The sequence below is a fragment of the Eschrichtius robustus genome, chromosome 1 (genome assembly GCF_028021215.1).
Source record: "Eschrichtius robustus isolate mEscRob2 chromosome 1, mEscRob2.pri, whole genome shotgun sequence".
Lineage (NCBI taxonomy): Eukaryota > Metazoa > Chordata > Mammalia > Artiodactyla > Eschrichtiidae > Eschrichtius > Eschrichtius robustus.
Window position 1 is genome coordinate 114057672 of NC_090824.1, and position 71576 is coordinate 114129247.

Here is a 71576-nt window from a genome sequence, read left to right on the forward strand (position 1 = left end):
GGAACTCCCCCTTAGGAGATTGTAAGGCCCTATGAATATCAACCTTAGGTGATGTGTCCCAACTCACCTGGAAACTCAGCCTTAGGTGATCTTGGGGGGTGGTGGTGGTGAGGCTAAGAATCTCTACCTTTGGTGATCGTGTGGGCCCAGTAAACTCAACCTTAGGTGATGGTGGGGGGCCAGAATGGTTTACCTTAGTTGACTGGATCATGGAGGGGCTAGGAAATTCTACCCTGTTGTTTGTGAGGACACTAGCTTAAGTGATTGTGGGGGTCCATGAAATCACCCTTAGAAGATAGTGGGGGCCTGGGAAAATCTACCTTATTTGGTGATGGCGGCCTAGGAAACTATACCTTAGGTGATTGTGGACACCTGGGAGATTCAACCTTAAGTGACTGTGGGACCCATAAACTCAACCTGAGGTGGCAGTGGGGTCCCAGGAAACTCTTCCTTGGTGATTGTGGGGACGCTGAAAATTGGACCTTAGGTGATGGTGGGAATCCAGGAATCTCTACTGAGGAGATTGTTGGCCAGAGAAACTCCATATTATGTGTTTGTGGGGTCTCCCAAAACTTGACCTCAGGTGATTATGAGCCTGGGAAACTCTACCTTACGAGACGATGGAGGCCCAAGAACTTTGACACTAGGAGATTGTGGAGGCCCAGAAAACTCCTTCTTGGTGACCGTGGGGACCCTGGAAGCTCGAGCTCTGGAGCTCATGGAGCTCGTGGAGGTGCTGGAAACTTGACTTCGGTGATAGTGGGGCCCCCAGAGACTCGACCTTAGGTGATTGTAGGGGAACATATATCTATCTTAGGTTATTGTGGCAGGACAGGAAACTTGACCTTAGTTGATTGTGGGGCCAAAGGACAGGAAAATTCTGCCAAAGGTGATACTGGGATCCGTGAATCTTGACCTTAGACATTGTTGGGGCCCAGGACACTCGACCTTAGATGATTGGGGGTGCCGGGAGAGTGTAACGTAGTTGATTTCGGGAGGGCATCAAATTCTACCATAGTCGCCTTTGGGGACCCAGGAGACTCTAGGTGATTGGGAGCCCAGAAAACTCGTAAGTTATTGTGGGGGCCCAAGAAACACTAGCTCAGGTGCTTGTGCTTCTTAGCTTGCCCTGTCTTCATTCACTGAGGGGTGCCTCGAAATTCTTCCCTATGTGATTGTGCGGGCGAAAACCAATTATTTAGGTGATTGTAAACCCAAGAATACCCATCTTAGGTGATTGTGGCCTCTTGAAACTCTGCCTTATGTGACTGTGTGGGCCCAGGAAGGCTACCTTAGATGATTGTTACAAGAAATTCTACCCAGGAAAGGCTATACTAGTGGCCCCAAACTGTACGTTATGTGATTGTAGTGGGCCATAAACCTCTTCCTTAGGTGATTTGGGGGTCTTAAACACTTGAGCTTAGCAGAGTGTGGACAGCCAGTAAAGTATCTTAGGTTATTGTGGGCCCAGGAAACTCGAGCTTAGGTGATGATAGGAGCAGGACATTCTACCTTAGTTCCCCGTGGGGGCCATGGAAGTATAAGAGTGATTTTGTGCCCTAGGAAATCTTACTTTACGTTATTTAGGAGGCCCAGAAACCTAGCTTATGTGATTCTTGGGGGCTCGTGATACCCTACGTTAGGTGATTTTGGGGGTCTCTGGAATTCTACCTTAGGCGATGGTGGGGGCTCAGAAAATCCTTGTGGATGTGACTGTGGCACCCTGGAAACTCTAGCTTAGGTGATTCGGGGGGCCCAGGAGTCTCTATGTTCGGTGCTTTCGGTCTCAGGCAAGTCTAGCTTTGGTGATTGTGGAGGCAAAGGTAGTAGCTTATGTGATTGTGGGGGCCCAGGAAAGTCTACCTTAAGTGATTTTGATGGCCCGGGAACTTCTACCATAAGTGATTGTGGGCCGAGAAGTCTCTCCCTTAGGTAATTGTGGGGCCCAAAACTATTAGTTAGGTGACGGTGGGCCCAGGAAAGACGGCTTTAGGTGAGTGTGGGGCTCCAGGGGGTGGTACCTTAGGTGAGCGTAGTCCAAGCAAACTACACCATAACTGATGGTGGGGACCCAGGAAACTCCACCTTAGGTGATTTTGAGGGTCCAGGTGAAATCTAGCTTAAGTGATGCTTACCTTCCTTGATGGTGGGGCCCAGGAACTCTCCGTTGGCGGGGGCAGCAGGAAATTCTAGTTTAGGTGATTGTGGGTACTCCGGAAAATCTATTTTAGTTCATTGTGGGGGTCCCAAAATTCTACCTTAGAATTGCTGGTAGGGAGTGCAGACCATTCTGCCGTAGGGGATTGTGGGAGCCCAGGAAACTCTAAAGTAGGTGATTGTTGGCCCAAACTTTACCGAGGTGGACGTGGTGGGCCAAAAAGTCTAGCTTAGGTGCCTGTGAGCCTAGGAATGTCTAACTGAAAGGAATCTCTAGCTAGGCAATTGGGCCAGGTAACTGCCACAGGTGATAGTGAGGGCCCAGGAAACTCCCCCTTAGGTGTTGGGGGCCCGGGAAACTCTACCTCGGGTGGAAGTGGTCCCAGGAAAGTTGACCTTAAGTGATTGTGGGCTCAGGAGACTCTTACCTTAGGTGATTTTGGTGGGACTAGGAATATTTACCTTCAGTGAGTGTGGGCCTAAGAAACTCTAGTTCCGGTGATCGGTGGTTGTGGACCAAGGAAATTCTACCTTGGGTGATCGTTTGGCCAAAGGTAATTGTACCTTAGGTGACTGTGGGGACCCTAGACAATCTACTGTGATTGCGGTGCCCAGGAAGCTCCAGTGTACGTGATTATGTGGGCCCTAAAACCTCGACCATAGGTGATCATGGTGGGTTGGGTAACTCTAACGTAGGTTATTTTGGTGGCCCAGGAACCCTATCTGAGTCGATTGAGGGGCACAGGGAATTTACCTTAGTTGATTGGGGGGGGTGTACCAAGAAAGGTCTAACTTAGGTGATTTTAGGGCCAGAAAACTCTAGCTTAGGTGATTGTTGGTACCCAAGAAACTCTCCCCTATGGGAGTGCGGAGGGCCAGGAAATTCTGTGTTAAGTGATTGTGGGGGACCAGGATAGTCTTCCTTAAGTACTTCTGTGGGGTTGAAAGCTTACGACGTTAGGTGATTGTGACCTCAGGAAAATCTAGCTATGGTGATGGTGGGGGCCCCGGAAACTCTACCTAGGTGATGTGGGTGCCTGGAAATTCTGTGCAAGCAATGGTGGGGGCCTAATCAAATCTACCTTTAAGGCATTATGAGGCCCTGGAAACTCGACCTAGGTGTTGGGGCGTTCAGGAAACTATACCTTACGTGATGACGGTAGCTGAGGCAATTCTATGTAGGTGACTGTGGGTGCACAAGGAAAGTCGAGCTGAGTTGATTATGGGGCCAGGATACTCCACCTTAGGTGATTGCGGGGGCTTGGAAAACTCTACCTGAGCTGTTGTGGGCTTCAGAAGTTCTCTAGTGGGCGAACATGGCCTAAAGTCTACCTGAGGTGATTTTGGGGTTTCAGGAAACCCAGCCTTAGGGGATTGTGTGGTCCCAAGGAACTCTACATTAGGTAATGGTGGGAGCACAGGAATCTCTAACTTAGGTGATTTGGGGAGTCAGAAACTCGATCTTAGGTCACTGAGGGGAGCCGGGAAATAATACCTTAGGTGATTGTCGGAGCCCAGGAAACAAGTATGTGTTTGTGTGGGGCCAGGAAACTCTCCATTTGGTGATTTTTCTAGACCCCTATCTCTAACTTAGGGGACTTTGGAGGCCCAGGAAACAAATCCTAGTTGATTGTGGGTGCCCAAGAAACTATACCTTAGGTAATTATGGGGGGGGGGCCTGGACATTCTACCTTAAGTGTTTGTTGAGGCTCAGGAAATGATCTGAGTTGATTTGGGGGGCCTAGGAGTCTCTAGTTTAGATGATTGTGGGGTCGCAGAACACTCTACCTTAGGGGATTTGGGGACCCATGAAACGCTGGCTTAGGTGATTGTGGGGGCCCAGAAACGTCTAGCTTAGGTGATTGTGGGTCCAGGAAACTCTACCTTCGGCGAATGTTGGGTCCCGGGATGCTCCAGCTTAGGTGATTGTAGGGGGTCAGGAATCTCCCCTCAGGTGATTCTGGGGTCCCAGAAAACTCTAGGTGAGTTGTTTGTGACGGTCCATGAAACTACCTTAGGTGATTACGGGGGCCAGGGAACGCTAGCTTCCATGACTGTGGGTGCCCAAGAAACTATACCTTACTGCTTCTAGGGGCCCAGGGAACTAGCTTAGGTGATCGTGAGGCCACGATCCGCTACGTCAGTGATTGTGGTTGCCCCGTACACTCTACCTTAGGTGGTTGCGGGGTCCCAGGAAAATGTACGTTAGTTGATTGTGGGCCAGGGACCTCTGCCTATTAGTTGACTGTGGGGCCCCAGGAAACTAGACCTTAGGTGACTGAGGTGGCCCAGGAAACTGGACTGCAGGTGACTGCGAGACCCGAGAAACTTGACCTTACTTGACTGTGGGGGCCCAGATTATTGAACCTTAGGTATTTTCGGACCTGAGGTGTTCTACCTCAGGTGATCCCAGGGGCCTGAGGAAAGTCCATGTTAGGTGATTGTGAGGGCTCAGGAAACTGTACCTTAGGTGTTTGTGGGGGACCATGCATATGGACCTTAGGTGATTGTGTGAGGCCAGGATGTCCGCCTTAGTTAATTTTGAGGGGGCCAGGAAAATCTACCATAGGTGACTACGGGGGCCCAGGAATCTCTACCTTATGTGAATGTGGGGTACAGGCAGCTCACCCTTAGGTAATCACCTCATCCTGAAGTGACTGTGGGAGCCACGATAATCTACGATAGTCGGTCGTGCGGGGCCTGGATTGTCTACCTTAGTTGACGAGGACCCCCAGGAAACTTGCCTTTGGTGATTGTGGGGGCTTAGGGAACTCCCCCTTAGGAGATTGTAAGGCCCTATGAATATCAACCTTAGGTGATGTGTCCCAACTCACCTGGAAACTCAGCCTTAGGTGATCTTGGGGGGTGGTGGTGGTGAGGCTAAGAATCTCTACCTTTGGTGATCGTGTGGGCCCAGTAAACTCAACCTTAGGTGATGGTGGGGGGCCAGAATGGTTTACCTTAGTTGACTGGATCATGGAGGGGCTAGGAAATTCTACCCTGTTGTTTGTGAGGACACTAGCTTAAGTGATTGTGGGGGTCCATGAAATCACCCTTAGAAGATAGTGGGGGCCTGGGAAAATCTACCTTATTTGGTGATGGCGGCCTAGGAAACTATACCTTAGGTGATTGTGGACACCTGGGAGATTCAACCTTAAGTGATTGTGGGACCCATAAACTCAACCTGAGGTGGCAGTGGGGTCCCAGGAAACTCTTCCTTGGTGATTGTGGGGATGCTGAAAATTGGACCTTAGGTGATGGTGGGAATCCAGGAATCTCTACTGAGGAGATTGTTGGCCAGAGAAACTCCATCTTATGTGTTTGTGGGGTCTCCCAAAACTTGACCTCAGGTGATTATGAGCCTGGGAAACTCTACCTTACGAGACGATGGTGGCCCAAGAACTTTGAGACTAGGAGATTGTGGAGGCCCAGAAAACTCCTTCTTGGTGACCGTGGGGACCCTGGAAGCTCGAGCTCTGGAGCTCATGGAGCTCGCGGAGGTGCTGGAAACTTGACTTCGGTGATAGTGGGGCCCCCAGAGACTCGACCTTAGGTGATTGTAGGGGAACATATATCTATCTTAGGTTATTGTGGCAGGACAGGAAACTTGACCTTAGTTGATTGTGGGGCCAAAGGACAGGAAAATTCTGCCAAAGGTGATACTGGGATCCGTGAATCTTGACCTTAGACATTGTTGGGGCCCAGGACACTCGACCTTAGATGATTGGGGGTGCCGGGAGAGTGTAACGTAGTTGATTTCGGGAGGGCATCAAATTCTACCATAGTCGCCTTTGGGGACCCAGGAGACTCTAGGTGATTGGGAGCCCAGAAAACTCGTAAGTTATTGTGGGGGCCCAAGAAACACTAGCTCAGGTGCTTGTGCTTCTTAGCTTGCCCTGTCTTCATTCACTGAGGGGTGCCTCGAAATTCTTCCCTCTGTGATTGTGCGGGCGAAAACCAATTATTTAGGTGATTGTAAACCCAAGAATACCCATCTTAGGTGATTGTGGCCTCTTGAAACTCTGCCTTATGTGACTGTGTGGGCCCAGGAAGGCTACCTTAGATGACTGTTACAAGAAATTCTACCCAGGAAAGGCTATACTAGTGGCCCCAAACTGTACGTTATGTGATTGTAGTGGGCCATAAACCTCTTCCTTAGGTGATTTGGGGGTCTTAAACACTTGAGCTTAGCAGAGTGTGGACAGCCAGTAAAGTATCTTAGGTTATTGTGGGCCCAGGAAACTCGAGCTTAGGTGATGATAGGAGCAGGACATTCTACCTTAGTTCCCCGTGGGGGCCATGGAAGTATAAGAGTGATTTTGTGCCCTAGGAAATCTTACTTTACGTTATTTAGGAGGCCCAGAAACCTAGCTTATGTGATTCTTGGGGGCTCGTGATACCCTACGTTAGGTGATTTTGGGGGTCTCTGGAATTCTACCTTAGGCGATGGTGGGGGCTCAGAAAATCCTTGTGGATGTGACTGTGGCACCCTGGAAACTCTAGCTTAGGTGATTCGGGGGGCCCAGGAGTCTCTATGTTCGGTGCTTTCGGTCTCAGGCAAGTCTAGCTTTGGTGATTGTGGAGGCAAAGGTAGTAGCTTATGTGATTGTGGGGGCCCAGGAAAGTCTACCTTAAGTGATTTTGATGGCCCGGGAACTTCTACCATAAGTGATTGTGGGCCGAGAAGTCTCTCCCTTAGGTAATTGTGGGGCCCAAAACTATTAGTTAGGTGACGGTGGGCCCAGGAAAGACGGCTTTAGGTGAGTGTGGGGCTCCAGGGGGTGGTACCTTAGGTGAGCGTAGTCCAAGCAAACTACACCATAACTGATGGTGGGGACCCAGGAAACTCCACCTTAGGTGATTTTGAGGGTCCAGGTGAAATCTAGCTTAAGTGATGCTTACCTTCCTTGATGGTGGGGCCCAGGAACTCTCCGTTGGCGGGGGCAGCAGGAAATTCTAGTTTAGGTGATTGTGGGTACTCCGGAAAATCTATTTTAGTTCATTGTGGGGGTCCCAAAATTCTACCTTAGAATTGCTGGTAGGGAGTGCAGACCATTCTGCCGTAGGGGATTGTGGGAGCCCAGGAAACTCTAAAGTAGGTGATTGTTGGCCCAAACTTTACCGAGGTGGACGTGGTGGGCCAAAAAGTCTAGCTTAGGTGCCTGTGAGCCTAGGAATGTCTAACTGAAAGGAATCTCTAGCTAGGCAATTGGGCCAGGTAACTGCCACAGGTGATAGTGAGGGCCCAGGAAACTCCCCCTTAGGTGTTGGGGGCCCGGGAAACTCTACCTCGGGTGGAAGTGGTCCCAGGAAAGTTGACCTTAAGTGATTGTGGGCTCAGGAGACTCTTACCTTAGGTGATTTTGGTGGGACTAGGAATATTTACCTTCAGTGAGTGTGGGCCTAAGAAACTCTAGTTCCGGTGATCGGTGGTTGTGGACCAAGGAAATTCTACCTTGGGTGATCGTTTGGCCAAAGGTAATTGTACCTTAGGTGACTGTGGGGACCCTAGACAATCTACTGTGATTGCGGTGCCCAGGAAGCTCCAGTGTACGTGATTATGTGGGCCCTAAAACCTCGACCATAGGTGATCATGGTGGGTTGGGTAACTCTAACGTAGGTTATTTTGGTGGCCCAGGAACCCTATCTGAGTCGATTGAGGGGCACAGGGAATTTACCTTAGTTGATTGGGGGGGGTGTACCAAGAAAGGTCTAACTTAGGTGATTTTAGGGCCAGAAAACTCTAGCTTAGGTGATTGTTGGTACCCAAGAAACTCTCCCCTATGGGAGTGCGGAGGGCCAGGAAATTCTGTGTTAAGTGATTGTGGGGGACCAGGATAGTCTTCCTTAAGTACTTCTGTGGGGTTGAAAGCTTACGACGTTAGGTGATTGTGACCTCAGGAAAATCTAGCTATGGTGATGGTGGGGGCCCCGGAAACTCTACCTAGGTGATGTGGGTGCCTGGAAATTCTGTGCAAGCAATGGTGGGGGCCTAATCAAATCTACCTTTAAGGCATTATGAGGCCCTGGAAACTCGACCTAGGTGTTGGGGCGTTCAGGAAACTATACCTTACGTGATGACGGTAGCTGAGGCAATTCTATGTAGGTGACTGTGGGTGCACAAGGAAAGTCGAGCTGAGTTGATTATGGGGCCAGGATACTCCACCTTAGGTGATTGCGGGGGCTTGGAAAACTCTACCTGAGCTGTTGTGGGCTTCAGAAGTTCTCTAGTGGGCGAACATGGCCTAAAGTCTACCTGAGGTGATTTTGGGGTTTCAGGAAACCCAGCCTTAGGGGATTGTGTGGTCCCAAGGAACTCTACATTAGGTAATGGTGGGAGCACAGGAATCTCTAACTTAGGTGATTTGGGGAGTCAGAAACTCGATCTTAGGTCACTGAGGGGAGCCGGGAAATAACACCTTAGGTGATTGTCGGAGCCCAGGAAACAAGTATGTGTTTGTGTGGGGCCAGGAAACTCTCCATTTGGTGATTTTTCTAGACCCCTATCTCTAACTTAGGGGACTTTGGAGGCCCAGGAAACAAATCCTAGTTGATTGTGGGTGCCCAAGAAACTATACCTTAGGTAATTATGGGGGGGGGCCTGGACATTCTACCTTAAGTGTTTGTTGAGGCTCAGGAAATGATCTCAGTTGATTTGGGGGGCCTAGGAGTCTCTAGTTTAGATGATTGTGGGGTCGCAGAACACTCTACCTTAGGGGATTTGGGGACCCATGAAACGCTGGCTTAGGTGATTGTGGGGGCCCAGAAACGTCTAGCTTGGGTGATTGTGGGTCCAGGAAACTCTACCTTCGGCGAATGTTGGGTCCCGGGATGCTCCAGCTTAGGTGATTGTAGGGGGTCAGGAATCTCCCCTCAGGTGATTCTGCGGTCCCAGAAAACTCTAGGTGAGTTGTTTGTGACGGTCCATGAAACTACCTTAGGTGATTACGGGGGCCAGGGAACGCTAGCTTCCATGACTGTGGGTGCCCAAGAAACTATACCTTACTGCTTCTAGGGGCCCAGGGAACTAGCTTAGGTGATCGTGAGGCCACGATCCGCTACGTCAGTGATTGTGGTTGCCCCGTACACTCTACCTTAGGTGGTTGCGGGGTCCCAGGAAAATGTACGTTAGTTGATTGTGGGCCAGGGACCTCTGCCTATTAGTTGACTGTGGGGCCCCAGGAAACTAGACCTTAGGTGACTGAGGTGGCCCAGGAAACTGGACTGCAGGTGACTGCGAGACCCGAGAAACTTGACCTTACTTGACTGTGGGGGCCCAGATTATTGAACCTTAGGTATTTTCGGACCTGAGGTGTTCTACCTCAGGTGATCCCAGGGGCCTGAGGAAAGTCCATGTTAGGTGATTGTGAGGGCTCAGGAAACTGTACCTTAGGTGTTTGTGGGGGACCATGCATATGGACCTTATGTGATTGTGTGAGGCCAGGACGTCCGCCTTAGTTAATTTTGAGGGGGCCAGGAAAATCTACCATAGGTGACTACGGGGGCCCAGGAATCTCTACCTTATGTGAATGTGGGGTACAGGCAGCTCACCCTTAGGTAATCACCTCATCCTGAAGTGACTGTGGGAGCCACGATAATCTACGATAGTCGGTCGTGCGGGGCCTGGATTGTCTACCTTAGTTGACGAGGACCCCCAGGAAACTTGCCTTTGGTGATTGTGGGGGCTTAGGGAACTCCCCCTTAGGAGATTGTAAGGCCCTATGAATATCAACCTTAGGTGATGTGTCCCAACTCACCTGGAAACTCAGCCTTAGGTGATCTTGGGGGGTGGTGGTGGTGAGGCTAAGAATCTCTACCTTTGGTGATCGTGTGGGCCCAGTAAACTCAACCTTAGGTGATGGTGGGGGGCCAGAATGGTTTACCTTAGTTGACTGGATCATGGAGGGGCTAGGAAATTCTACCCTGTTGTTTGTGAGGACACTAGCTTAAGTGATTGTGGGGGTCCATGAAATCACCCTTAGAAGATAGTGGGGGCCTGGGAAAATCTACCTCATTTGGTGATGGCGGCCTAGGAAACTATACCTTAGGTGATTGTGGACACCTGGGAGATTCAACCTTAAGTGACTGTGGGACCCATAAACTCAACCTGAGGTGGCAGTGGGGTCCCAGGAAACTCTTCCTTGGTGATTGTGGGGACGCTGAAAATTGGACCTTAGGTGATGGTGGGAATCCAGGAATCTCTACTGAGGAGATTGTTGGCCAGAGAAACTCCATCTTATGTGTTTGTGGGGTCTCCCAAAACTTGACCTCAGGTGATTATGAGCCTGGGAAACTCTACCTTACGAGACGATGGTGGCCCAAGAACTTTGAGACTAGGAGATTGTGGAGGCCCAGAAAACTCCTTCTTGGTGACCGTGGGGACCCTGGAAGCTCGAGCTCTGGAGCTCATGGAGCTCGTGGAGGTGCTGGAAACTTGACTTCGGTGATAGTGGGGCCCCCAGAGACTCGACCTTAGGTGATTGTAGGGGAACATATATCTATCTTAGGTTATTGTGGCAGGACAGGAAACTTGACCTTAGTTGATTGTGGGGCCAAAGGACAGGAAAATTCTGCCAAAGGTGATACTGGGATCCGTGAATCTTGACCTTAGACATTGTTGGGGCCCAGGACACTCGACCTTAGATGATTGGGGGTGCCGGGAGAGTGTAACGTAGTTGATTTCGGGAGGGCATCAAATTCTACCATAGTCGCCTTTGGGGACCCAGGAGACTCTAGGTGATTGGGAGCCCAGAAAACTCGTAAGTTATTGTGGGGGCCCAAGAAACACTAGCTCAGGTGCTTGTGCTTCTTAGCTTGCCCTGTCTTCATTCACTGAGGGGTGACTCGAAATTCTTCCCTATGTGATTGTGCGGGCGAAAACCAATTATTTAGGTGATTGTAAACCCAAGAATACCCATCTTAGGTGATTGTGGCCTCTTGAAACTCTGCCTTATGTGACTGTGTGGGCCCAGGAAGGCTACCTTAGATGATTGTTACAAGAAATTCTACCCAGGAAAGGCTATACTAGTGGCCCCAAACTGTACGTTATGTGATTGTAGTGGGCCATAAACCTCTTCCTTAGGTGATTTGGGGGTCTTAAACACTTGAGCTTAGCAGAGTGTGGACAGCCAGTAAAGTATCTTAGGTTATTGTGGGCCCAGGAAACTCGAGCTTAGGTGATGATAGGAGCAGGACATTCTACCTTAGTTCCCCGTGGGGGCCATGGAAGTATAAGAGTGATTTTGTGCCCTAGGAAATCTTACTTTACGTTATTTAGGAGGCCCAGAAACCTAGCTTATGTGATTCTTGGGGGCTCGTGATACCCTACGTTAGGTGATTTTGGGGGTCTCTGGAATTCTACCTTAGGCGATGGTGGGGGCTCAGAAAATCCTTGTGGATGTGACTGTGGCACCCTGGAAACTCTAGCTTAGGTGATTCGGGGGGCCCAGGAGTCTCTATGTTCGGTGCTTTCGGTCTCAGGCAAGTCTAGCTTTGGTGATTGTGGAGGCAAAGGTAGTAGCTTATGTGATTGTGGGGGCCCAGGAAAGTCTACCTTAAGTGATTTTGATGGCCCGGGAACTTCTACCATAAGTGATTGTGGGCCGAGAAGTCTCTCCCTTAGGTAATTGTGGGGCCCAAAACTATTAGTTAGGTGACGGTGGGCCCAGGAAAGACGGCTTTAGGTGAGTGTGGGGCTCCAGGGGGTGGTACCTTAGGTGAGCGTAGTCCAAGCAAACTACACCATAACTGATGGTGGGGACCCAGGAAACTCCACCTTAGGTGATTTTGAGGGTCCAGGTGAAATCTAGCTTAAGTGATGCTTACCTTCCTTGATGGTGGGGCCCAGGAACTCTCCGTTGGCGGGGGCAGCAGGAAATTCTAGTTTAGGTGATTGTGGGTACTCCGGAAAATCTATTTTAGTTCATTGTGGGGGTCCCAAAATTCTACCTTAGAATTGCTGGTAGGGAGTGCAGACCATTCTGCCGTAGGGGATTGTGGGAGCCCAGGAAACTCTAAAGTAGGTGATTGTTGGCCCAAACTTTACCGAGGTGGACGTGGTGGGCCAAAAAGTCTAGCTTAGGTGCCTGTGAGCCTAGGAATGTCTAACTGAAAGGAATCTCTAGCTAGGCAATTGGGCCAGGTAACTGCCACAGGTGATAGTGAGGGCCCAGGAAACTCCCCCTTAGGTGTTGGGGGCCCGGGAAACTCTACCTCGGGTGGAAGTGGTCCCAGGAAAGTTGACCTTAAGTGATTGTGGGCTCAGGAGACTCTTACCTTAGGTGATTTTGGTGGGACTAGGAATATTTACCTTCAGTGAGTGTGGGCCTAAGAAACTCTAGTTCCGGTGATCGGTGGTTGTGGACCAAGGAAATTCTACCTTGGGTGATCGTTTGGCCAAAGGTAATTGTACCTTAGGTGACTGTGGGGACCCTAGACAATCTACTGTGATTGCGGTGCCCAGGAAGCTCCAGTGTACGTGATTATGTGGGCCCTAAAACCTCGACCATAGGTGATCATGGTGGGTTGGGTAACTCTAACGTAGGTTATTTTGGTGGCCCAGGAACCCTATCTGAGTCGATTGAGGGGCACAGGGAATTTACCTTAGTTGATTGGGGGGGTGTACCAAGAAAGGTCTAACTTAGGTGATTTTAGGGCCAGAAAACTCTAGCTTAGGTGATTGTTGGTACCCAAGAAACTCTCCCCTATGGGAGTGCGGAGGGCCAGGAAATTCTGTGTTAAGTGATTGTGGGGGACCAGGATAGTCTTCCTTAAGTACTTCTGTGGGGTTGAAAGCTTACGACGTTAGGTGATTGTGACCTCAGGAAAATCTAGCTATGGTGATGGTGGGGGCCCCGGAAACTCTACCTAGGTGATGTGGGTGCCTGGAAATTCTGTGCAAGCAATGGTGGGGGCCTAATCAAATCTACCTTTAAGGCATTATGAGGCCCTGGAAACTCGACCTAGGTGTTGGGGCGTTCAGGAAACTATACCTTACGTGATGACGGTAGCTGAGGCAATTCTATGTAGGTGACTGTGGGTGCACAAGGAAAGTCGAGCTGAGTTGATTATGGGGCCAGGATACTCCACCTTAGGTGATTGCGGGGGCTTGGAAAACTCTACCTGAGCTGTTGTGGGCTTCAGAAGTTCTCTAGTGGGCGAACATGGCCTAAAGTCTACCTGAGGTGATTTTGGGGTTTCAGGAAACCCAGCCTTAGGGGATTGTGTGGTCCCAAGGAACTCTACATTAGGTAATGGTGGGAGCACAGGAATCTCTAACTTAGGTGATTTGGGGAGTCAGAAACTCGATCTTAGGTCACTGAGGGGAGCCGGGAAATAATACCTTAGGTGATTGTCGGAGCCCAGGAAACAAGTATGTGTTTGTGTGGGGCCAGGAAACTCTCCATTTGGTGATTTTTCTAGACCCCTATCTCTAACTTAGGGGACTTTGGAGGCCCAGGAAACAAATCCTAGTTGATTGTGGGTGCCCAAGAAACTATACCTTAGGTAATTATGGGGGGGGGGCCTGGACATTCTACCTTATGTGTTTGTTGAGGCTCAGGAAATGATCTGAGTTGATTTGGGGGGCCTAGGAGTCTCTAGTTTAGATGATTGTGGGGTCGCAGAACACTCTACCTTAGGGGATTTGGGGACCCATGAAACGCTGGCTTAGGTGATTGTGGGGGCCCAGAAACGTCTAGCTTGGGTGATTGTGGGTCCAGGAAACTCTACCTTCGGCGAATGTTGGGTCCCGGGATGCTCCAGCTTAGGTGATTGTAGGGGGTCAGGAATCTCCCCTCAGGTGATTATGGGGTCCCAGAAAACTCTAGGTGAGTTGTTTGTGACGGTCCATGAAACTACCTTAGGTGATTACGGGGGCCAGGGAACGCTAGCTTCCATGACTGTGGGTGCCCAAGAAACTATACCTTACTGCTTCTAGGGGCCCAGGGAACTAGCTTAGGTGATCGTGAGGCCACGATCCGCTACGTCAGTGATTGTGGTTGCCCCGTACACTCTACCTTAGGTGGTTGCGGGGTCCCAGGAAAATGTACGTTAGTTGATTGTGGGCCAGGGACCTCTGCCTATTAGTTGACTGTGGGGCCCCAGGAAACTAGACCTTAGGTGACTGAGGTGGCCCAGGAAACTGGACTGCAGGTGACTGCGAGACCCGAGAAACTTGACCTTACTTGACTGTGGGGGCCCAGATTATTGAACCTTAGGTATTTTCGGACCTGAGGTGTTCTACCTCAGGTGATCCCAGGGGCCTGAGGAAAGTCCATGTTAGGTGATTGTGAGGGCTCAGGAAACTGTACCTTAGGTGTTTGTGGGGGACCATGCATATGGACCTTAGGTGATTGTGTGAGGCCAGGACGTCCGCCTTAGTTAATTTTGAGGGGGCCAGGAAAATCTACCATAGGTGACTACGGGGGCCCAGGAATCTCTACCTTATGTGAATGTGGGGTACAGGCAGCTCACCCTTAGGTAATCACCTCATCCTGAAGTGACTGTGGGAGCCACGATAATCTACGATAGTCGGTCGTGCGGGGCCTGGATTGTCTACCTTAGTTGACGAGGACCCCCAGGAAACTTGCCTTTGGTGATTGTGGGGGCTTAGGGAACTCCCCCTTAGGAGATTGTAAGGCCCTATGAATATCAACCTTAGGTGATGTGTCCCAACTCACCTGGAAACTCAGCCTTAGGTGATCTTGGGGGGTGGTGGTGGTGAGGCTAAGAATCTCTACCTTTGGTGATCGTGTGGGCCCAGTAAACTCAACCTTAGGTGATGGTGGGGGGCCAGAATGGTTTACCTTAGTTGACTGGATCATGGAGGGGCTAGGAAATTCTACCCTGTTGTTTGTGAGGACACTAGCTTAAGTGATTGTGGGGGTCCATGAAATCACCCTTAGAAGATAGTGGGGGCCTGGGAAAATCTACCTTATTTGGTGATGGCGGCCTAGGAAACTATACCTTAGGTGATTGTGGACACCTGGGAGATTCAACCTTAAGTGACTGTGGGACCCATAAACTCAACCTGAGGTGGCAGTGGGGTCCCAGGAAACTCTTCCTTGGTGATTGTGGGGACGCTGAAAATTGGACCTTAGGTGATGGTGGGAATCCAGGAATCTCTACTGAGGAGATTGTTGGCCAGAGAAACTCCATATTATGTGTTTGTGGGGTCTCCCAAAACTTGACCTCAGGTGATTATGAGCCTGGGAAACTCTACCTTACGAGACGATGGAGGCCCAAGAACTTTGACACTAGGAGATTGTGGAGGCCCAGAAAACTCCTTCTTGGTGACCGTGGGGACCCTGGAAGCTCGAGCTCTGGAGCTCATGGAGCTCGTGGAGGTGCTGGAAACTTGACTTCGGTGATAGTGGGGCCCCCAGAGACTCGACCTTAGGTGATTGTAGGGGAACATATATCTATCTTAGGTTATTGTGGCAGGACAGGAAACTTGACCTTAGTTGATTGTGGGGCCAAAGGACAGGAAAATTCTGCCAAAGGTGATACTGGGATCCGTGAATCTTGACCTTAGACATTGTTGGGGCCCAGGACACTCGACCTTAGATGATTGGGGGTGCCGGGAGAGTGTAACGTAGTTGATTTCGGGAGGGCATCAAATTCTACCATAGTCGCCTTTGGGGACCCAGGAGACTCTAGGTGATTGGGAGCCCAGAAAACTCGTAAGTTATTGTGGGGGCCCAAGAAACACTAGCTCAGGTGCTTGTGCTTCTTAGCTTGCCCTGTCTTCATTCACTGAGGGGTGCCTCGAAATTCTTCCCTATGTGATTGTGCGGGCGAAAACCAATTATTTAGGTGATTGTAAACCCAAGAATACCCATCTTAGGTGATTGTGGCCTCTTGAAACTCTGCCTTATGTGACTGTGTGGGCCCAGGAAGGCTACCTTAGATGATTGTTACAAGAAATTCTACCCAGGAAAGGCTATACTAGTGGCCCCAAACTGTACGTTATGTGATTGTAGTGGGCCATAAACCTCTTCCTTAGGTGATTTGGGGGTCTTAAACACTTGAGCTTAGCAGAGTGTGGACAGCCAGTAAAGTATCTTAGGTTATTGTGGGCCCAGGAAACTCGAGCTTAGGTGATGATAGGAGCAGGACATTCTACCTTAGTTCCCCGTGGGGGCCATGGAAGTATAAGAGTGATTTTGTGCCCTAGGAAATCTTACTTTACGTTATTTAGGAGGCCCAGAAACCTAGCTTATGTGATTCTTGGGGGCTCGTGATACCCTACGTTAGGTGATTTTGGGGGTCTCTGGAATTCTACCTTAGGCGATGGTGGGGGCTCAGAAAATCCTTGTGGATGTGACTGTGGCACCCTGGAAACTCTAGCTTAGGTGATTCGGGGGGCCCAGGAGTCTCTATGTTCGGTGCTTTCGGTCTCAGGCAAGTCTAGCTTTGGTGATTGTGGAGGCAAAGGTAGTAGCTTATGTGATTGTGGGGGCCCAGGAAAGTCTACCTTAAGTGATTTTGATGGCCCGGGAACTTCTACCATAAGTGATTGTGGGCCGAGAAGTCTCTCCCTTAGGTAATTGTGGGGCCCAAAACTATTAGTTAGGTGACGGTGGGCCCAGGAAAGACGGCTTTAGGTGAGTGTGGGGCTCCAGGGGGTGGTACCTTAGGTGAGCGTAGTCCAAGCAAACTACACCATAACTGATGGTGGGGACCCAGGAAACTCCACCTTAGGTGATTTTGAGGGTCCAGGTGAAATCTAGCTTAAGTGATGCTTACCTTCCTTGATGGTGGGGCCCAGGAACTCTCCGTTGGCGGGGGCAGCAGGAAATTCTAGTTTAGGTGATTGTGGGTACTCCGGAAAATCTATTTTAGTTCATTGTGGGGGTCCCAAAATTCTACCTTAGAATTGCTGGTAGGGAGTGCAGACCATTCTGCCGTAGGGGATTGTGGGAGCCCAGGAAACTCTAAAGTAGGTGATTGTTGGCCCAAACTTTACCGAGGTGGACGTGGTGGGCCAAAAAGTCTAGCTTAGGTGCCTGTGAGCCTAGGAATGTCTAACTGAAAGGAATCTCTAGCTAGGCAATTGGGCCAGGTAACTGCCACAGGTGATAGTGAGGGCCCAGGAAACTCCCCCTTAGGTGTTGGGGGCCCGGGAAACTCTACCTCGGGTGGAAGTGGTCCCAGGAAAGTTGACCTTAAGTGATTGTGGGCTCAGGAGACTCTTACCTTAGGTGATTTTGGTGGGACTAGGAATATTTACCTTCAGTGAGTGTGGGCCTAAGAAACTCTAGTTCCGGTGATCGGTGGTTGTGGACCAAGGAAATTCTACCTTGGGTGATCGTTTGGCCAAAGGTAATTGTACCTTAGGTGACTGTGGGGACCCTAGACAATCTACTGTGATTGCGGTGCCCAGGAAGCTCCAGTGTACGTGATTATGTGGGCCCTAAAACCTCGACCATAGGTGATCATGGTGGGTTGGGTAACTCTAACGTAGGTTATTTGGGTGGCCCAGGAACCCTATCTGAGTCGATTGAGGGGCACAGGGAATTTACCTTAGTTGATTGGGGGGGGTGTACCAAGAAAGGTCTAACTTAGGTGATTTTAGGGCCAGAAAACTCTAGCTTAGGTGATTGTTGGTACCCAAGAAACTCTCCCCTATGGGAGTGCGGAGGGCCAGGAAATTCTGTGTTAAGTGATTGTGGGGGACCAGGATAGTCTTCCTTAAGTACTTCTGTGGGGTTGAAAGCTTACGACGTTAGGTGATTGTGACCTCAGGAAAATCTAGCTATGGTGATGGTGGGGGCCCCGGAAACTCTACCTAGGTGATGTGGGTGCCTGGAAATTCTGTGCAAGCAATGGTGGGGGCCTAATCAAATCTACCTTTAAGGCATTATGAGGCCCTGGAAACTCGACCTAGGTGTTGGGGCGTTCAGGAAACTATACCTTACGTGATGACGGTAGCTGAGGCAATTCTATGTAGGTGACTGTGGGTGCACAAGGAAAGTCGAGCTGAGTTGATTATGGGGCCAGGATACTCCACCTTAGGTGATTGCGGGGGCTTGGAAAACTCTACCTGAGCTGTTGTGGGCTTCAGAAGTTCTCTAGTGGGCGAACATGGCCTAAAGTCTACCTGAGGTGATTTTGGGGTTTCAGGAAACCCAGCCTTAGGGGATTGTGTGGTCCCAAGGAACTCTACATTAGGTAATGGTGGGAGCACAGGAATCTCTAACTTAGGTGATTTGGGGAGTCAGAAACTCGATCTTAGGTCACTGAGGGGAGCCGGGAAATAATACCTTAGGTGATTGTCGGAGCCCAGGAAACAAGTATGTGTTTGTGTGGGGCCAGGAAACTCTCCATTTGGTGATTTTTCTAGACCCCTATCTCTAACTTAGGGGACTTTGGAGGCCCAGGAAACAAATCCTAGTTGATTGTGGGTGCCCAAGAAACTATACCTTAGGTAATTATGGGGGGGGGGCCTGGACATTCTACCTTAAGTGTTTGTTGAGGCTCAGGAAATGATCTGAGTTGATTTGGGGGGCCTAGGAGTCTCTAGTTTAGATGATTGTGGGGTCGCAGAACACTCTACCTTAGGGGATTTGGGGACCCATGAAACGCTGGCTTAGGTGATTGTGGGGGCCCAGAAACGTCTAGCTTAGGTGATTGTGGGTCCAGGAAACTCTACCTTCGGCGAATGTTGGGTCCCGGGATGCTCCAGCTTAGGTGATTGTAGGGGGTCAGGAATCTCCCCTCAGGTGATTCTGGGGTCCCAGAAAACTCTAGGTGAGTTGTTTGTGACGGTCCATGAAACTACCTTAGGTGATTACGGGGGCCAGGGAACGCTAGCTTCCATGACTGTGGGTGCCCAAGAAACTATACCTTACTGCTTCTAGGGGCCCAGGGAACTAGCTTAGGTGATCGTGAGGCCACGATCCGCTACGTCAGTGATTGTGGTTGCCCCGTACACTCTACCTTAGGTGGTTGCGGGGTCCCAGGAAAATGTACGTTAGTTGATTGTGGGCCAGGGACCTCTGCCTATTAGTTGACTGTGGGGCCCCAGGAAACTAGACCTTAGGTGACTGAGGTGGCCCAGGAAACTGGACTGCAGGTGACTGCGAGACCCGAGAAACTTGACCTTACTTGACTGTGGGGGCCCAGATTATTGAACCTTAGGTATTTTCGGACCTGAGGTGTTCTACCTCAGGTGATCCCAGGGGCCTGAGGAAAGTCCATGTTAGGTGATTGTGAGGGCTCAGGAAACTGTACCTTAGGTGTTTGTGGGGGACCATGCATATGGACCTTAGGTGATTGTGTGAGGCCAGGATGTCCGCCTTAGTTAATTTTGAGGGGGCCAGGAAAATCTACCATAGGTGACTACGGGGGCCCAGGAATCTCTACCTTATGTGAATGTGGGGTACAGGCAGCTCACCCTTAGGTAATCACCTCATCCTGAAGTGACTGTGGGAGCCACGATAATCTACGATAGTCGGTCGTGCGGGGCCTGGATTGTCTACCTTAGTTGACGAGGACCCCCAGGAAACTTGCCTTTGGTGATTGTGGGGGCTTAGGGAACTCCCCCTTAGGAGATTGTAAGGCCCTATGAATATCAACCTTAGGTGATGTGTCCCAACTCACCTGGAAACTCAGCCTTAGGTGATCTTGGGGGGTGGTGGTGGTGAGGCTAAGAATCTCTACCTTTGGTGATCGTGTGGGCCCAGTAAACTCAACCTTAGGTGATGGTGGGGGGCCAGAATGGTTTACCTTAGTTGACTGGATCATGGAGGGGCTAGGAAATTCTACCCTGTTGTTTGTGAGGACACTAGCTTAAGTGATTGTGGGGGTCCATGAAATCACCCTTAGAAGATAGTGGGGGCCTGGGAAAATCTACCTTATTTGGTGATGGCGGCCTAGGAAACTATACCTTAGGTGATTGTGGACACCTGGGAGATTCAACCTTAAGTGATTGTGGGACCCATAAACTCAACCTGAGGTGGCAGTGGGGTCCCAGGAAACTCTTCCTTGGTGATTGTGGGGATGCTGAAAATTGGACCTTAGGTGATGGTGGGAATCCAGGAATCTCTACTGAGGAGATTGTTGGCCAGAGAAACTCCATCTTATGTGTTTGTGGGGTCTCCCAAAACTTGACCTCAGGTGATTATGAGCCTGGGAAACTCTACCTTACGAGACGATGGTGGCCCAAGAACTTTGAGACTAGGAGATTGTGGAGGCCCAGAAAACTCCTTCTTGGTGACCGTGGGGACCCTGGAAGCTCGAGCTCTGGAGCTCATGGAGCTCGCGGAGGTGCTGGAAACTTGACTTCGGTGATAGTGGGGCCCCCAGAGACTCGACCTTAGGTGATTGTAGGGGAACATATATCTATCTTAGGTTATTGTGGCAGGACAGGAAACTTGACCTTAGTTGATTGTGGGGCCAAAGGACAGGAAAATTCTGCCAAAGGTGATACTGGGATCCGTGAATCTTGACCTTAGACATTGTTGGGGCCCAGGACACTCGACCTTAGATGATTGGGGGTGCCGGGAGAGTGTAACGTAGTTGATTTCGGGAGGGCATCAAATTCTACCATAGTCGCCTTTGGGGACCCAGGAGACTCTAGGTGATTGGGAGCCCAGAAAACTCGTAAGTTATTGTGGGGGCCCAAGAAACACTAGCTCAGGTGCTTGTGCTTCTTAGCTTGCCCTGTCTTCATTCACTGAGGGGTGCCTCGAAATTCTTCCCTCTGTGATTGTGCGGGCGAAAACCAATTATTTAGGTGATTGTAAACCCAAGAATACCCATCTTAGGTGATTGTGGCCTCTTGAAACTCTGCCTTATGTGACTGTGTGGGCCCAGGAAGGCTACCTTAGATGACTGTTACAAGAAATTCTACCCAGGAAAGGCTATACTAGTGGCCCCAAACTGTACGTTATGTGATTGTAGTGGGCCATAAACCTCTTCCTTAGGTGATTTGGGGGTCTTAAACACTTGAGCTTAGCAGAGTGTGGACAGCCAGTAAAGTATCTTAGGTTATTGTGGGCCCAGGAAACTCGAGCTTAGGTGATGATAGGAGCAGGACATTCTACCTTAGTTCCCCGTGGGGGCCATGGAAGTATAAGAGTGATTTTGTGCCCTAGGAAATCTTACTTTACGTTATTTAGGAGGCCCAGAAACCTAGCTTATGTGATTCTTGGGGGCTCGTGATACCCTACGTTAGGTGATTTTGGGGGTCTCTGGAATTCTACCTTAGGCGATGGTGGGGGCTCAGAAAATCCTTGTGGATGTGACTGTGGCACCCTGGAAACTCTAGCTTAGGTGATTCGGGGGGCCCAGGAGTCTCTATGTTCGGTGCTTTCGGTCTCAGGCAAGTCTAGCTTTGGTGATTGTGGAGGCAAAGGTAGTAGCTTATGTGATTGTGGGGGCCCAGGAAAGTCTACCTTAAGTGATTTTGATGGCCCGGGAACTTCTACCATAAGTGATTGTGGGCCGAGAAGTCTCTCCCTTAGGTAATTGTGGGGCCCAAAACTATTAGTTAGGTGACGGTGGGCCCAGGAAAGACGGCTTTAGGTGAGTGTGGGGCTCCAGGGGGTGGTACCTTAGGTGAGCGTAGTCCAAGCAAACTACACCATAACTGATGGTGGGGACCCAGGAAACTCCACCTTAGGTGATTTTGAGGGTCCAGGTGAAATCTAGCTTAAGTGATGCTTACCTTCCTTGATGGTGGGGCCCAGGAACTCTCCGTTGGCGGGGGCAGCAGGAAATTCTAGTTTAGGTGATTGTGGGTACTCCGGAAAATCTATTTTAGTTCATTGTGGGGGTCCCAAAATTCTACCTTAGAATTGCTGGTAGGGAGTGCAGACCATTCTGCCGTAGGGGATTGTGGGAGCCCAGGAAACTCTAAAGTAGGTGATTGTTGGCCCAAACTTTACCGAGGTGGACGTGGTGGGCCAAAAAGTCTAGCTTAGGTGCCTGTGAGCCTAGGAATGTCTAACTGAAAGGAATCTCTAGCTAGGCAATTGGGCCAGGTAACTGCCACAGGTGATAGTGAGGGCCCAGGAAACTCCCCCTTAGGTGTTGGGGGCCCGGGAAACTCTACCTCGGGTGGAAGTGGTCCCAGGAAAGTTGACCTTAAGTGATTGTGGGCTCAGGAGACTCTTACCTTAGGTGATTTTGGTGGGACTAGGAATATTTACCTTCAGTGAGTGTGGGCCTAAGAAACTCTAGTTCCGGTGATCGGTGGTTGTGGACCAAGGAAATTCTACCTTGGGTGATCGTTTGGCCAAAGGTAATTGTACCTTAGGTGACTGTGGGGACCCTAGACAATCTACTGTGATTGCGGTGCCCAGGAAGCTCCAGTGTACGTGATTATGTGGGCCCTAAAACCTCGACCATAGGTGATCATGGTGGGTTGGGTAACTCTAACGTAGGTTATTTTGGTGGCCCAGGAACCCTATCTGAGTCGATTGAGGGGCACAGGGAATTTACCTTAGTTGATTGGGGGGGGTGTACCAAGAAAGGTCTAACTTAGGTGATTTTAGGGCCAGAAAACTCTAGCTTAGGTGATTGTTGGTACCCAAGAAACTCTCCCCTATGGGAGTGCGGAGGGCCAGGAAATTCTGTGTTAAGTGATTGTGGGGGACCAGGATAGTCTTCCTTAAGTACTTCTGTGGGGTTGAAAGCTTACGACGTTAGGTGATTGTGACCTCAGGAAAATCTAGCTATGGTGATGGTGGGGGCCCCGGAAACTCTACCTAGGTGATGTGGGTGCCTGGAAATTCTGTGCAAGCAATGGTGGGGGCCTAATCAAATCTACCTTTAAGGCATTATGAGGCCCTGGAAACTCGACCTAGGTGTTGGGGCGTTCAGGAAACTATACCTTACGTGATGACGGTAGCTGAGGCAATTCTATGTAGGTGACTGTGGGTGCACAAGGAAAGTCGAGCTGAGTTGATTATGGGGCCAGGATACTCCACCTTAGGTGATTGCGGGGGCTTGGAAAACTCTACCTGAGCTGTTGTGGGCTTCAGAAGTTCTCTAGTGGGCGAACATGGCCTAAAGTCTACCTGAGGTGATTTTGGGGTTTCAGGAAACCCAGCCTTAGGGGATTGTGTGGTCCCAAGGAACTCTACATTAGGTAATGGTGGGAGCACAGGAATCTCTAACTTAGGTGATTTGGGGAGTCAGAAACTCGATCTTAGGTCACTGAGGGGAGCCGGGAAATAACACCTTAGGTGATTGTCGGAGCCCAGGAAACAAGTATGTGTTTGTGTGGGGCCAGGAAACTCTCCATTTGGTGATTTTTCTAGACCCCTATCTCTAACTTAGGGGACTTTGGAGGCCCAGGAAACAAATCCTAGTTGATTGTGGGTGCCCAAGAAACTATACCTTAGGTAATTATGGGGGGGGGCCTGGACATTCTACCTTAAGTGTTTGTTGAGGCTCAGGAAATGATCTCAGTTGATTTGGGGGGCCTAGGAGTCTCTAGTTTAGATGATTGTGGGGTCGCAGAACACTCTACCTTAGGGGATTTGGGGACCCATGAAACGCTGGCTTAGGTGATTGTGGGGGCCCAGAAACGTCTAGCTTGGGTGATTGTGGGTCCAGGAAACTCTACCTTCGGCGAATGTTGGGTCCCGGGATGCTCCAGCTTAGGTGATTGTAGGGGGTCAGGAATCTCCCCTCAGGTGATTCTGCGGTCCCAGAAAACTCTAGGTGAGTTGTTTGTGACGGTCCATGAAACTACCTTAGGTGATTACGGGGGCCAGGGAACGCTAGCTTCCATGACTGTGGGTGCCCAAGAAACTATACCTTACTGCTTCTAGGGGCCCAGGGAACTAGCTTAGGTGATCGTGAGGCCACGATCCGCTACGTCAGTGATTGTGGTTGCCCCGTACACTCTACCTTAGGTGGTTGCGGGGTCCCAGGAAAATGTACGTTAGTTGATTGTGGGCCAGGGACCTCTGCCTATTAGTTGACTGTGGGGCCCCAGGAAACTAGACCTTAGGTGACTGAGGTGGCCCAGGAAACTGGACTGCAGGTGACTGCGAGACCCGAGAAACTTGACCTTACTTGACTGTGGGGGCCCAGATTATTGAACCTTAGGTATTTTCGGACCTGAGGTGTTCTACCTCAGGTGATCCCAGGGGCCTGAGGAAAGTCCATGTTAGGTGATTGTGAGGGCTCAGGAAACTGTACCTTAGGTGTTTGTGGGGGACCATGCATATGGACCTTAGGTGATTGTGTGAGGCCAGGACGTCCGCCTTAGTTAATTTTGAGGGGGCCAGGAAAATCTACCATAGGTGACTACGGGGGCCCAGGAATCTCTACCTTATGTGAATGTGGGGTACAGGCAGCTCACCCTTAGGTAATCACCTCATCCTGAAGTGACTGTGGGAGCCACGATAATCTACGATAGTCGGTCGTGCGGGGCCTGGATTGTCTACCTTAGTTGACGAGGACCCCCAGGAAACTTGCCTTTGGTGATTGTGGGGGCTTAGGGAACTCCCCCTTAGGAGATTGTAAGGCCCTATGAATATCAACCTTAGGTGATGTGTCCCAACTCACCTGGAAACTCAGCCTTAGGTGATCTTGGGGGGTGGTGGTGGTGAGGCTAAGAATCTCTACCTTTGGTGATCGTGTGGGCCCAGTAAACTCAACCTTAGGTGATGGTGGGGGGCCAGAATGGTTTACCTTAGTTGACTGGATCATGGAGGGGCTAGGAAATTCTACCCTGTTGTTTGTGAGGACACTAGCTTAAGTGATTGTGGGGGTCCATGAAATCACCCTTAGAAGATAGTGGGGGCCTGGGAAAATCTACCTCATTTGGTGATGGCGGCCTAGGAAACTATACCTTAGGTGATTGTGGACACCTGGGAGATTCAACCTTAAGTGACTGTGGGACCCATAAACTCAACCTGAGGTGGCAGTGGGGTCCCAGGAAACTCTTCCTTGGTGATTGTGGGGACGCTGAAAATTGGACCTTAGGTGATGGTGGGAATCCAGGAATCTCTACTGAGGAGATTGTTGGCCAGAGAAACTCCATCTTATGTGTTTGTGGGGTCTCCCAAAACTTGACCTCAGGTGATTATGAGCCTGGGAAACTCTACCTTACGAGACGATGGTGGCCCAAGAACTTTGAGACTAGGAGATTGTGGAGGCCCAGAAAACTCCTTCTTGGTGACCGTGGGGACCCTGGAAGCTCGAGCTCTGGAGCTCATGGAGCTCGTGGAGGTGCTGGAAACTTGACTTCGGTGATAGTGGGGCCCCCAGAGACTCGACCTTAGGTGATTGTAGGGGAACATATATCTATCTTAGGTTATTGTGGCAGGACAGGAAACTTGACCTTAGTTGATTGTGGGGCCAAAGGACAGGAAAATTCTGCCAAAGGTGATACTGGGATCCGTGAATCTTGACCTTAGACATTGTTGGGGCCCAGGACACTCGACCTTAGATGATTGGGGGTGCCGGGAGAGTGTAACGTAGTTGATTTCGGGAGGGCATCAAATTCTACCATAGTCGCCTTTGGGGACCCAGGAGACTCTAGGTGATTGGGAGCCCAGAAAACTCGTAAGTTATTGTGGGGGCCCAAGAAACACTAGCTCAGGTGCTTGTGCTTCTTAGCTTGCCCTGTCTTCATTCACTGAGGGGTGACTCGAAATTCTTCCCTATGTGATTGTGCGGGCGAAAACCAATTATTTAGGTGATTGTAAACCCAAGAATACCCATCTTAGGTGATTGTGGCCTCTTGAAACTCTGCCTTATGTGACTGTGTGGGCCCAGGAAGGCTACCTTAGATGATTGTTACAAGAAATTCTACCCAGGAAAGGCTATACTAGTGGCCCCAAACTGTACGTTATGTGATTGTAGTGGGCCATAAACCTCTTCCTTAGGTGATTTGGGGGTCTTAAACACTTGAGCTTAGCAGAGTGTGGACAGCCAGTAAAGTATCTTAGGTTATTGTGGGCCCAGGAAACTCGAGCTTAGGTGATGATAGGAGCAGGACATTCTACCTTAGTTCCCCGTGGGGGCCATGGAAGTATAAGAGTGATTTTGTGCCCTAGGAAATCTTACTTTACGTTATTTAGGAGGCCCAGAAACCTAGCTTATGTGATTCTTGGGGGCTCGTGATACCCTACGTTAGGTGATTTTGGGGGTCTCTGGAATTCTACCTTAGGCGATGGTGGGGGCTCAGAAAATCCTTGTGGATGTGACTGTGGCACCCTGGAAACTCTAGCTTAGGTGATTCGGGGGGCCCAGGAGTCTCTATGTTCGGTGCTTTCGGTCTCAGGCAAGTCTAGCTTTGGTGATTGTGGAGGCAAAGGTAGTAGCTTATGTGATTGTGGGGGCCCAGGAAAGTCTACCTTAAGTGATTTTGATGGCCCGGGAACTTCTACCATAAGTGATTGTGGGCCGAGAAGTCTCTCCCTTAGGTAATTGTGGGGCCCAAAACTATTAGTTAGGTGACGGTGGGCCCAGGAAAGACGGCTTTAGGTGAGTGTGGGGCTCCAGGGGGTGGTACCTTAGGTGAGCGTAGTCCAAGCAAACTACACCATAACTGATGGTGGGGACCCAGGAAACTCCACCTTAGGTGATTTTGAGGGTCCAGGTGAAATCTAGCTTAAGTGATGCTTACCTTCCTTGATGGTGGGGCCCAGGAACTCTCCGTTGGCGGGGGCAGCAGGAAATTCTAGTTTAGGTGATTGTGGGTACTCCGGAAAATCTATTTTAGTTCATTGTGGGGGTCCCAAAATTCTACCTTAGAATTGCTGGTAGGGAGTGCAGACCATTCTGCCGTAGGGGATTGTGGGAGCCCAGGAAACTCTAAAGTAGGTGATTGTTGGCCCAAACTTTACCGAGGTGGACGTGGTGGGCCAAAAAGTCTAGCTTAGGTGCCTGTGAGCCTAGGAATGTCTAACTGAAAGGAATCTCTAGCTAGGCAATTGGGCCAGGTAACTGCCACAGGTGATAGTGAGGGCCCAGGAAACTCCCCCTTAGGTGTTGGGGGCCCGGGAAACTCTACCTCGGGTGGAAGTGGTCCCAGGAAAGTTGACCTTAAGTGATTGTGGGCTCAGGAGACTCTTACCTTAGGTGATTTTGGTGGGACTAGGAATATTTACCTTCAGTGAGTGTGGGCCTAAGAAACTCTAGTTCCGGTGATCGGTGGTTGTGGACCAAGGAAATTCTACCTTGGGTGATCGTTTGGCCAAAGGTAATTGTACCTTAGGTGACTGTGGGGACCCTAGACAATCTACTGTGATTGCGGTGCCCAGGAAGCTCCAGTGTACGTGATTATGTGGGCCCTAAAACCTCGACCATAGGTGATCATGGTGGGTTGGGTAACTCTAACGTAGGTTATTTTGGTGGCCCAGGAACCCTATCTGAGTCGATTGAGGGGCACAGGGAATTTACCTTAGTTGATTGGGGGGGTGTACCAAGAAAGGTCTAACTTAGGTGATTTTAGGGCCAGAAAACTCTAGCTTAGGTGATTGTTGGTACCCAAGAAACTCTCCCCTATGGGAGTGCGGAGGGCCAGGAAATTCTGTGTTAAGTGATTGTGGGGGACCAGGATAGTCTTCCTTAAGTACTTCTGTGGGGTTGAAAGCTTACGACGTTAGGTGATTGTGACCTCAGGAAAATCTAGCTATGGTGATGGTGGGGGCCCCGGAAACTCTACCTAGGTGATGTGGGTGCCTGGAAATTCTGTGCAAGCAATGGTGGGGGCCTAATCAAATCTACCTTTAAGGCATTATGAGGCCCTGGAAACTCGACCTAGGTGTTGGGGCGTTCAGGAAACTATACCTTACGTGATGACGGTAGCTGAGGCAATTCTATGTAGGTGACTGTGGGTGCACAAGGAAAGTCGAGCTGAGTTGATTATGGGGCCAGGATACTCCACCTTAGGTGATTGCGGGGGCTTGGAAAACTCTACCTGAGCTGTTGTGGGCTTCAGAAGTTCTCTAGTGGGCGAACATGGCCTAAAGTCTACCTGAGGTGATTTTGGGGTTTCAGGAAACCCAGCCTTAGGGGATTGTGTGGTCCCAAGGAACTCTACATTAGGTAATGGTGGGAGCACAGGAATCTCTAACTTAGGTGATTTGGGGAGTCAGAAACTCGATCTTAGGTCACTGAGGGGAGCCGGGAAATAATACCTTAGGTGATTGTCGGAGCCCAGGAAACAAGTATGTGTTTGTGTGGGGCCAGGAAACTCTCCATTTGGTGATTTTTCTAGACCCCTATCTCTAACTTAGGGGACTTTGGAGGCCCAGGAAACAAATCCTAGTTGATTGTGGGTGCCCAAGAAACTATACCTTAGGTAATTATGGGGGGGGGGCCTGGACATTCTACCTTATGTGTTTGTTGAGGCTCAGGAAATGATCTGAGTTGATTTGGGGGGCCTAGGAGTCTCTAGTTTAGATGATTGTGGGGTCGCAGAACACTCTACCTTAGGGGATTTGGGGACCCATGAAACGCTGGCTTAGGTGATTGTGGGGGCCCAGAAACGTCTAGCTTGGGTGATTGTGGGTCCAGGAAACTCTACCTTCGGCGAATGTTGGGTCCCGGGATGCTCCAGCTTAGGTGATTGTAGGGGGTCAGGAATCTCCCCTCAGGTGATTATGGGGTCCCAGAAAACTCTAGGTGAGTTGTTTGTGACGGTCCATGAAACTACCTTAGGTGATTACGGGGGCCAGGGAACGCTAGCTTCCATGACTGTGGGTGCCCAAGAAACTATACCTTACTGCTTCTAGGGGCCCAGGGAACTAGCTTAGGTGATCGTGAGGCCACGATCCGCTACGTCAGTGATTGTGGTTGCCCCGTACACTCTACCTTAGGTGGTTGCGGGGTCCCAGGAAAATGTACGTTAGTTGATTGTGGGCCAGGGACCTCTGCCTATTAGTTGACTGTGGGGCCCCAGGAAACTAGACCTTAGGTGACTGAGGTGGCCCAGGAAACTGGACTGCAGGTGACTGCGAGACCCGAGAAACTTGACCTTACTTGACTGTGGGGGCCCAGATTATTGAACCTTAGGTATTTTCGGACCTGAGGTGTTCTACCTCAGGTGATCCCAGGGGCCTGAGGAAAGTCCATGTTAGGTGATTGTGAGGGCTCAGGAAACTGTACCTTAGGTGTTTGTGGGGGACCATGCATATGGACCTTAGGTGATTGTGTGAGGCCAGGACGTCCGCCTTAGTTAATTTTGAGGGGGCCAGGAAAATCTACCATAGGTGACTACGGGGGCCCAGGAATCTCTACCTTATGTGAATGTGGGGTACAGGCAGCTCACCCTTAGGTAATCACCTCATCCTGAAGTGACTGTGGGAGCCACGATAATCTACGATAGTCGGTCGTGCGGGGCCTGGATTGTCTACCTTAGTTGACGAGGACCCCCAGGAAACTTGCCTTTGGTGATTGTGGGGGCTTAGGGAACTCCCCCTTAGGAGATTGTAAGGCCCTATGAATATCAACCTTAGGTGATGTGTCCCAACTCACCTGGAAACTCAGCCTTAGGTGATCTTGGGGGGTGGTGGTGGTGAGGCTAAGAATCTCTACCTTTGGTGATCGTGTGGGCCCAGTAAACTCAACCTTAGGTGATGGTGGGGGGCCAGAATGGTTTACCTTAGTTGACTGGATCATGGAGGGGCTAGGAAATTCTACCCTGTTGTTTGTGAGGACACTAGCTTAAGTGATTGTGGGGGTCCATGAAATCACCCTTAGAAGATAGTGGGGGCCTGGGAAAATCTACCTTATTTGGTGATGGCGGCCTAGGAAACTATACCTTAGGTGATTGTGGACACCTGGGAGATTCAACCTTAAGTGACTGTGGGACCCATAAACTCAACCTGAGGTGGCAGTGGGGTCCCAGGAAACTCTTCCTTGGTGATTGTGGGGACGCTGAAAATTGGACCTTAGGTGATGGTGGGAATCCAGGAATCTCTACTGAGGAGATTGTTGGCCAGAGAAACTCCATCTTATGTGTTTGTGGGGTCTCCCAAAACTTGACCTCAGGTGATTATGAGCCTGGGAAACTCTACCTTACGAGACGATGGTGGCCCAAGAACTTTGAGACTAGGAGATTGTGGAGGCCCAGAAAACTCCTTCTTGGTGACCGTGGGGACCCTGGAAGCTCGAGCTCTGGAGCTCATGGAGCTCGTGGAGGTGCTGGAAACTTGACTTCGGTGATAGTGGGGCCCCCAGAGACTCGACCTTAGGTGATTGTAGGGGAACATATATCTATCTTAGGTTATTGTGGCAGGACAGGAAACTTGACCTTAGTTGATTGTGGGGCCAAAGGACAGGAAAATTCTGCCAAAGGTGATACTGGGATCCGTGAATCTTGACCTTAGACATTGTTGGGGCCCAGGACACTCGACCTTAGATGATTGGGGGTGCCGGGAGAGTGTAACGTAGTTGATTTCGGGAGGGCATCAAATTCTACCATAGTCGCCTTTGGGGACCCAGGAGACTCTAGGTGATTGGGAGCCCAGAAAACTCGTAAGTTATTGTGGGGGCCCAAGAAACACTAGCTCAGGTGCTTGTGCTTCTTAGCTTGCCCTGTCTTCATTCACTGAGGGGTGACTCGAAATTCTTCCCTATGTGATTGTGCGGGCGAAAACCAATTATTTAGGTGATTGTAAACCCAAGAATACCCATCTTAGGTGATTGTGGCCTCTTGAAACTCTGCCTTATGTGACTGTGTGGGCCCAGGAAGGCTACCTTAGATGACTGTTACAAGAAATTCTACCCAGGAAAGGCTATACTAGTGGCCCCAAACTGTACGTTATGTGATTGTAGTGGGCCATAAACCTCTTCCTTAGGTGATTTGGGGGTCTTAAACACTTGAGCTTAGCAGAGTGTGGACAGCCAGTAAAGTATCTTAGGTTATTGTGGGCCCAGGAAACTCGAGCTTAGGTGATGATAGGAGCAGGACATTCTACCTTAGTTCCCCGTGGGGGCCATGGAAGTATAAGAGTGATTTTGTGCCCTAGGAAATCTTACTTTACGTTATTTAGGAGGCCCAGAAACCTAGCTTATGTGATTCTTGGGGGCTCGTGATACCCTACGTTAGGTGATTTTGGGGGTCTCTGGAATTCTACCTTAGGCGATGGTGGGGGCTCAGAAAATCCTTGTGGATGTGACTGTGGCACCCTGGAAACTCTAGCTTAGGTGATTCGGGGGGCCCAGGAGTCTCTATGTTCGGTGCTTTCGGTCTCAGGCAAGTCTAGCTTTGGTGATTGTGGAGGCAAAGGTAGTAGCTTATGTGATTGTGGGGGCCCAGGAAAGTCTACCTTAAGTGATTTTGATGGCCCGGGAACTTCTACCATAAGTGATTGTGGGCCGAGAAGTCTCTCCCTTAGGTAATTGTGGGGCCCAAAACTATTAGTTAGGTGACGGTGGGCCCAGGAAAGACGGCTTTAGGTGAGTGTGGGGCTCCAGGGGGTGGTACCTTAGGTGAGCGTAGTCCAAGCAAACTACACCATAACTGATGGTGGGGACCCAGGAAACTCCACCTTAGGTGATTTTGAGGGTCCAGGTGAAATCTAGCTTAAGTGATGCTTACCTTCCTTGATGGTGGGGCCCAGGAACTCTCCGTTGGCGGGGGCAGCAGGAAATTCTAGTTTAGGTGATTGTGGGTACTCCGGAAAATCTATTTTAGTTCATTGTGGGGGTCCCAAAATTCTACCTTAGAATTGCTGGTAGGGAGTGCAGACCATTCTGCCGTAGGGGATTGTGGGAGCCCAGGAAACTCTAAAGTAGGTGATTGTTGGCCCAAACTTTACCGAGGTGGACGTGGTGGGCCAAAAAGTCTAGCTTAGGTGCCTGTGAGCCTAGGAATGTCTAACTGAAAGGAATCTCTAGCTAGGCAATTGGGCCAGGTAACTGCCACAGGTGATAGTGAGGGCCCAGGAAACTCCCCCTTAGGTGTTGGGGGCCCGGGAAACTCTACCTCGGGTGGAAGTGGTCCCAGGAAAGTTGACCTTAAGTGATTGTGGGCTCAGGAGACTCTTACCTTAGGTGATTTTGGTGGGACTAGGAATATTTACCTTCAGTGAGTGTGGGCCTAAGAAACTCTAGTTCCGGTGATCGGTGGTTGTGGACCAAGGAAATTCTACCTTGGGTGATCGTTTGGCCAAAGGTAATTGTACCTTAGGTGACTGTGGGGACCCTAGACAATCTACTGTGATTGCGGTGCCCAGGAAGCTCCAGTGTACGTGATTATGTGGGCCCTAAAACCTCGACCATAGGTGATCATGGTGGGTTGGGTAACTCTAACGTAGGTTATTTTGGTGGCCCAGGAACCCTATCTGAGTCGATTGAGGGGCACAGGGAATTTACCTTAGTTGATTGGGGGGGGTGTACCAAGAAAGGTCTAACTTAGGTGATTTTAGGGCCAGAAAACTCTAGCTTAGGTGATTGTTGGTACCCAAGAAACTCTCCCCTATGGGAGTGCGGAGGGCCAGGAAATTCTGTGTTAAGTGATTGTGGGGGACCAGGATAGTCTTCCTTAAGTACTTCTGTGGGGTTGAAAGCTTACGACGTTAGGTGATTGTGACCTCAGGAAAATCTAGCTATGGTGATGGTGGGGGCCCCGGAAACTCTACCTAGGTGATGTGGGTGCCTGGAAATTCTGTGCAAGCAATGGTGGGGGCCTAATCAAATCTACCTTTAAGGCATTATGAGGCCCTGGAAACTCGACCTAGGTGTTGGGGCGTTCAGGAAACTATACCTTACGTGATGACGGTAGCTGAGGCAATTCTATGTAGGTGACTGTGGGTGCACAAGGAAAGTCGAGCTGAGTTGATTATGGGGCCAGGATACTCCACCTTAGGTGATTGCGGGGGCTTGGAAAACTCTACCTGAGCTGTTGTGGGCTTCAGAAGTTCTCTAGTGGGCGAACATGGCCTAAAGTCTACCTGAGGTGATTTTGGGGTTTCAGGAAACCCAGCCTTAGGGGATTGTGTGGTCCCAAGGAACTCTACATTAGGTAATGGTGGGAGCACAGGAATCTCTAACTTAGGTGATTTGGGGAGTCAGAAACTCGATCTTAGGTCACTGAGGGGAGCCGGGAAATAATACCTTAGGTGATTGTCGGAGCCCAGGAAACAAGTATGTGTTTGTGTGGGGCCAGGAAACTCTCCATTTGGTGATTTTTCTAGACCCCTATCTCTAACTTAGGGGACTTTGGAGGCCCAGGAAACAAATCCTAGTTGATTGTGGGTGCCCAAGAAACTATACCTTAGGTAATTATGGGGGGGGGGCCTGGACATTCTACCTTATGTGTTTGTTGAGGCTCAGGAAATGATCTGAGTTGATTTGGGGGGCCTAGGAGTCTCTAGTTTAGATGATTGTGGGGTCGCAGAACACTCTACCTTAGGGGATTTGGGGACCCATGAAACGCTGGCTTAGGTGATTGTGGGGGCCCAGAAACGTCTAGCTTGGGTGATTGTGGGTCCAGGAAACTCTACCTTCGGCGAATGTTGGGTCCCGGGATGCTCCAGCTTAGGTGATTGTAGGGGGTCAGGAATCTCCCCTCAGGTGATTATGGGGTCCCAGAAAACTCTAGGTGAGTTGTTTGTGACGGTCCATGAAACTACCTTAGGTGATTACGGGGGCCAGGGAACGCTAGCTTCCATGACTGTGGGTGCCCAAGAAACTATACCTTACTGCTTCTAGGGGCCCAGGGAACTAGCTTAGGTGATCGTGAGGCCACGATCCGCTACGTCAGTGATTGTGGTTGCCCCGTACACTCTACCTTAGGTGGTTGCGGGGTCCCAGGAAAATGTACGTTAGTTGATTGTGGGCCAGGGACCTCTGCCTATTAGTTGACTGTGGGGCCCCAGGAAACTAGACCTTAGGTGACTGAGGTGGCCCAGGAAACTGGACTGCAGGTGACTGCGAGACCCGAGAAACTTGACCTTACTTGACTGTGGGGGCCCAGATTATTGAACCTTAGGTATTTTCGGACCTGAGGTGTTCTACCTCAGGTGATCCCAGGGGCCTGAGGAAAGTCCATGTTAGGTGATTGTGAGGGCTCAGGAAACTGTACCTTAGGTGTTTGTGGGGGACCATGCATATGGACCTTAGGTGATTGTGTGAGGCCAGGACGTCCGCCTTAGTTAATTTTGAGGGGGCCAGGAAAATCTACCATAGGTGACTACGGGGGCCCAGGAATCTCTACCTTATGTGAATGTGGGGTACAGGCAGCTCACCCTTAGGTAATCACCTCATCCTGAAGTGACTGTGGGAGCCACGATAATCTACGATAGTCGGTCGTGCGGGGCCTGGATTGTCTACCTTAGTTGACGAGGACCCCCAGGAAACTTGCCTTTGGTGATTGTGGGGGCTTAGGGAACTCCCCCTTAGGAGATTGTAAGGCCCTATGAATATCAACCTTAGGTGATGTGTCCCAACTCACCTGGAAACTCAGCCTTAGGTGATCTTGGGGGGTGGTGGTGGTGAGGCTAAGAATCTCTACCTTTGGTGATCGTGTAGGCCCAGTAAACTCAACCTTAGGTGATGGTGGGGGGCCAGAATGGTTTACCTTAGTTGACTGGATCATGGAGGGGCTAGGAAATTCTACCCTGTTGTTTGTGAGGACACTAGCTTAAGTGATTGTGGGGGTCCATGAAATCACCCTTAGAAGATAGTGGGGGCCTGGGAAAATCTACCTTATTTGGTGATGGCGGCCTAGGAAACTATACCTTAGGTGATTGTGGACACCTGGGAGATTCAACCTTAAGTGACTGTGGGACCCATAAACTCAACCTGAGGTGGCAGTGGGGTCCCAGGAAACTCTTCCTTGGTGATTGTGGGGACGCTGAAAATTGGACCTTAGGTGATGGTGGGAATCCAGGAATCTCTACTGAGGAGATTGTTGGCCAGAGAAACTCCATCTTATGTGTTTGTGGGGTCTCCCAAAACTTGACCTCAGGTGATTATGAGCCTGGGAAACTCTACCTTACGAGACGATGGTGGCCCAAGAACTTTGAGACTAGGAGATTGTGGAGGCCCAGAAAACTCCTTCTTGGTGACCGTGGGGACCCTGGAAGCTCGAGCTCTGGAGCTCATGGAGCTCGTGGAGGTGCTGGAAACTTGACTTCGGTGATAGTGGGGCCCCCAGAGACTCGACCTTAGGTGATTGTAGGGGAACATATATCTATCTTAGGTTATTGTGGCAGGACAGGAAACTTGACCTTAGTTGATTGTGGGGCCAAAGGACAGGAAAATTCTGCCAAAGGTGATACTGGGATCCGTGAATCTTGACCTTAGACATTGTTGGGGCCCAGGACACTCGACCTTAGATGATTGGGGGTGCCGGGAGAGTGTAACGTAGTTGATTTCGGGAGGGCATCAAATTCTACCATAGTCGCCTTTGGGGACCCAGGAGACTCTAGGTGATTGGGAGCCCAGAAAACTCGTAAGTTATTGTGGGGGCCCAAGAAACACTAGCTCAGGTGCTTGTGCTTCTTAGCTTGCCCTGTCTTCATTCACTGAGGGGTGACTCGAAATTCTTCCCTATGTGATTGTGCGGGCGAAAACCAATTATTTAGGTGATTGTAAACCCAAGAATACCCATCTTAGGTGATTGTGGCCTCTTGAAACTCTGCCTTATGTGACTGTGTGGGCCCAGGAAGGCTACCTTAGATGACTGTTACAAGAAATTCTACCCAGGAAAGGCTATACTAGTGGCCCCAAACTGTACGTTATGTGATTGTAGTGGGCCATAAACCTCTTCCTTAGGTGATTTGGGGGTCTTAAACACTTGAGCTTAGCAGAGTGTGGACAGCCAGTAAAGTATCTTAGGTTATTGTGGGCCCAGGAAACTCGAGCTTAGGTGATGATAGGAGCAGGACATTCTACCTTAGTTCCCCGTGGGGGCCATGGAAGTATAAGAGTGATTTTGTGCCCTAGGAAATCTTACTTTACGTTATTTAGGAGGCCCAGAAACCTAGCTTATGTGATTCTTGGGGGCTCGTGATACCCTACGTTAGGTGATTTTGGGGGTCTCTGGAATTCTACCTTAGGCGATGGTGGGGGCTCAGAAAATCCTTGTGGATGTGACTGTGGCACCCTGGAAACTCTAGCTTAGGTGATTCGGGGGGCCCAGGAGTCTCTATGTTCGGTGCTTTCGGTCTCAGGCAAGTCTAGCTTTGGTGATTGTGGAGGCAAAGGTAGTAGCTTATGTGATTGTGGGGGCCCAGGAAAGTCTACCTTAAGTGATTTTGATGGCCCGGGAACTTCTACCATAAGTGATTGTGGGCCGAGAAGTCTCTCCCTTAGGTAATTGTGGGGCCCAAAACTATTAGTTAGGTGACGGTGGGCCCAGGAAAGACGGCTTTAGGTGAGTGTGGGGCTCCAGGGGGTGGTACCTTAGGTGAGCGTAGTCCAAGCAAACTACACCATAACTGATGGTGGGGACCCAGGAAACTCCACCTTAGGTGATTTTGAGGGTCCAGGTGAAATCTAGCTTAAGTGATGCTTACCTTCCTTGATGGTGGGGCCCAGGAACTCTCCGTTGGCGGGGGCAGCAGGAAATTCTAGTTTAGGTGATTGTGGGTACTCCGGAAAATCTATTTTAGTTCATTGTGGGGGTCCCAAAATTCTACCTTAGAATTGCTGGTAGGGAGTGCAGACCATTCTGCCGTAGGGGATTGTGGGAGCCCAGGAAACTCTAAAGTAGGTGATTGTTGGCCCAAACTTTACCGAGGTGGACGTGGTGGGCCAAAAAGTCTAGCTTAGGTGCCTGTGAGCCTAGGAATGTCTAACTGAAAGGAATCTCTAGCTAGGCAATTGGGCCAGGTAACTGCCACAGGTGATAGTGAGGGCCCAGGAAACTCCCCCTTAGGTGTTGGGGGCCCGGGAAACTCTACCTCGGGTGGAAGTGGTCCCAGGAAAGTTGACCTTAAGTGATTGTGGGCTCAGGAGACTCTTACCTTAGGTGATTTTGGTGGGACTAGGAATATTTACCTTCAGTGAGTGTGGGCCTAAGAAACTCTAGTTCCGGTGATCGGTGGTTGTGGACCAAGGAAATTCTACCTTGGGTGATCGTTTGGCCAAAGGTAATTGTACCTTAGGTGACTGTGGGGACCCTAGACAATCTACTGTGATTGCGGTGCCCAGGAAGCTCCAGTGTACGTGATTATGTGGGCCCTAAAACCTCGACCATAGGTGATCATGGTGGGTTGGGTAACTCTAACGTAGGTTATTTTGGTGGCCCAGGAACCCTATCTGAGTCGATTGAGGGGCACAGGGAATTTACCTTAGTTGATTGGGGGGGGTGTACCAAGAAAGGTCTAACTTAGGTGATTTTAGGGCCAGAAAACTCTAGCTTAGGTGATTGTTGGTACCCAAGAAACTCTCCCCTATGGGAGTGCGGAGGGCCAGGAAATTCTGTGTTAAGTGATTGTGGGGGACCAGGATAGTCTTCCTTAAGTACTTCTGTGGGGTTGAAAGCTTACGACGTTAGGTGATTGTGACCTCAGGAAAATCTAGCTATGGTGATGGTGGGGGCCCCGGAAACTCTACCTAGGTGATGTGGGTGCCTGGAAATTCTGTGCAAGCAATGGTGGGGGCCTAATCAAATCTACCTTTAAGGCATTATGAGGCCCTGGAAACTCGACCTAGGTGTTGGGGCGTTCAGGAAACTATACCTTACGTGATGACGGTAGCTGAGGCAATTCTATGTAGGTGACTGTGGGTGCACAAGGAAAGTCGAGCTGAGTTGATTATGGGGCCAGGATACTCCACCTTAGGTGATTGCGGGGGCTTGGAAAACTCTACCTGAGCTGTTGTGGGCTTCAGAAGTTCTCTAGTGGGCGAACATGGCCTAAAGTCTACCTGAGGTGATTTTGGGGTTTCAGGAAACCCAGCCTTAGGGGATTGTGTGGTCCCAAGGAACTCTACATTAGGTAATGGTGGGAGCACAGGAATCTCTAACTTAGGTGATTTGGGGAGTCAGAAACTCGATCTTAGGTCACTGAGGGGAGCCGGGAAATAATACCTTAGGTGATTGTCGGAGCCCAGGAAACAAGTATGTGTTTGTGTGGGGCCAGGAAACTCTCCATTTGGTGATTTTTCTAGACCCCTATCTCTAACTTAGGGGACTTTGGAGGCCCAGGAAACAAATCCTAGTTGATTGTGGGTGCCCAAGAAACTATACCTTAGGTAATTATGGGGGGGGGGCCTGGACATTCTACCTTATGTGTTTGTTGAGGCTCAGGAAATGATCTGAGTTGATTTGGGGGGCCTAGGAGTCTCTAGTTTAGATGATTGTGGGGTCGCAGAACACTCTACCTTAGGGGATTTGGGGACCCATGAAACGCTGGCTTAGGTGATTGTGGGGGCCCAGAAACGTCTAGCTTGGGTGATTGTGGGTCCAGGAAACTCTACCTTCGGCGAATGTTGGGTCCCGGGATGCTCCAGCTTAGGTGATTGTAGGGGGTCAGGAATCTCCCCTCAGGTGATTATGGGGTCCCAGAAAACTCTAGGTGAGTTGTTTGTGACGGTCCATGAAACTACCTTAGGTGATTACGGGGGCCAGGGAACGCTAGCTTCCATGACTGTGGGTGCCCAAGAAACTATACCTTACTGCTTCTAGGGGCCCAGGGAACTAGCTTAGGTGATCGTGAGGCCACGATCCGCTACGTCAGTGATTGTGGTTGCCCCGTACACTCTACCTTAGGTGGTTGCGGGGTCCCAGGAAAATGTACGTTAGTTGATTGTGGGCCAGGGACCTCTGCCTATTAGTTGACTGTGGGGCCCCAGGAAACTAGACCTTAGGTGACTGAGGTGGCCCAGGAAACTGGACTGCAGGTGACTGCGAGACCCGAGAAACTTGCCCTTACTTGACTGTGGGGGCCCAGATTATTGAACCTTAGGTATTTTCGGACCTGAGGTGTTCTACCTCAGGTGATCCCAGGGGCCTGAGGAAAGTCCATGTTAGGTGATTGTGAGGGCTCAGGAAACTGTACCTTAGGTGTTTGTGGGGGACCATGCATATGGACCTTAGGTGATTGTGTGAGGCCAGGACGTCCGCCTTAGTTAATTTTGAGGGGGCCAGGAAAATCTACCATAGGTGACTACGGGGGCCCAGGAATCTCTACCTTATGTGAATGTGGGGTACAGGCAGCTCACCCTTAGGTAATCACCTCATCCTGAAGTGACTGTGGGAGCCACGATAATCTACGATAGTCGGTCGTGCGGGGCCTGGATTGTCTACCTTAGTTGACGAGGACCCCCAGGAAACTTGCCTTTGGTGATTGTGGGGGCTTAGGGAACTCCCCCTTAGGAGATTGTAAGGCCCTATGAATATCAACCTTAGGTGATGTGTCCCAACTCACCTGGAAACTCAGCCTTAGGTGATCTTGGGGGGTGGTGGTGGTGAGGCTAAGAATCTCTACCTTTGGTGATCGTGTGGGCCCAGTAAACTCAACCTTAGGTGATGGTGGGGGGCCAGAATGGTTTACCTTAGTTGACTGGATCATGGAGGGGCTAGGAAATTCTACCCTGTTGTTTGTGAGGACACTAGCTTAAGTGATTGTGGGGGTCCATGAAATCACCCTTAGAAGATAGTGGGGGCCTGGGAAAATCTACCTTATTTGGTGATGGCGGCCTAGGAAACTATACCTTAGGTGATTGTGGACACCTGGGAGATTCAACCTTAAGTGATTGTGGGACCCATAAACTCAACCTGAGGTGGCAGTGGGGTCCCAGGAAACTCTTCCTTGGTGATTGTGGGGATGCTGAAAATTGGACCTTAGGTGATGGTGGGAATCCAGGAATCTCTACTGAGGAGATTGTTGGCCAGAGAAACTCCATCTTATGTGTTTGTGGGGTCTCCCAAAACTTGACCTCAGGTGATTATGAGCCTGGGAAACTCTACCTTACGAGACGATGGTGGCCCAAGAACTTTGACACTAGGAGATTGTGGAGGCCCAGAAAACTCCTTCTTGGTGACCGTGGGGACCCTGGAAGCTCGAGCTCTGGAGCTCATGGAGCTCGCGGAGGTGCTGGAAACTTGACTTCGGTGATAGTGGGGCCCCCAGAGACTCGACCTTAGGTGATTGTAGGGGAACATATATCTATCTTAGGTTATTGTGGCAGGACAGGAAACTTGACCTTAGTTGATTGTGGGGCCAAAGGACAGGAAAATTCTGCCAAAGGTGATACTGGGATCCGTGAATCTTGACCTTAGACATTGTTGGGGCCCAGGACACTCGACCTTAGATGATTGGGGGTGCCGGGAGAGTGTAACGTAGTTGATTTCGGGAGGGCATCAAATTCTACCATAGTCGCCTTTGGGGACCCAGGAGACTCTAGGTGATTGGGAGCCCAGAAAACTCGTAAGTTATTGTGGGGGCCCAAGAAACACTAGCTCAGGTGCTTGTGCTTCTTAGCTTGCCCTGTCTTCATTCACTGAGGGGTGCCTCGAAATTCTTCCCTCTGTGATTGTGCGGGCGAAAACCAATTATTTAGGTGATTGTAAACCCAAGAATACCCATCTTAGGTGATTGTGGCCTCTTGAAACTCTGCCTTATGTGACTGTGTGGGCCCAGGAAGGCTACCTTAGATGACTGTTACAAGAAATTCTACCCAGGAAAGGCTATACTAGTGGCCCCAAACTGTACGTTATGTGATTGTAGTGGGCCATAAACCTCTTCCTTAGGTGATTTGGGGGTCTTAAACACTTGAGCTTAGCAGAGTGTGGACAGCCAGTAAAGTATCTTAGGTTATTGTGGGCCCAGGAAACTCGAGCTTAGGTGATGATAGGAGCAGGACATTCTACCTTAGTTCCCCGTGGGGGCCATGGAAGTATAAGAGTGATTTTGTGCCCTAGGAAATCTTACTTTACGTTATTTAGGAGGCCCAGAAACCTAGCTTATGTGATTCTTGGGGGCTCGTGATACCCTACGTTAGGTGATTTTGGGGGTCTCTGGAATTCTACCTTAGGCGATGGTGGGGGCTCAGAAAATCCTTGTGGATGTGACTGTGGCACCCTGGAAACTCTAGCTTAGGTGATTCGGGGGGCCCAGGAGTCTCTATGTTCGGTGCTTTCGGTCTCAGGCAAGTCTAGCTTTGGTGATTGTGGAGGCAAAGGTAGTAGCTTATGTGATTGTGGGGGCCCAGGAAAGTCTACCTTAAGTGATTTTGATGGCCCGGGAACTTCTACCATAAGTGATTGTGGGCCGAGAAGTCTCTCCCTTAGGTAATTGTGGGGCCCAAAACTATTAGTTAGGTGACGGTGGGCCCAGGAAAGACGGCTTTAGGTGAGTTTGGGGCTCCAGGTGGTGGTACCTTAGGTGAGCGTAGTCCAAGCAAACTACACCATAACTGATGGTGGGGACCCAGGAAACTCCACCTTAGGTGATTTTGAGGGTCCAGGTGAAATCTAGCTTAAGTGATGCTTACCTTCCTTGATGGTGGGGCCCAGGAACTCTCCGTTGGCGGGGGCAGCAGGAAATTCTAGTTTAGGTGATTGTGGGTACTCCGGAAAATCTATTTTAGTTCATTGTGGGGGTCCCAAAATTCTACCTTAGAATTGCTGGTAGGGAGTGCAGACCATTCTGCCGTAGGGGATTGTGGGAGCCCAGGAAACTCTAAAGTAGGTGATTGTTGGCCCAAACTTTACCGAGGTGGACGTGGTGGGCCAAAAAGTCTAGCTTAGGTGCCTGTGAGCCTAGGAATGTCTAACTGAAAGGAATCTCTAGCTAGGCAATTGGGCCAGGTAACTGCCACAGGTGATAGTGAGGGCCCAGGAAACTCCCCCTTAGGTGTTGGGGGCCCGGGAAACTCTACCTCGGGTGGAAGTGGTCCCAGGAAAGTTGACCTTAAGTGATTGTGGGCTCAGGAGACTCTTACCTTAGGTGATTTTGGTGGGACTAGGAATATTTACCTTCAGTGAGTGTGGGCCTAAGAAACTCTAGTTCCGGTGATCGGTGGTTGTGGACCAAGGAAATTCTACCTTGGGTGATCGTTTGGCCAAAGGTAATTGTACCTTAGGTGACTGTGGGGACCCTAGACAATCTACTGTGATTGCGGTGCCCAGGAAGCTCCAGTGTACGTGATTATGTGGGCCCTAAAACCTCGACCATAGGTGATCATGGTGGGTTGGGTAACTCTAACGTAGGTTATTTTGGTGGCCCAGGAACCCTATCTGAGTCGATTGAGGGGCACAGGGAATTTACCTTAGTTGATTGGGGGGGGTGTACCAAGAAAGGTCTAACTTAGGTGATTTTAGGGCCAGAAAACTCTAGCTTAGGTGATTGTTGGTACCCAAGAAACTCTCCCCTATGGGAGTGCGGAGGGCCAGGAAATTCTGTGTTAAGTGATTGTGGGGGACCAGGATAGTCTTCCTTAAGTACTTCTGTGGGGTTGAAAGCTTACGACGTTAGGTGATTGTGACCTCAGGAAAATCTAGCTATGGTGATGGTGGGGGCCCCGGAAACTCTACCTAGGTGATGTGGGTGCCTGGAAATTCTGTGCAAGCAATGGTGGGGGCCTAATCAAATCTACCTTTAAGGCATTATGAGGCCCTGGAAACTCGACCTAGGTGTTGGGGCGTTCAGGAAACTATACCTTACGTGATGACGGTAGCTGAGGCAATTCTATGTAGGTGACTGTGGGTGCACAAGGAAAGTCGAGCTGAGTTGATTATGGGGCCAGGATACTCCACCTTAGGTGATTGCGGGGGCTTGGAAAACTCTACCTGAGCTGTTGTGGGCTTCAGAAGTTCTCTAGTGGGCGAACATGGCCTAAAGTCTACCTGAGGTGATTTTGGGGTTTCAGGAAACCCAGCCTTAGGGGATTGTGTGGTCCCAAGGAACTCTACATTAGGTAATGGTGGGAGCACAGGAATCTCTAACTTAGGTGATTTGGGGAGTCAGAAACTCGATCTTAGGTCACTGAGGGGAGCCGGGAAATAACACCTTAGGTGATTGTCGGAGCCCAGGAAACAAGTATGTGTTTGTGTGGGGCCAGGAAACTCTCCATTTGGTGATTTTTCTAGACCCCTATCTCTAACTTAGGGGACTTTGGAGGCCCAGGAAACAAATCCTAGTTGATTGTGGGTGCCCAAGAAACTATACCTTAGGTAATTATGGGGGGGGGGGGCCTGGACATTCTACCTTAAGTGTTTGTTGAGGCTCAGGAAATGATCTCAGTTGATTTGGGGGGCCTAGGAGTCTCTAGTTTAGATGATTGTGGGGTCGCAGAACACTCTACCTTAGGGGATTTGGGGACCCATGAAACGCTGGCTTAGGTGATTGTGGGGGCCCAGAAACGTCTAGCTTGGGTGATTGTGGGTCCAGGAAACTCTACCTTCGGCGAATGTTGGGTCCCGGGATGCTCCAGCTTAGGTGATTGTAGGGGGTCAGGAATCTCCCCTCAGGTGATTCTGCGGTCCCAGAAAACTCTAGGTGAGTTGTTTGTGACGGTCCATGAAACTACCTTAGGTGATTACGGGGGCCAGGGAACGCTAGCTTCCATGACTGTGGGTGCCCAAGAAACTATACCTTACTGCTTCTAGGGGCCCAGGGAACTAGCTTAGGTGATCGTGAGGCCACGATCCGCTACGTCAGTGATTGTGGTTGCCCCGTACACTCTACCTTAGGTGGTTGCGGGGTCCCAGGAAAATGTACGTTAGTTGATTGTGGGCCAGGGACCTCTGCCTATTAGTTGACTGTGGGGCCCCAGGAAACTAGACCTTAGGTGACTGAGGTGGCCCAGGAAACTGGACTGCAGGTGACTGCGAGACCCGAGAAACTTGACCTTACTTGACTGTGGGGGCCCAGATTATTGAACCTTAGGTATTTTCGGACCTGAGGTGTTCTACCTCAGGTGATCCCAGGGGCCTGAGGAAAGTCCATGTTAGGTGATTGTGAGGGCTCAGGAAACTGTACCTTAGGTGTTTGTGGGGGACCATGCATATGGACCTTAGGTGATTGTGTGAGGCCAGGACGTCCGCCTTAGTTAATTTTGAGGGGGCCAGGAAAATCTACCATAGGTGACTACGGGGGCCCAGGAATCTCTACCTTATGTGAATGTGGGGTACAGGCAGCTCACCCTTAGGTAATCACCTCATCCTGAAGTGACTGTGGGAGCCACGATAATCTACGATAGTCGGTCGTGCGGGGCCTGGATTGTCTACCTTAGTTGACGAGGACCCCCAGGAAACTTGCCTTTGGTGATTGTGGGGGCTTAGGGAACTCCCCCTTAGGAGATTGTAAGGCCCTATGAATATCAACCTTAGGTGATGTGTCCCAACTCACCTGGAAACTCAGCCTTAGGTGATCTTGGGGGGTGGTGGTGGTGAGGCTAAGAATCTCTACCTTTGGTGATCGTGTGGGCCCAGTAAACTCAACCTTAGGTGATGGTGGGGGGCCAGAATGGTTTACCTTAGTTGACTGGATCATGGAGGGGCTAGGAAATTCTACCCTGTTGTTTGTGAGGACACTAGCTTAAGTGATTGTGGGGGTCCATGAAATCACCCTTAGAAGATAGTGGGGGCCTGGGAAAATCTACCTTATTTGGTGATGGCGGCCTAGGAAACTATACCTTAGGTGATTGTGGACACCTGGGAGATTCAACCTTAAGTGACTGTGGGACCCATAAACTCAACCTGAGGTGGCAGTGGGGTCCCAGGAAACTCTTCCTTGGTGATTGTGGGGACGCTGAAAATTGGACCTTAGGTGATGGTGGGAATCCAGGAATCTCTACTGAGGAGATTGTTGGCCAGAGAAACTCCATCTTATGTGTTTGTGGGGTCTCCCAAAACTTGACCTCAGGTGATTATGAGCCTGGGAAACTCTACCTTACGAGACGATGGTGGCCCAAGAACTTTGAGACTAGGAGATTGTGGAGGCCCAGAAAACTCCTTCTTGGTGACCGTGGGGACCCTGGAAGCTCGAGCTCTGGAGCTCATGGAGCTCGTGGAGGTGCTGGAAACTTGACTTCGGTGATAGTGGGGCCCCCAGAGACTCGACCTTAGGTGATTGTAGGGGAACATATATCTATCTTAGGTTATTGTGGCAGGACAGGAAACTTGACCTTAGTTGATTGTGGGGCCAAAGGACAGGAAAATTCTGCCAAAGGTGATACTGGGATCCGTGAATCTTGACCTTAGACATTGTTGGGGCCCAGGACACTCGACCTTAGATGATTGGGGGTGCCGGGAGAGTGTAACGTAGTTGATTTCGGGAGGGCATCAAATTCTACCATAGTCGCCTTTGGGGACCCAGGAGACTCTAGGTGATTGGGAGCCCAGAAAACTCGTAAGTTATTGTGGGGGCCCAAGAAACACTAGCTCAGGTGCTTGTGCTTCTTAGCTTGCCCTGTCTTCATTCACTGAGGGGTGACTCGAAATTCTTCCCTATGTGATTGTGCGGGCGAAAACCAATTATTTAGGTGATTGTAAACCCAAGAATACCCATCTTAGGTGATTGTGGCCTCTTGAAACTCTGCCTTATGTGACTGTGTGGGCCCAGGAAGGCTACCTTAGATGATTGTTACAAGAAATTCTACCCAGGAAAGGCTATACTAGTGGCCCCAAACTGTACGTTATGTGATTGTAGTGGGCCATAAACCTCTTCCTTAGGTGATTTGGGGGTCTTAAACACTTGAGCTTAGCAGAGTGTGGACAGCCAGTAAAGTATCTTAGGTTATTGTGGGCCCAGGAAACTCGAGCTTAGGTGATGATAGGAGCAGGACATTCTACCTTAGTTCCCCGTGGGGGCCATGGAAGTATAAGAGTGATTTTGTGCCCTAGGAAATCTTACTTTACGTTATTTAGGAGGCCCAGAAACCTAGCTTATGTGATTCTTGGGGGCTCGTGATACCCTACGTTAGGTGATTTTGGGGGTCTCTGGAATTCTACCTTAGGCGATGGTGGGGGCTCAGAAAATCCTTGTGGATGTGACTGTGGCACCCTGGAAACTCTAGCTTAGGTGATTCGGGGGGCCCAGGAGTCTCTATGTTCGGTGCTTTCGGTCTCAGGCAAGTCTAGCTTTGGTGATTGTGGAGGCAAAGGTAGTAGCTTATGTGATTGTGGGGGCCCAGGAAAGTCTACCTTAAGTGATTTTGATGGCCCGGGAACTTCTACCATAAGTGATTGTGGGCCGAGAAGTCTCTCCCTTAGGTAATTGTGGGGCCCAAAACTATTAGTTATGTGACGGTGGGCCCAGGAAAGACGCCTTTAGGTGAGTGTGGGGCTCCAGGGGGTGGTACCTTAGGTGAGCGTAGTCCAAGCAAACTACACCATAACTGATGGTGGGGACCCAGGAAACTCCACCTTAGGTGATTTTGAGGGTCCAGGTGAAATCTAGCTTAAGTGATGCTTACCTTCCTTGATGGTGGGGCCCAGGAACTCTCCGTTGGCGGGGGCAGCAGGAAATTCTAGTTTAGGTGATTGTGGGTACTCCGGAAAATCTATTTTAGTTCATTGTGGGGGTCCCAAAATTCTACCTTAGAATTGCTGGTAGGGAGTGCAGACCATTCTGCCGTAGGGGATTGTGGGAGTCCAGGAAACTCTAAAGTAGGTGATTGTTGGCCCAAACTTTACCGAGGTGGACGTGGTGGGCCAAAAAGTCTAGCTTAGGTGCCTGTGAGCCTAGGAATGTCTAACTGAAAGGAATCTCTAGCTAGGCAATTGGGCCAGGTAACTGCCACAGGTGATAGTGAGGGCCCAGGAAACTCCCCCTTAGGTGTTGGGGGCCCGGGAAACTCTACCTCGGGTGGAAGTGGTCCCAGGAAAGTTGACCTTAAGTGATTGTGGGCTCAGGAGACTCTTACCTTAGGTGATTTTGGTGGGACTAGGAATATTTACCTTCAGTGAGTGTGGGCCTAAGAAACTCTAGTTCCGGTGATCGGTGGTTGTGGACCAAGGAAATTCTACCTTGGGTGATCGTTTGGCCAAAGGTAATTGTACCTTAGGTGACTGTGGGGACCCTAGACAATCTACTGTGATTGCGGTGCCCAGGAAGCTCCAGTGTACGTGATTATGTGGGCCCTAAAACCTCGACCATAGGTGATCATGGTGGGTTGGGTAACTCTAACGTAGGTTATTTTGGTGGCCCAGGAACCCTATCTGAGTCGATTGAGGGGCACAGGGAATTTACCTTAGTTGATTGGGGGGGGTGTACCAAGAAAGGTCTAACTTAGGTGATTTTAGGGCCAGAAAACTCTAGCTTAGGTGATTGTTGGTACCCAAGAAACTCTCCCCTATGGGAGTGCGGAGGGCCAGGAAATTCTGTGTTAAGTGATTGTGGGGGACCAGGATAGTCTTCCTTAAGTACTTCTGTGGGGTTGAAAGCTTACGACGTTAGGTGATTGTGACCTCAGGAAAATCTAGCTATGGTGATGGTGGGGGCCCCGGAAACTCTACCTAGGTGATGTGGGTGCCTGGAAATTCTGTGCAAGCAATGGTGGGGGCCTAATCAAATCTACCTTTAAGGCATTATGAGGCCCTGGAAACTCGACCTAGGTGTTGGGGCGTTCAGGAAACTATACCTTACGTGATGACGGTAGCTGAGGCAATTCTATGTAGGTGACTGTGGGTGCACAAGGAAAGTCGAGCTGAGTTGATTATGGGGCCAGGATACTCCACCTTAGGTGATTGCGGGGGCTTGGAAAACTCTACCTGAGCTGTTGTGGGCTTCAGAAGTTCTCTAGTGGGCGAACATGGCCTAAAGTCTACCTGAGGTGATTTTGGGGTTTCAGGAAACCCAGCCTTAGGGGATTGTGTGGTCCCAAGGAACTCTACATTAGGTAATGGTGGGAGCACAGGAATCTCTAACTTAGGTGATTTGGGGAGTCAGAAACTCGATCTTAGGTCACTGAGGGGAGCCGGGAAATAATACCTTAGGTGATTGTCGGAGCCCAGGAAACAAGTATGTGTTTGTGTGGGGCCAGGAAACTCTCCATTTGGTGATTTTTCTAGACCCCTATCTCTAACTTAGGGGACTTTGGAGGCCCAGGAAACAAATCCTAGTTGATTGTGGGTGCCCAAGAAACTATACCTTAGGTAATTATGGGGGGGGGGCCTGGACATTCTACCTTATGTGTTTGTTGAGGCTCAGGAAATGATCTGAGTTGATTTGGGGGGCCTAGGAGTCTCTAGTTTAGATGATTGTGGGGTCGCAGAACACTCTACCTTAGGGGATTTGGGGACCCATGAAACGCTGGCTTAGGTGATTGTGGGGGCCCAGAAACGTCTAGCTTGGGTGATTGTGGGTCCAGGAAACTCTACCTTCGGCGAATGTTGGGTCCCGGGATGCTCCAGCTTAGGTGATTGTAGGGGGTCAGGAATCTCCCCTCAGGTGATTATGGGGTCCCAGAAAACTCTAGGTGAGTTGTTTGTGACGGTCCATGAAACTACCTTAGGTGATTACGGGGGCCAGGGAACGCTAGCTTCCATGACTGTGGGTGCCCAAGAAACTATACCTTACTGCTTCTAGGGGCCCAGGGAACTAGCTTAGGTGATCGTGAGGCCACGATCCGCTACGTCAGTGATTGTGGTTGCCCCGTACACTCTACCTTAGGTGGTTGCGGGGTCCCAGGAAAATGTACGTTAGTTGATTGTGGGCCAGGGACCTCTGCCTATTAGTTGACTGTGGGGCCCCAGGAAACTAGACCTTAGGTGACTGAGGTGGCCCAGGAAACTGGACTGCAGGTGACTGCGAGACCCGAGAAACTTGACCTTACTTGACTGTGGGGGCCCAGATTATTGAACCTTAGGTATTTTCGGACCTGAGGTGTTCTACCTCAGGTGATCCCAGGGGCCTGAGGAAAGTCCATGTTAGGTGATTGTGAGGGCTCAGGAAACTGTACCTTAGGTGTTTGTGGGGGACCATGCATATGGACCTTAGGTGATTGTGTGAGGCCAGGACGTCCGCCTTAGTTAATTTTGAGGGGGCCAGGAAAATCTACCATAGGTGACTACGGGGGCCCAGGAATCTCTACCTTATGTGAATGTGGGGTACAGGCAGCTCACCCTTAGGTAATCACCTCATCCTGAAGTGACTGTGGGAGCCACGATAATCTACGATAGTCGGTCGTGCGGGGCCTGGATTGTCTACCTTAGTTGACGAGGACCCCCAGGAAACTTGCCTTTGGTGATTGTGGGGGCTTAGGGAACTCCCCCTTAGGAGATTGTAAGGCCCTATGAATATCAACCTTAGGTGATGTGTCCCAACTCACCTGGAAACTCAGCCTTAGGTGATCTTGGGGGGTGGTGGTGGTGAGGCTAAGAATCTCTACCTTTGGTGATCGTGTGGGCCCAGTAAACTCAACCTTAGGTGATGGTGGGGGGCCAGAATGGTTTACCTTAGTTGACTGGATCATGGAGGGGCTAGGAAATTCTACCCTGTTGTTTGTGAGGACACTAGCTTAAGTGATTGTGGGGGTCCATGAAATCACCCTTAGAAGATAGTGGGGGCCTGGGAAAATCTACCTTATTTGGTGATGGCGGCCTAGGAAACTATACCTTAGGTGATTGTGGACACCTGGGAGATTCAACCTTAAGTGACTGTGGGACCCATAAACTCAACCTGAGGTGGCAGTGGGGTCCCAGGAAACTCTTCCTTGGTGATTGTGGGGACGCTGAAAATTGGACCTTAGGTGATGGTGGGAATCCAGGAATCTCTACTGAGGAGATTGTTGGCCAGAGAAACTCCATCTTATGTGTTTGTGGGGTCTCCCAAAACTTGACCTCAGGTGATTATGAGCCTGGGAAACTCTACCTTACGAGACGATGGTGGCCCAAGAACTTTGAGACTAGGAGATTGTGGAGGCCCAGAAAACTCCTTCTTGGTGACCGTGGGGACCCTGGAAGCTCGAGCTCTGGAGCTCATGGAGCTCGTGGAGGTGCTGGAAACTTGACTTCGGTGATAGTGGGGCCCCCAGAGACTCGACCTTAGGTGATTGTAGGGGAACATATATCTATCTTAGGTTATTGTGGCAGGACAGGAAACTTGACCTTAGTTGATTGTGGGGCCAAAGGACAGGAAAATTCTGCCAAAGGTGATACTGGGATCCGTGAATCTTGACCTTAGACATTGTTGGGGCCCAGGACACTCGACCTTAGATGATTGGGGGTGCCGGGAGAGTGTAACGTAGTTGATTTCGGGAGGGCATCAAATTCTACCATAGTCGCCTTTGGGGACCCAGGAGACTCTAGGTGATTGGGAGCCCAGAAAACTCGTAAGTTATTGTGGGGGCCCAAGAAACACTAGCTCAGGTGCTTGTGCTTCTTAGCTTGCCCTGTCTTCATTCACTGAGGGGTGACTCGAAATTCTTCCCTATGTGATTGTGCGGGCGAAAACCAATTATTTAGGTGATTGTAAACCCAAGAATACCCATCTTAGGTGATTGTGGCCTCTTGAAACTCTGCCTTATGTGACTGTGTGGGCCCAGGAAGGCTACCTTAGATGACTGTTACAAGAAATTCTACCCAGGAAAGGCTATACTAGTGGCCCCAAACTGTACGTTATGTGATTGTAGTGGGCCATAAACCTCTTCCTTAGGTGATTTGGGGGTCTTAAACACTTGAGCTTAGCAGAGTGTGGACAGCCAGTAAAGTATCTTAGGTTATTGTGGGCCCAGGAAACTCGAGCTTAGGTGATGATAGGAGCAGGACATTCTACCTTAGTTCCCCGTGGGGGCCATGGAAGTATAAGAGTGATTTTGTGCCCTAGGAAATCTTACTTTACGTTATTTAGGAGGCCCAGAAACCTAGCTTATGTGATTCTTGGGGGCTCGTGATACCCTACGTTAGGTGATTTTGGGGGTCTCTGGAATTCTACCTTAGGCGATGGTGGGGGCTCAGAAAATCCTTGTGGATGTGACTGTGGCACCCTGGAAACTCTAGCTTAGGTGATTCGGGGGGCCCAGGAGTCTCTATGTTCGGTGCTTTCGGTCTCAGGCAAGTCTAGCTTTGGTGATTGTGGAGGCAAAGGTAGTAGCTTATGTGATTGTGGGGGCCCAGGAAAGTCTACCTTAAGTGATTTTGATGGCCCGGGAACTTCTACCATAAGTGATTGTGGGCCGAGAAGTCTCTCCCTTAGGTAATTGTGGGGCCCAAAACTATTAGTTAGGTGACGGTGGGCCCAGGAAAGACGCCTTTAGGTGAGTGTGGGGCTCCAGGGGGTGGTACCTTAGGTGAGCGTAGTCCAAGCAAACTACACCATAACTGATGGTGGGGACCCAGGAAACTCCACCTTAGGTGATTTTGAGGGTCCAGGTGAAATCTAGCTTAAGTGATGCTTACCTTCCTTGATGGTGGGGCCCAGGAACTCTCCGTTGGCGGGGGCAGCAGGAAATTCTAGTTTAGGTGATTGTGGGTACTCCGGAAAATCTATTTTAGTTCATTGTGGGGGTCCCAAAATTCTACCTTAGAATTGCTGGTAGGGAGTGCAGACCATTCTGCCGTAGGGGATTGTGGGAGCCCAGGAAACTCTAAAGTAGGTGATTGTTGGCCCAAACTTTACCGAGGTGGACGTGGTGGGCCAAAAAGTCTAGCTTAGGTGCCTGTGAGCCTAGGAATGTCTAACTGAAAGGAATCTCTAGCTAGGCAATTGGGCCAGGTAACTGCCACAGGTGATAGTGAGGGCCCAGGAAACTCCCCCTTAGGTGTTGGGGGCCCGGGAAACTCTACCTCGGGTGGAAGTGGTCCCAGGAAAGTTGACCTTAAGTGATTGTGGGCTCAGGAGACTCTTACCTTAGGTGATTTTGGTGGGACTAGGAATATTTACCTTCAGTGAGTGTGGGCCTAAGAAACTCTAGTTCCGGTGATCGGTGGTTGTGGACCAAGGAAATTCTACCTTGGGTGATCGTTTGGCCAAAGGTAATTGTACCTTAGGTGACTGTGGGGACCCTAGACAATCTACTGTGATTGCGGTGCCCAGGAAGCTCCAGTGTACGTGATTATGTGGGCCCTAAAACCTCGACCATAGGTGATCATGGTGGGTTGGGTAACTCTAACGTAGGTTATTTTGGTGGCCCAGGAACCCTATCTGAGTCGATTGAGGGGCACAGGGAATTTACCTTAGTTGATTGGGGGGGGTGTACCAAGAAAGGTCTAACTTAGGTGATTTTAGGGCCAGAAAACTCTAGCTTAGGTGATTGTTGGTACCCAAGAAACTCTCCCCTATGGGAGTGCGGAGGGCCAGGAAATTCTGTGTTAAGTGATTGTGGGGGACCAGGATAGTCTTCCTTAAGTACTTCTGTGGGGTTGAAAGCTTACGACGTTAGGTGATTGTGACCTCAGGAAAATCTAGCTATGGTGATGGTGGGGGCCCCGGAAACTCTACCTAGGTGATGTGGGTGCCTGGAAATTCTGTGCAAGCAATGGTGGGGGCCTAATCAAATCTACCTTTAAGGCATTATGAGGCCCTGGAAACTCGACCTAGGTGTTGGGGCGTTCAGGAAACTATACCTTACGTGATGACGGTAGCTGAGGCAATTCTATGTAGGTGACTGTGGGTGCACAAGGAAAGTCGAGCTGAGTTGATTATGGGGCCAGGATACTCCACCTTAGGTGATTGCGGGGGCTTGGAAAACTCTACCTGAGCTGTTGTGGGCTTCAGAAGTTCTCTAGTGGGCGAACATGGCCTAAAGTCTACCTGAGGTGATTTTGGGGTTTCAGGAAACCCAGCCTTAGGGGATTGTGTGGTCCCAAGGAACTCTACATTAGGTAATGGTGGGAGCACAGGAATCTCTAACTTAGGTGATTTGGGGAGTCAGAAACTCGATCTTAGGTCACTGAGGGGAGCCGGGAAATAATACCTTAGGTGATTGTCGGAGCCCAGGAAACAAGTATGTGTTTGTGTGGGGCCAGGAAACTCTCCATTTGGTGATTTTTCTAGACCCCTATCTCTAACTTAGGGGACTTTGGAGGCCCAGGAAACAAATCCTAGTTGATTGTGGGTGCCCAAGAAACTATACCTTAGGTAATTATGGGGGGGGGGCCTGGACATTCTACCTTATGTGTTTGTTGAGGCTCAGGAAATGATCTGAGTTGATTTGGGGGGCCTAGGAGTCTCTAGTTTAGATGATTGTGGGGTCGCAGAACACTCTACCTTAGGGGATTTGGGGACCCATGAAACGCTGGCTTAGGTGATTGTGGGGGCCCAGAAACGTCTAGCTTGGGTGATTGTGGGTCCAGGAAACTCTACCTTCGGCGAATGTTGGGTCCCGGGATGCTCCAGCTTAGGTGATTGTAGGGGGTCAGGAATCTCCCCTCAGGTGATTATGGGGTCCCAGAAAACTCTAGGTGAGTTGTTTGTGACGGTCCATGAAACTACCTTAGGTGATTACGGGGGCCAGGGAACGCTAGCTTCCATGACTGTGGGTGCCCAAGAAACTATACCTTACTGCTTCTAGGGGCCCAGGGAACTAGCTTAGGTGATCGTGAGGCCACGATCCGCTACGTCAGTGATTGTGGTTGCCCCGTACACTCTACCTTAGGTGGTTGCGGGGTCCCAGGAAAATGTACGTTAGTTGATTGTGGGCCAGGGACCTCTGCCTATTAGTTGACTGTGGGGCCCCAGGAAACTAGACCTTAGGTGACTGAGGTGGCCCAGGAAACTGGACTGCAGGTGACTGCGAGACCCGAGAAACTTGACCTTACTTGACTGTGGGGGCCCAGATTATTGAACCTTAGGTATTTTCGGACCTGAGGTGTTCTACCTCAGGTGATCCCAGGGGCCTGAGGAAAGTCCATGTTAGGTGATTGTGAGGGCTCAGGAAACTGTACCTTAGGTGTTTGTGGGGGACCATGCATATGGACCTTAGGTGATTGTGTGAGGCCAGGACGTCCGCCTTAGTTAATTTTGAGGGGGCCAGGAAAATCTACCATAGGTGACTACGGGGGCCCAGGAATCTCTACCTTATGTGAATGTGGGGTACAGGCAGCTCACCCTTAGGTAATCACCTCATCCTGAAGTGACTGTGGGAGCCACGATAATCTACGATAGTCGGTCGTGCGGGGCCTGGATTGTCTACCTTAGTTGACGAGGACCCCCAGGAAACTTGCCTTTGGTGATTGTGGGGGCTTAGGGAACTCCCCCTTAGGAGATTGTAAGGCCCTATGAATATCAACCTTAGGTGATGTGTCCCAACTCACCTGGAAACTCAGCCTTAGGTGATCTTGGGGGGTGGTGGTGGTGAGGCTAAGAATCTCTACCTTTGGTGATCGTGTAGGCCCAGTAAACTCAACCTTAGGTGATGGTGGGGGGCCAGAATGGTTTACCTTAGTTGACTGGATCATGGAGGGGCTAGGAAATTCTACCCTGTTGTTTGTGAGGACACTAGCTTAAGTGATTGTGGGGGTCCATGAAATCACCCTTAGAAGATAGTGGGGGCCTGGGAAAATCTACCTTATTTGGTGATGGCGGCCTAGGAAACTATACCTTAGGTGATTGTGGACACCTGGGAGATTCAACCTTAAGTGACTGTGGGACCCATAAACTCAACCTGAGGTGGCAGTGGGGTCCCAGGAAACTCTTCCTTGGTGATTGTGGGGACGCTGAAAATTGGACCTTAGGTGATGGTGGGAATCCAGGAATCTCTACTGAGGAGATTGTTGGCCAGAGAAACTCCATCTTATGTGTTTGTGGGGTCTCCCAAAACTTGACCTCAGGTGATTATGAGCCTGGGAAACTCTACCTTACGAGACGATGGTGGCCCAAGAACTTTGAGACTAGGAGATTGTGGAGGCCCAGAAAACTCCTTCTTGGTGACCGTGGGGACCCTGGAAGCTCGAGCTCTGGAGCTCATGGAGCTCGTGGAGGTGCTGGAAACTTGACTTCGGTGATAGTGGGGCCCCCAGAGACTCGACCTTAGGTGATTGTAGGGGAACATATATCTATCTTAGGTTATTGTGGCAGGACAGGAAACTTGACCTTAGTTGATTGTGGGGCCAAAGGACAGGAAAATTCTGCCAAAGGTGATACTGGGATCCGTGAATCTTGACCTTAGACATTGTTGGGGCCCAGGACACTCGACCTTAGATGATTGGGGGTGCCGGGAGAGTGTAACGTAGTTGATTTCGGGAGGGCATCAAATTCTACCATAGTCGCCTTTGGGGACCCAGGAGACTCTAGGTGATTGGGAGCCCAGAAAACTCGTAAGTTATTGTGGGGGCCCAAGAAACACTAGCTCAGGTGCTTGTGCTTCTTAGCTTGCCCTGTCTTCATTCACTGAGGGGTGACTCGAAATTCTTCCCTATGTGATTGTGCGGGCGAAAACCAATTATTTAGGTGATTGTAAACCCAAGAATACCCATCTTAGGTGATTGTGGCCTCTTGAAACTCTGCCTTATGTGACTGTGTGGGCCCAGGAAGGCTACCTTAGATGACTGTTACAAGAAATTCTACCCAGGAAAGGCTATACTAGTGGCCCCAAACTGTACGTTATGTGATTGTAGTGGGCCATAAACCTCTTCCTTAGGTGATTTGGGGGTCTTAAACACTTGAGCTTAGCAGAGTGTGGACAGCCAGTAAAGTATCTTAGGTTATTGTGGGCCCAGGAAACTCGAGCTTAGGTGATGATAGGAGCAGGACATTCTACCTTAGTTCCCCGTGGGGGCCATGGAAGTATAAGAGTGATTTTGTGCCCTAGGAAATCTTACTTTACGTTATTTAGGAGGCCCAGAAACCTAGCTTATGTGATTCTTGGGGGCTCGTGATACCCTACGTTAGGTGATTTTGGGGGTCTCTGGAATTCTACCTTAGGCGATGGTGGGGGCTCAGAAAATCCTTGTGGATGTGACTGTGGCACCCTGGAAACTCTAGCTTAGGTGATTCGGGGGGCCCAGGAGTCTCTATGTTCGGTGCTTTCGGTCTCAGGCAAGTCTAGCTTTGGTGATTGTGGAGGCAAAGGTAGTAGCTTATGTGATTGTGGGGGCCCAGGAAAGTCTACCTTAAGTGATTTTGATGGCCCGGGAACTTCTACCATAAGTGATTGTGGGCCGAGAAGTCTCTCCCTTAGGTAATTGTGGGGCCCAAAACTATTAGTTAGGTGACGGTGGGCCCAGGAAAGACGCCTTTAGGTGAGTGTGGGGCTCCAGGGGGTGGTACCTTAGGTGAGCGTAGTCCAAGCAAACTACACCATAACTGATGGTGGGGACCCAGGAAACTCCACCTTAGGTGATTTTGAGGGTCCAGGTGAAATCTAGCTTAAGTGATGCTTACCTTCCTTGATGGTGGGGCCCAGGAACTCTCCGTTGGCGGGGGCAGCAGGAAATTCTAGTTTAGGTGATTGTGGGTACTCCGGAAAATCTATTTTAGTTCATTGTGGGGGTCCCAAAATTCTACCTTAGAATTGCTGGTAGGGAGTGCAGACCATTCTGCCGTAGGGGATTGTGGGAGTCCAGGAAACTCTAAAGTAGGTGATTGTTGGCCCAAACTTTACCGAGGTGGACGTGGTGGGCCAAAAAGTCTAGCTTAGGTGCCTGTGAGCCTAGGAATGTCTAACTGAAAGGAATCTCTAGCTAGGCAATTGGGCCAGGTAACTGCCACAGGTGATAGTGAGGGCCCAGGAAACTCCCCCTTAGGTGTTGGGGGCCCGGGAAACTCTACCTCGGGTGGAAGTGGTCCCAGGAAAGTTGACCTTAAGTGATTGTGGGCTCAGGAGACTCTTACCTTAGGTGATTTTGGTGGGACTAGGAATATTTACCTTCAGTGAGTGTGGGCCTAAGAAACTCTAGTTCCGGTGATCGGTGGTTGTGGACCAAGGAAATTCTACCTTGGGTGATCGTTTGGCCAAAGGTAATTGTACCTTAGGTGACTGTGGGGACCCTAGACAATCTACTGTGATTGCGGTGCCCAGGAAGCTCCAGTGTACGTGATTATGTGGGCCCTAAAACCTCGACCATAGGTGATCATGGTGGGTTGGGTAACTCTAACGTAGGTTATTTTGGTGGCCCAGGAACCCTATCTGAGTCGATTGAGGGGCACAGGGAATTTACCTTAGTTGATTGGGGGGGGTGTACCAAGAAAGGTCTAACTTAGGTGATTTTAGGGCCAGAAAACTCTAGCTTAGGTGATTGTTGGTACCCAAGAAACTCTCCCCTATGGGAGTGCGGAGGGCCAGGAAATTCTGTGTTAAGTGATTGTGGGGGACCAGGATAGTCTTCCTTAAGTACTTCTGTGGGGTTGAAAGCTTACGACGTTAGGTGATTGTGACCTCAGGAAAATCTAGCTATGGTGATGGTGGGGGCCCCGGAAACTCTACCTAGGTGATGTGGGTGCCTGGAAATTCTGTGCAAGCAATGGTGGGGGCCTAATCAAATCTACCTTTAAGGCATTATGAGGCCCTGGAAACTCGACCTAGGTGTTGGGGCGTTCAGGAAACTATACCTTACGTGATGACGGTAGCTGAGGCAATTCTATGTAGGTGACTGTGGGTGCACAAGGAAAGTCGAGCTGAGTTGATTATGGGGCCAGGATACTCCACCTTAGGTGATTGCGGGGGCTTGGAAAACTCTACCTGAGCTGTTGTGGGCTTCAGAAGTTCTCTAGTGGGCGAACATGGCCTAAAGTCTACCTGAGGTGATTTTGGGGTTTCAGGAAACCCAGCCTTAGGGGATTGTGTGGTCCCAAGGAACTCTACATTAGGTAATGGTGGGAGCACAGGAATCTCTAACTTAGGTGATTTGGGGAGTCAGAAACTCGATCTTAGGTCACTGAGGGGAGCCGGGAAATAATACCTTAGGTGATTGTCGGAGCCCAGGAAACAAGTATGTGTTTGTGTGGGGCCAGGAAACTCTCCATTTGGTGATTTTTCTAGACCCCTATCTCTAACTTAGGGGACTTTGGAGGCCCAGGAAACAAATCCTAGTTGATTGTGGGTGCCCAAGAAACTATACCTTAGGTAATTATGGGGGGGGGGCCTGGACATTCTACCTTATGTGTTTGTTGAGGCTCAGGAAATGATCTGAGTTGATTTGGGGGGCCTAGGAGTCTCTAGTTTAGATGATTGTGGGGTCGCAGAACACTCTACCTTAGGGGATTTGGGGACCCATGAAACGCTGGCTTAGGTGATTGTGGGGGCCCAGAAACGTCTAGCTTGGGTGATTGTGGGTCCAGGAAACTCTACCTTCGGCGAATGTTGGGTCCCGGGATGCTCCAGCTTAGGTGATTGTAGGGGGTCAGGAATCTCCCCTCAGGTGATTATGGGGTCCCAGAAAACTCTAGGTGAGTTGTTTGTGACGGTCCATGAAACTACCTTAGGTGATTACGGGGGCCAGGGAACGCTAGCTTCCATGACTGTGGGTGCCCAAGAAACTATACCTTACTGCTTCTAGGGGCCCAGGGAACTAGCTTAGGTGATCGTGAGGCCACGATCCGCTACGTCAGTGATTGTGGTTGCCCCGTACACTCTACCTTAGGTGGTTGCGGGGTCCCAGGAAAATGTACGTTAGTTGATTGTGGGCCAGGGACCTCTGCCTATTAGTTGACTGTGGGGCCCCAGGAAACTAGACCTTAGGTGACTGAGGTGGCCCAGGAAACTGGACTGCAGGTGACTGCGAGACCCGAGAAACTTGACCTTACTTGACTGTGGGGGCCCAGATTATTGAACCTTAGGTATTTTCGGACCTGAGGTGTTCTACCTCAGGTGATCCCAGGGGCCTGAGGAAAGTCCATGTTAGGTGATTGTGAGGGCTCAGGAAACTGTACCTTAGGTGTTTGTGGGGGACCATGCATATGGACCTTAGGTGATTGTGTGAGGCCAGGACGTCCGCCTTAGTTAATTTTGAGGGGGCCAGGAAAATCTACCATAGGTGACTACGGGGGCCCAGGAATCTCTACCTTATGTGAATGTGGGGTACAGGCAGCTCACCCTTAGGTAATCACCTCATCCTGAAGTGACTGTGGGAGCCACGATAATCTACGATAGTCGGTCGTGCGGGGCCTGGATTGTCTACCTTAGTTGACGAGGACCCCCAGGAAACTTGCCTTTGGTGATTGTGGGGGCTTAGGGAACTCCCCCTTAGGAGATTGTAAGGCCCTATGAATATCAACCTTAGGTGATGTGTCCCAACTCACCTGGAAACTCAGCCTTAGGTGATCTTGGGGGGTGGTGGTGGTGAGGCTAAGAATCTCTACCTTTGGTGATCGTGTGGGCCCAGTAAACTCAACCTTAGGTGATGGTGGGGGGCCAGAATGGTTTACCTTAGTTGACTGGATCATGGAGGGGCTAGGAAATTCTACCCTGTTGTTTGTGAGGACACTAGCTTAAGTGATTGTGGGGGTCCATGAAATCACCCTTAGAAGATAGTGGGGGCCTGGGAAAATCTACCTTATTTGGTGATGGCGGCCTAGGAAACTATACCTTAGGTGATTGTGGACACCTGGGAGATTCAACCTTAAGTGACTGTGGGACCCATAAACTCAACCTGAGGTGGCAGTGGGGTCCCAGGAAACTCTTCCTTGGTGATTGTGGGGACGCTGAAAATTGGACCTTAGGTGATGGTGGGAATCCAGGAATCTCTACTGAGGAGATTGTTGGCCAGAGAAACTCCATCTTATGTGTTTGTGGGGTCTCCCAAAACTTGACCTCAGGTGATTATGAGCCTGGGAAACTCTACCTTACGAGACGATGGTGGCCCAAGAACTTTGAGACTAGGAGATTGTGGAGGCCCAGAAAACTCCTTCTTGGTGACCGTGGGGACCCTGGAAGCTCGAGCTCTGGAGCTCATGGAGCTCGTGGAGGTGCTGGAAACTTGACTTCGGTGATAGTGGGGCCCCCAGAGACTCGACCTTAGGTGATTGTAGGGGAACATATATCTATCTTAGGTTATTGTGGCAGGACAGGAAACTTGACCTTAGTTGATTGTGGGGCCAAAGGACAGGAAAATTCTGCCAAAGGTGATACTGGGATCCGTGAATCTTGACCTTAGACATTGTTGGGGCCCAGGACACTCGACCTTAGATGATTGGGGGTGCCGGGAGAGTGTAACGTAGTTGATTTCGGGAGGGCATCAAATTCTACCATAGTCGCCTTTGGGGACCCAGGAGACTCTAGGTGATTGGGAGCCCAGAAAACTCGTAAGTTATTGTGGGGGCCCAAGAAACACTAGCTCAGGTGCTTGTGCTTCTTAGCTTGCCCTGTCTTCATTCACTGAGGGGTGACTCGAAATTCTTCCCTATGTGATTGTGCGGGCGAAAACCAATTATTTAGGTGATTGTAAACCCAAGAATACCCATCTTAGGTGATTGTGGCCTCTTGAAACTCTGCCTTATGTGACTGTGTGGGCCCAGGAAGGCTACCTTAGATGACTGTTACAAGAAATTCTACCCAGGAAAGGCTATACTAGTGGCCCCAAACTGTACGTTATGTGATTGTAGTGGGCCATAAACCTCTTCCTTAGGTGATTTGGGGGTCTTAAACACTTGAGCTTAGCAGAGTGTGGACAGCCAGTAAAGTATCTTAGGTTATTGTGGGCCCAGGAAACTCGAGCTTAGGTGATGATAGGAGCAGGACATTCTACCTTAGTTCCCCGTGGGGGCCATGGAAGTATAAGAGTGATTTTGTGCCCTAGGAAATCTTACTTTACGTTATTTAGGAGGCCCAGAAACCTAGCTTATGTGATTCTTGGGGGCTCGTGATACCCTACGTTAGGTGATTTTGGGGGTCTCTGGAATTCTACCTTAGGCGATGGTGGGGGCTCAGAAAATCCTTGTGGATGTGACTGTGGCACCCTGGAAACTCTAGCTTAGGTGATTCGGGGGGCCCAGGAGTCTCTATGTTCGGTGCTTTCGGTCTCAGGCAAGTCTAGCTTTGGTGATTGTGGAGGCAAAGGTAGTAGCTTATGTGATTGTGGGGGCCCAGGAAAGTCTACCTTAAGTGATTTTGATGGCCCGGGAACTTCTACCATAAGTGATTGTGGGCCGAGAAGTCTCTCCCTTAGGTAATTGTGGGGCCCAAAACTATTAGTTAGGTGACGGTGGGCCCAGGAAAGACGCCTTTAGGTGAGTGTGGGGCTCCAGGGGGTGGTACCTTAGGTGAGCGTAGTCCAAGCAAACTACACCATAACTGATGGTGGGGACCCAGGAAACTCCACCTTAGGTGATTTTGAGGGTCCAGGTGAAATCTAGCTTAAGTGATGCTTACCTTCCTTGATGGTGGGGCCCAGGAACTCTCCGTTGGCGGGGGCAGCAGGAAATTCTAGTTTAGGTGATTGTGGGTACTCCGGAAAATCTATTTTAGTTCATTGTGGGGGTCCCAAAATTCTACCTTAGAATTGCTGGTAGGGAGTGCAGACCATTCTGCCGTAGGGGATTGTGGGAGCCCAGGAAACTCTAAAGTAGGTGATTGTTGGCCCAAACTTTACCGAGGTGGACGTGGTGGGCCAAAAAGTCTAGCTTAGGTGCCTGTGAGCCTAGGAATGTCTAACTGAAAGGAATCTCTAGCTAGGCAATTGGGCCAGGTAACTGCCACAGGTGATAGTGAGGGCCCAGGAAACTCCCCCTTAGGTGTTGGGGGCCCGGGAAACTCTACCTCGGGTGGAAGTGGTCCCAGGAAAGTTGACCTTAAGTGATTGTGGGCTCAGGAGACTCTTACCTTAGGTGATTTTGGTGGGACTAGGAATATTTACCTTCAGTGAGTGTGGGCCTAAGAAACTCTAGTTCCGGTGATCGGTGGTTGTGGACCAAGGAAATTCTACCTTGGGTGATCGTTTGGCCAAAGGTAATTGTACCTTAGGTGACTGTGGGGACCCTAGACAATCTACTGTGATTGCGGTGCCCAGGAAGCTCCAGTGTACGTGATTATGTGGGCCCTAAAACCTCGACCATAGGTGATCATGGTGGGTTGGGTAACTCTAACGTAGGTTATTTTGGTGGCCCAGGAACCCTATCTGAGTCGATTGAGGGGCACAGGGAATTTACCTTAGTTGATTGGGGGGGGTGTACCAAGAAAGGTCTAACTTAGGTGATTTTAGGGCCAGAAAACTCTAGCTTAGGTGATTGTTGGTACCCAAGAAACTCTCCCCTATGGGAGTGCGGAGGGCCAGGAAATTCTGTGTTAAGTGATTGTGGGGGACCAGGATAGTCTTCCTTAAGTACTTCTGTGGGGTTGAAAGCTTACGACGTTAGGTGATTGTGACCTCAGGAAAATCTAGCTATGGTGATGGTGGGGGCCCCGGAAACTCTACCTAGGTGATGTGGGTGCCTGGAAATTCTGTGCAAGCAATGGTGGGGGCCTAATCAAATCTACCTTTAAGGCATTATGAGGCCCTGGAAACTCGACCTAGGTGTTGGGGCGTTCAGGAAACTATACCTTACGTGATGACGGTAGCTGAGGCAATTCTATGTAGGTGACTGTGGGTGCACAAGGAAAGTCGAGCTGAGTTGATTATGGGGCCAGGATACTCCACCTTAGGTGATTGCGGGGGCTTGGAAAACTCTACCTGAGCTGTTGTGGGCTTCAGAAGTTCTCTAGTGGGCGAACATGGCCTAAAGTCTACCTGAGGTGATTTTGGGGTTTCAGGAAACCCAGCCTTAGGGGATTGTGTGGTCCCAAGGAACTCTACATTAGGTAATGGTGGGAGCACAGGAATCTCTAACTTAGGTGATTTGGGGAGTCAGAAACTCGATCTTAGGTCACTGAGGGGAGCCGGGAAATAATACCTTAGGTGATTGTCGGAGCCCAGGAAACAAGTATGTGTTTGTGTGGGGCCAGGAAACTCTCCATTTGGTGATTTTTCTAGACCCCTATCTCTAACTTAGGGGACTTTGGAGGCCCAGGAAACAAATCCTAGTTGATTGTGGGTGCCCAAGAAACTATACCTTAGGTAATTATGGGGGGGAGGCCTGGACATTCTACCTTATGTGTTTGTTGAGGCTCAGGAAATGATCTGAGTTGATTTGGGGGGCCTAGGAGTCTCTAGTTTAGATGATTGTGGGGTCGCAGAACACTCTACCTTAGGGGATTTGGGGACCCATGAAACGCTGGCTTAGGTGATTGTGGGGGCCCAGAAACGTCTAGCTTGGGTGATTGTGGGTCCAGGAAACTCTACCTTCGGCGAATGTTGGGTCCCGGGATGCTCCAGCTTAGGTGATTGTAGGGGGTCAGGAATCTCCCCTCAGGTGATTATGGGGTCCCAGAAAACTCTAGGTGAGTTGTTTGTGACGGTCCATGAAACTACCTTAGGTGATTACGGGGGCCAGGGAACGCTAGCTTCCATGACTGTGGGTGCCCAAGAAACTATACCTTACTGCTTCTAGGGGCCCAGGGAACTAGCTTAGGTGATCGTGAGGCCACGATCCGCTACGTCAGTGATTGTGATTGCCCCGTACACTCTACCTTAGGTGGTTGCGGGGTCCCAGGAAAATGTACGTTAGTTGATTGTGGGCCAGGGACCTCTGCCTATTAGTTGACTGTGGGGCCCCAGGAAACTAGACCTTAGGTGACTGAGGTGGCCCAGGAAACTGGACTGCAGGTGACTGCGAGACCCGAGAAACTTGACCTTACTTGACTGTGGGGGCCCAGATTATTGAACCTTAGGTATTTTCGGACCTGAGGTGTTCTACCTCAGGTGATCCCAGGGGCCTGAGGAAAGTCCATGTTAGGTGATTGTGAGGGCTCAGGAAACTGTACCTTAGGTGTTTGTGGGGGACCATGCATATGGACCTTAGGTGATTGTGTGAGGCCAGGACGTCCGCCTTAGTTAATTTTGAGGGGGCCAGGAAAATCTACCATAGGTGACTACGGGGGCCCAGGAATCTCTACCTTATGTGAATGTGGGGTACAGGCAGCTCACCCTTAGGTAATCACCTCATCCTGAAGTGACTGTGGGAGCCACGATAATCTACGATAGTCGGTCGTGCGGGGCCTGGATTGTCTACCTTAGTTGACGAGGACCCCCAGGAAACTTGCCTTTGGTGATTGTGGGGGCTTAGGGAACTCCCCCTTAGGAGATTGTAAGGCCCTATGAATATCAACCTTAGGTGATGTGTCCCAACTCACCTGGAAACTCAGCCTTAGGTGATCTTGGGGGGTGGTGGTGGTGAGGCTAAGAATCTCTACCTTTGGTGATCGTGTGGGCCCAGTAAACTCAACCTTAGGTGATGGTGGGGGGCCAGAATGGTTTACCTTAGTTGACTGGATCATGGAGGGGCTAGGAAATTCTACCCTGTTGTTTGTGAGGACACTAGCTTAAGTGATTGTGGGGGTCCATGAAATCACCCTTAGAAGATAGTGGGGGCCTGGGAAAATCTACCTTATTTGGTGATGGCGGCCTAGGAAACTATACCTTAGGTGATTGTGGACACCTGGGAGATTCAACCTTAAGTGACTGTGGGACCCATAAACTCAACCTGAGGTGGCAGTGGGGTCCCAGGAAACTCTTCCTTGGTGATTGTGGGGACGCTGAAAATTGGACCTTAGGTGATGGTGGGAATCCAGGAATCTCTACTGAGGAGATTGTTGGCCAGAGAAACTCCATCTTATGTGTTTGTGGGGTCTCCCAAAACTTGACCTCAGGTGATTATGAGCCTGGGAAACTCTACCTTACGAGACGATGGTGGCCCAAGAACTTTGAGACTAGGAGATTGTGGAGGCCCAGAAAACTCCTTCTTGGTGACCGTGGGGACCCTGGAAGCTCGAGCTCTGGAGCTCATGGAGCTCGTGGAGGTGCTGGAAACTTGACTTCGGTGATAGTGGGGCCCCCAGAGACTCGACCTTAGGTGATTGTAGGGGAACATATATCTATCTTAGGTTATTGTGGCAGGACAGGAAACTTGACCTTAGTTGATTGTGGGGCCAAAGGACAGGAAAATTCTGCCAAAGGTGATACTGGGATCCGTGAATCTTGACCTTAGACATTGTTGGGGCCCAGGACACTCGACCTTAGATGATTGGGGGTGCCGGGAGAGTGTAACGTAGTTGATTTCGGGAGGGCATCAAATTCTACCATAGTCGCCTTTGGGGACCCAGGAGACTCTAGGTGATTGGGAGCCCAGAAAACTCGTAAGTTATTGTGGGGGCCCAAGAAACACTAGCTCAGGTGCTTGTGCTTCTTAGCTTGCCCTGTCTTCATTCACTGAGGGGTGACTCGAAATTCTTCCCTATGTGATTGTGCGGGCGAAAACCAATTATTTAGGTGATTGTAAACCCAAGAATACCCATCTTAGGTGATTGTGGCCTCTTGAAACTCTGCCTTATGTGACTGTGTGGGCCCAGGAAGGCTACCTTAGATGACTGTTACAAGAAATTCTACCCAGGAAAGGCTATACTAGTGGCCCCAAACTGTACGTTATGTGATTGTAGTGGGCCATAAACCTCTTCCTTAGGTGATTTGGGGGTCTTAAACACTTGAGCTTAGCAGAGTGTGGACAGCCAGTAAAGTATCTTAGGTTATTGTGGGCCCAGGAAACTCGAGCTTAGGTGATGATAGGAGCAGGACATTCTACCTTAGTTCCCCGTGGGGGCCATGGAAGTATAAGAGTGATTTTGTGCCCTAGGAAATCTTACTTTACGTTATTTAGGAGGCCCAGAAACCTAGCTTATGTGATTCTTGGGGGCTCGTGATACCCTACGTTAGGTGATTTTGGGGGTCTCTGGAATTCTACCTTAGGCGATGGTGGGGGCTCAGAAAATCCTTGTGGATGTGACTGTGGCACCCTGGAAACTCTAGCTTAGGTGATTCGGGGGGCCCAGGAGTCTCTATGTTCGGTGCTTTCGGTCTCAGGCAAGTCTAGCTTTGGTGATTGTGGAGGCAAAGGTAGTAGCTTATGTGATTGTGGGGGCCCAGGAAAGTCTACCTTAAGTGATTTTGATGGCCCGGGAACTTCTACCATAAGTGATTGTGGGCCGAGAAGTCTCTCCCTTAGGTAATTGTGGGGCCCAAAACTATTAGTTAGGTGACGGTGGGCCCAGGAAAGACGGCTTTAGGTGAGTGTGGGGCTCCAGGGGGTGGTACCTTAGGTGAGCGTAGTCCAAGCAAACTACACCATAACTGATGGTGGGGACCCAGGAAACTCCACCTTAGGTGATTTTGAGGGTCCAGGTGAAATCTAGCTTAAGTGATGCTTACCTTCCTTGATGGTGGGGCCCAGGAACTCTCCGTTGGCGGGGGCAGCAGGAAATTCTAGTTTAGGTGATTGTGGGTACTCCGGAAAATCTATTTTAGTTCATTGTGGGGGTCCCAAAATTCTACCTTAGAATTGCTGGTAGGGAGTGCAGACCATTCTGCCGTAGGGGATTGTGGGAGCCCAGGAAACTCTAAAGTAGGTGATTGTTGGCCCAAACTTTACCGAGGTGGACGTGGTGGGCCAAAAAGTCTAGCTTAGGTGCCTGTGAGCCTAGGAATGTCTAACTGAAAGGAATCTCTAGCTAGGCAATTGGGCCAGGTAACTGCCACAGGTGATAGTGAGGGCCCAGGAAACTCCCCCTTAGGTGTTGGGGGCCCGGGAAACTCTACCTCGGGTGGAAGTGGTCCCAGGAAAGTTGACCTTAAGTGATTGTGGGCTCAGGAGACTCTTACCTTAGGTGATTTTGGTGGGACTAGGAATATTTACCTTCAGTGAGTGTGGGCCTAAGAAACTCTAGTTCCGGTGATCGGTGGTTGTGGACCAAGGAAATTCTACCTTGGGTGATCGTTTGGCCAAAGGTAATTGTACCTTAGGTGACTGTGGGGACCCTAGACAATCTACTGTGATTGCGGTGCCCAGGAAGCTCCAGTGTACGTGATTATGTGGGCCCTAAAACCTCGACCATAGGTGATCATGGTGGGTTGGGTAACTCTAACGTAGGTTATTTTGGTGGCCCAGGAACCCTATCTGAGTCGATTGAGGGGCACAGGGAATTTACCTTAGTTGATTGGGGGGGGTGTACCAAGAAAGGTCTAACTTAGGTGATTTTAGGGCCAGAAAACTCTAGCTTAGGTGATTGTTGGTACCCAAGAAACTCTCCCCTATGGGAGTGCGGAGGGCCAGGAAATTCTGTGTTAAGTGATTGTGGGGGACCAGGATAGTCTTCCTTAAGTACTTCTGTGGGGTTGAAAGCTTACGACGTTAGGTGATTGTGACCTCAGGAAAATCTAGCTATGGTGATGGTGGGGGCCCCGGAAACTCTACCTAGGTGATGTGGGTGCCTGGAAATTCTGTGCAAGCAATGGTGGGGGCCTAATCAAATCTACCTTTAAGGCATTATGAGGCCCTGGAAACTCGACCTAGGTGTTGGGGCGTTCAGGAAACTATACCTTACGTGATGACGGTAGCTGAGGCAATTCTATGTAGGTGACTGTGGGTGCACAAGGAAAGTCGAGCTGAGTTGATTATGGGGCCAGGATACTCCACCTTAGGTGATTGCGGGGGCTTGGAAAACTCTACCTGAGCTGTTGTGGGCTTCAGAAGTTCTCTAGTGGGCGAACATGGCCTAAAGTCTACCTGAGGTGATTTTGGGGTTTCAGGAAACCCAGCCTTAGGGGATTGTGTGGTCCCAAGGAACTCTACATTAGGTAATGGTGGGAGCACAGGAATCTCTAACTTAGGTGATTTGGGGAGTCAGAAACTCGATCTTAGGTCACTGAGGGGAGCCGGGAAATAATACCTTAGGTGATTGTCGGAGCCCAGGAAACAAGTATGTGTTTGTGTGGGGCCAGGAAACTCTCCATTTGGTGATTTTTCTAGACCCCTATCTCTAACTTAGGGGACTTTGGAGGCCCAGGAAACAAATCCTAGTTGATTGTGGGTGCCCAAGAAACTATACCTTAGGTAATTATGGGGGGGGGGCCTGGACATTCTACCTTATGTGTTTGTTGAGGCTCAGGAAATGATCTGAGTTGATTTGGGGGGCCTAGGAGTCTCTAGTTTAGATGATTGTGGGGTCGCAGAACACTCTACCTTAGGGGATTTGGGGACCCATGAAACGCTGGCTTAGGTGATTGTGGGGGCCCAGAAACGTCTAGCTTGGGTGATTGTGGGTCCAGGAAACTCTACCTTCGGCGAATGTTGGGTCCCGGGATGCTCCAGCTTAGGTGATTGTAGGGGGTCAGGAATCTCCCCTCAGGTGATTATGGGGTCCCAGAAAACTCTAGGTGAGTTGTTTGTGACGGTCCATGAAACTACCTTAGGTGATTACGGGGGCCAGGGAACGCTAGCTTCCATGACTGTGGGTGCCCAAGAAACTATACCTTACTGCTTCTAGGGGCCCAGGGAACTAGCTTAGGTGATCGTGAGGCCAGGATCCGCTACGTCAGTGATTGTGGTTGCCCCGTACACTCTACCTTAGGTGGTTGCGGGGTCCCAGGAAAATGTACGTTAGTTGATTGTGGGCCAGGGACCTCTGCCTATTAGTTGACTGTGGGGCCCCAGGAAACTAGACCTTAGGTGACTGAGGTGGCCCAGGAAACTGGACTGCAGGTGACTGCGAGACCCGAGAAACTTGACCTTACTTGACTGTGGGGGCCCAGATTATTGAACCTTAGGTATTTTCGGACCTGAGGTGTTCTACCTCAGGTGATCCCAGGGGCCTGAGGAAAGTCCATGTTAGGTGATTGTGAGGGCTCAGGAAACTGTACCTTAGGTGTTTGTGGGGGACCATGCATATGGACCTTAGGTGATTGTGTGAGGCCAGGACGTCCGCCTTAGTTAATTTTGAGGGGGCCAGGAAAATCTACCATAGGTGACTACGGGGGCCCAGGAATCTCTACCTTATGTGAATGTGGGGTACAGGCAGCTCACCCTTAGGTAATCACCTCATCCTGAAGTGACTGTGGGAGCCACGATAATCTACGATAGTCGGTCGTGCGGGGCCTGGATTGTCTACCTTAGTTGACGAGGACCCCCAGGAAACTTGCCTTTGGTGATTGTGGGGGCTTAGGGAACTCCCCCTTAGGAGATTGTAAGGCCCTATGAATATCAACCTTAGGTGATGTGTCCCAACTCACCTGGAAACTCAGCCTTAGGTGATCTTGGGGGGTGGTGGTGGTGAGGCTAAGAATCTCTACCTTTGGTGATCGTGTGGGCCCAGTAAACTCAACCTTAGGTGATGGTGGGGGGCCAGAATGGTTTACCTTAGTTGACTGGATCATGGAGGGGCTAGGAAATTCTACCCTGTTGTTTGTGAGGACACTAGCTTAAGTGATTGTGGGGGTCCATGAAATCACCCTTAGAAGATAGTGGGGGCCTGGGAAAATCTACCTTATTTGGTGATGGCGGCCTAGGAAACTATACCTTAGGTGATTGTGGACACCTGGGAGATTCAACCTTAAGTGACTGTGGGACCCATAAACTCAACCTGAGGTGGCAGTGGGGTCCCAGGAAACTCTTCCTTGGTGATTGTGGGGACGCTGAAAATTGGACCTTAGGTGATGGTGGGAATCCAGGAATCTCTACTGAGGAGATTGTTGGCCAGAGAAACTCCATCTTATGTGTTTGTGGGGTCTCCCAAAACTTGACCTCAGGTGATTATGAGCCTGGGAAACTCTACCTTACGAGACGATGGTGGCCCAAGAACTTTGAGACTAGGAGATTGTGGAGGCCCAGAAAACTCCTTCTTGGTGACCGTGGGGACCCTGGAAGCTCGAGCTCTGGAGCTCATGGAGCTCGTGGAGGTGCTGGAAACTTGACTTCGGTGATAGTGGGGCCCCCAGAGACTCGACCTTAGGTGATTGTAGGGGAACATATATCTATCTTAGGTTATTGTGGCAGGACAGGAAACTTGACCTTAGTTGATTGTGGGGCCAAAGGACAGGAAAATTCTGCCAAAGGTGATACTGGGATCCGTGAATCTTGACCTTAGACATTGTTGGGGCCCAGGACACTCGACCTTAGATGATTGGGGGTGCCGGGAGAGTGTAACGTAGTTGATTTCGGGAGGGCATCAAATTCTACCATAGTCGCCTTTGGGGACCCAGGAGACTCTAGGTGATTGGGAGCCCAGAAAACTCGTAAGTTATTGTGGGGGCCCAAGAAACACTAGCTCAGGTGCTTGTGCTTCTTAGCTTGCCCTGTCTTCATTCACTGAGGGGTGACTCGAAATTCTTCCCTATGTGATTGTGCGGGCGAAAACCAATTATTTAGGTGATTGTAAACCCAAGAATACCCATCTTAGGTGATTGTGGCCTCTTGAAACTCTGCCTTATGTGACTGTGTGGGCCCAGGAAGGCTACCTTAGATGACTGTTACAAGAAATTCTACCCAGGAAAGGCTATACTAGTGGCCCCAAACTGTACGTTATGTGATTGTAGTGGGCCATAAACCTCTTCCTTAGGTGATTTGGGGGTCTTAAACACTTGAGCTTAGCAGAGTGTGGACAGCCAGTAAAGTATCTTAGGTTATTGTGGGCCCAGGAAACTCGAGCTTAGGTGATGATAGGAGCAGGACATTCTACCTTAGTTCCCCGTGGGGGCCATGGAAGTATAAGAGTGATTTTGTGCCCTAGGAAATCTTACTTTACGTTATTTAGGAGGCCCAGAAACCTAGCTTATGTGATTCTTGGGGGCTCGTGATACCCTACGTTAGGTGATTTTGGGGGTCTCTGGAATTCTACCTTAGGCGATGGTGGGGGCTCAGAAAATCCTTGTGGATGTGACTGTGGCACCCTGGAAACTCTAGCTTAGGTGATTCGGGGGGCCCAGGAGTCTCTATGTTCGGTGCTTTCGGTCTCAGGCAAGTCTAGCTTTGGTGATTGTGGAGGCAAAGGTAGTAGCTTATGTGATTGTGGGGGCCCAGGAAAGTCTACCTTAAGTGATTTTGATGGCCCGGGAACTTCTACCATAAGTGATTGTGGGCCGAGAAGTCTCTCCCTTAGGTAATTGTGGGGCCCAAAACTATTAGTTAGGTGACGGTGGGCCCAGGAAAGACGGCTTTAGGTGAGTGTGGGGCTCCAGGGGGTGGTACCTTAGGTGAGCGTAGTCCAAGCAAACTACACCATAACTGATGGTGGGGACCCAGGAAACTCCACCTTAGGTGATTTTGAGGGTCCAGGTGAAATCTAGCTTAAGTGATGCTTACCTTCCTTGATGGTGGGGCCCAGGAACTCTCCGTTGGCGGGGGCAGCAGGAAATTCTAGTTTAGGTGATTGTGGGTACTCCGGAAAATCTATTTTAGTTCATTGTGGGGGTCCCAAAATTCTACCTTAGAATTGCTGGTAGGGAGTGCAGACCATTCTGCCGTAGGGGATTGTGGGAGCCCAGGAAACTCTAAAGTAGGTGATTGTTGGCCCAAACTTTACCGAGGTGGACGTGGTGGGCCAAAAAGTCTAGCTTAGGTGCCTGTGAGCCTAGGAATGTCTAACTGAAAGGAATCTCTAGCTAGGCAATTGGGCCAGGTAACTGCCACAGGTGATAGTGAGGGCCCAGGAAACTCCCCCTTAGGTGTTGGGGGCCCGGGAAACTCTACCTCGGGTGGAAGTGGTCCCAGGAAAGTTGACCTTAAGTGATTGTGGGCTCAGGAGACTCTTACCTTAGGTGATTTTGGTGGGACTAGGAATATTTACCTTCAGTGAGTGTGGGCCTAAGA